The 72,089-nt window shown below is 40.1% G+C and overlaps 1 protein-coding gene and 1 long non-coding RNA gene across 2 annotated transcripts; one reads left to right on the forward strand and one right to left on the reverse strand.

Annotated features, from left to right (window-relative positions):
* Positions 1-1,963: 1,963 nt before the first annotated feature.
* Positions 1,964-15,214, reverse strand: Gabrq (gamma-aminobutyric acid type A receptor subunit theta). The gene is made up of 10 exons (XM_029473534.2): positions 15,135-15,214; positions 14,854-15,035; positions 12,836-12,924; positions 8,787-8,854; positions 6,989-7,209; positions 5,262-5,344; positions 4,657-4,791; positions 4,138-4,290; positions 3,388-3,644; positions 1,964-2,725 (listed from the first exon to the last, which is right to left on the reverse strand). Exons 2-10 carry the CDS (start codon positions 15,000-15,002, stop codon positions 1,964-1,966), a joined length of 1,917 nt encoding a protein of 638 aa, XP_029329394.1. The 5' UTR covers positions 15,003-15,035; positions 15,135-15,214.
* Positions 15,215-19,751: 4,537 nt separating this feature from the next.
* Positions 19,752-35,153, forward strand: LOC115030098 (uncharacterized). Its single transcript, XR_003835726.2, has 4 exons — positions 19,752-19,890; positions 27,207-27,301; positions 28,602-28,785; positions 35,003-35,153. It is a non-coding gene; the product is annotated as an uncharacterized LOC115030098 (long non-coding RNA).
* Positions 35,154-72,089: the final 36,936 nt, after the last annotated feature.

Here is a 72,089-nt window from a genome sequence, read left to right on the forward strand (position 1 = left end):
CAGCCAAGCCTGTCCAAGAATTAGCTACAAATGTACTTTCCCAATAGGTCCACCTGGCTCTCAAGAACTGAAAAGAGGGAGTTAATCAGTCCAGCTAACTAAGACTTTCCCCACTGTGCTAAAACAGGTCACTAGAGTCATGCTGTTTCTACAAGAACCTCCTAAAGGGAATACATGTGGTCTTTTTATGTATATCCTTTTACACCAACTAAGTTTGACAAACACAGGTATATAGACATGCACATTCTATGAATGTATGCAGAATGCATTCAGCTGTGTTACTATAAGTATACAAGTGACACTCTCATAGAGATGCATACATACTATTCATCCACACAGTGCAGATTTGCATTCATATATACTAATGTAGATTGGCACTAGTACAGCTTCTCAGATGGTTGTATGTATAGCACATAGACCTACCTGAATACATACATAGTGATCCTCAGAGATACACAGAAACATATAAACATAGAAGTACAGGAGTATACTTAAGAAAGTGGGTGGGCAGAGGAGTATAGGGCTGAAGGAGAGGCTGCCTATAGAGGAAGGGGGGATATAGGTTGAGTGCTTGGAAAAGCTCCCTCATGACCTCCATCAATAAGCTGGTGCTTCCTGGAAAGTTGGTGTACAGGCTCATCCCACTCTTATCAGGAGCCCTGCTGAGTAGGCTCCATGTTCAGTGGCTGGCCTCTTCATCTAGAGATGCTCCAGGTGCTGTCCAGTGAGCTTGGCAGCTTGAGCACAGGGAAGGGGCAGTTAGTTGAGAGTTAAGCAGATAAGGATAAGAACAAGCATCTTTGAGCATGGCACACAAGCTCCACATTTTCCTTGGAACACTGGGGACAAGGTGCTTTGTCTTCCCTGGCTCACAGGGCTCCTGTGAGGATCCAACGATGTGATGGGTCAGGGAGCTCGTTGACACTTACTATGCACTAGACAAATAGAAAGGATTAGTATATAGATTTACAGTAGTTGTTCATATGCTATTCTAGGCCCATGGTGAAATAGCAAACCTGAAATTTTCTCAACTAGTGCTTACTCACCAAGTGTGTCTACTGTAACTAGTAATCAACCAGGCAATTGATAGAAACCTAACTCATAACTGAACAGAAGTACTCAGTCCCTACTGTCAGGTAATGTGAAGGGCAAATGCTGGCAAAAGAAGGTCTAGTAACTTAAAAGGGAATAGCTGAACATGTACAAAACTTCAACCTGACATCACTCCCCTGTCTCACATACCCTTGATGGAAGCATGTTTTCTCACTTACTCTGCTATATTTCTTTGGCAGTCCCTCCTACCCACCTGCCCTTCCCACTCCTGTATCACAACTCTACACTCAAAGTGCAAGGCACTTTCAAATGATTCCCAATTTTCCTTTGTCAGAATATCTAAGCTATGCCTAGCCCCTCCTCTGCATACCCCAGACCAACTTGGTTTGACTTCTTCTCCCAAAGTAATTTTTAGCAGGCAGACAAGGTGCATGGCACCCAAGAGGAAGGAAAAAAGTGAAGCAAGAGAAATTTCAACACTTTGAGGGGACTAAAACCAAATGTCCCAGGAATGTTTGTCAACCAGATTATCCCCCTTCCTTAGTGTGGCTCTTCTCTGTCTTCTAAATACTTCCAAGGGCATTTCTAGGCTGATGGACAGTTTAAAGTGAAAGGTGAGAATTTTCTAGCAGGAGGAAATCAATGTGCAATTTATCTCCAAGTCCTCCTCACTCTTTCTCCTCTGGCTACATGTTTTCTCTATCTCCTCCCCACCTTATAATAAAGAGAAGTGCCCAATGGATTTGATTGCCTCTTCCAAACAAAACAAAACAACCTCCCAAAACAAATTAACAAACAAACAGACACCCTTTGCAAACTAAAATGAAAAAGGGGAAGAGAAAAAGATAAAACTGAAGAAACCATAAAGGAAACGCATCGTAGTATCTCTGCTGCTGTGGTGTATGAGAAACTAATAGACATGGTATAACCAGTAAACCACATTGAACAGCCCAAAGGAAAGAGGGAAGAGGAAACGGGACCATCTATCAACCTTGGGGACCCGGTTAGGCTTAAAGAGCTGAAAAGAGAACCCTTCCTTGAAGGAGCAGCCAGGGCTTGGGGAGCAATTCTCCTCAGACTCTGAGCTACTGTCCTTCTCTTGGTCACAGGCCATGAGCTCCTCCTCAGTAAGGCTCCAGACACTGTCAGCATCCCCCTTGCATTGTTCATCAAGGCCAAGCCAGCTGCTCGTGATACTGATGTCATCCTGTAAGCTCTCAATTTGATCAAGGTCCCAACTTGCTTCTTGCACACACCTCTGGCTAATCTGGAGCTTGAGCCTTCCAGTGTGGCTGCTTCCATGGCCATGGCTCTCCTCAGAGCCCAGGCTTTCTTCGGAGTCTTCATTATCGCAGGCATCAGATCGGCTGTGGATTTTGATGGGGATAATACTGTCATTAGTAAGAAAGCCATGAAAGTGAATGGTACAATCAGGCAGTGTTTGCTCAGAGGTGGAGGGAAGATCACTCAGGCTTTCTCCAGTGGCCAATTGAGTCTGGCTTGAGGCAGAAGAGAGTGGACTGAGACTTTCCGAGGTAGCCAGCTGGGCCTGCTCTGATGTGAACACCAAGGATCCTAGACTTTCCTGGCTTGCCAGATGAGCCTGCATGGGGCTGTCAGGAAGGGGACCAGCTCTGTCTTCTACTCTGTCTTCAACATTAATCAGGCCATCCTTGAAGGAGATAATGAATAAGCTGATTAGTTTCATATCACCTAGTGGGCATGCATAGGGCAAGAGAAAAAGGAAGGAACTTTCCTGATTAGTGCTTGCAAAGCTACTATTGACATCTTTGATGGACAGAGCCTGTTGGGCTCTCTCAGGTACTTAGAGGGTTTGAGAAACTGAACCAGGAGGTAGCATGCAGAGAATTTCATAGCTGCAGCCAAGTAACTATCTCCCTGTGGAACAGTTGTGACCTCAGTAATACTGTGTGCTATATGTAGGCTTCCCAGGTAGCATGAGGTTGAGCTTTCTTCAAAGAAGTGGTGTTGTTGGGCATTTATATATACCCCAAAGCAAAGGGCTCAGTATGTTTTCAGGTGTCTGAAGTGACAGGGAAGGAAAAGTAGGCCAGTTTCCCTGTACCTCCCTTCCCCTTCTAGTTTCATCACTTATTCTGGAAGCCTGTAAAATGGAGCAAACTTGGATTGAAGATCTAGAGAAATCAAGTTCTGACTTTTCTTGCTTCATGATATCAAATAATTATTATCTATAGATGAGTGTGGGTATGCTTGATGAGGATAAAAGCAACTATGGAATGTGAAAGGGTCAAATGCTAAGCCTAGGCTGAGGAGGTGCTGAGAACAGCTTGACTGTCAGTCAAAATGTCAAACCTGCACATTTGCTACCACCACTTCTTGGTAGCGGTATCGGGCAACAACTCTCCTGGGTTTCCTGCATCTTCTGTGATTACGCCGAGGTACTTGGCTGAAGAAAAGGTAGTTGATGTAGACATACTCCAGCAGTGACAGGAAAACGAAGAATAGGCATACAAGGATGTAGATGTCAATAGCTTTGATACAGGAAATATGGGGGAGTTTATCCCGCATATGTGAGTCGATGGTAGTCAGGACAAGGATCGAAGTTAGTCCTATGAACAACACAGTAGAGGTTTAGTCTCCTTCAATAGCTGCAATTTTAGCAAACCTTTGGGTCTATACCTCAAAGGAGGTGAGCAGAGGCCACCTCTGGGGTGAAGGTTTGCCCATGTCCTCTCCTTGCTCCTGCTCCCTATGCTTTATCAGGTTTATTGCTCTGGATCAAGTTCAAATTTCTAACCATGGTTTAAGTAATTCATATCTCCAGTTCTATAAAGTCTTCTTTTAGTATCTGAAGTTTTCTGAACCCTAAAATATCACACATATATAGCCATAGTTGTGTCCCTAAAGGAAAAGAGACAATTCTGCTCCACAGATGGTAAAAATGGGCCAAGTAGCTCAATATTCTAGACTGTTCCTTGCTCAAAACATTTGATGAGTCCCCTAAACCTAGACCTGAAGTTCAAGGTCTTCTCTGTTCTGTCTTTGTTTCTCTAAGTAAAATGATCCAAGTTTCTTCCTGAGGTGGAGATAGAGAGAACTTACCAATAGTTACCCTGGCTGCAGAGGAATCATAGTTCATCCAAAATGATATCCAGGAGAGAATGGTGGTGAGGACCGTGGGCCAATAGACCTGCACAAGGTAACTGCGGACTTCCCTCTGAACCTGGAACTTCACTATCAGGCGCATGTAGGAGCCTGTAAGAATACACACCAGTATTAGGCCTATGAAAGTCAGCTCTAGCTTGCCTCCTGCTTCACTCATTTCCACATGAGATGTTTTCAGGCTGCAAGCAGATGGAGGGTGAGAGGCCAGCCCTTTGAGGAGCAGGAATCATTTCCAGCTGTAGAGTGTTGTCAGTCTGCCCAAGCCTTCCACACTTATTCTTCATCTGTAGAGGAGATCCTCCATCACTAGGGACTTATCAAGGGGGAAGGGAAGATGAGATGTGTTCAGAACCAAAGAAATGGGAAAGGATGGAGACAACTATAAGGATCAAAGGCAGAGTTTGTACTGGTGTAAAGGGAACAAGAAACAGGAGAGAAAGAGGCTGTCTGGCCAACCTGTGTAGAAGTACACTTCCTTGCTGGTAATTGTTCTCCCCAGGTACGTGTACTGAGGGATATGCAGCCCATCAGTAATGTGGATGGCATTATCATCTTCCCAGGATAACACAATGTCTTCGACAGTGTAGCCATCTGGGAGGTGAAACAAAGAGTTAATCTAGGCAGCTTTCACTCCACAGAAATCTGTGAAAAACAAATCATGGTTGGTGCTTAGAATTTGGGGGCTACTTTGTGGCTTTCTGAGTGTGAGCATGGGGGAGTCTAAATACTTGCAAAGAAAGAGAACTTCCACTTTGGAGTTTTTAGGCAGGAAGGAATGTGTAGCTGAAAGATGCTTGCACTTTTACCTATGAGTATGTATAGTTTCTCAGTTGAATTACCTATACAATAAAGGCCACCTACTGCCAGATATCAGGCATATACAGCTATCTGTCAGCTTATTATGCAGCCACCATCCATCTATCATTTATATACTGCTTGTGAACATATTTGGGGAGAAAGAGGGAAAGGAGCTGTGCTGTTCTTGGTGTCAACTCTACTCCTGCTTCCCTGACTGGTATAGCCCAACTCAGGGATGAAGGATCCACAGGAGAAATACGCACAGCTCTCCACCTCCAGCTTGCAGGATTGTTTGTCCATAGGGAATTTTTGCAGATCCAGGGAACAGGCTGCTGTTGTGGTAAGTCTGCCAAGGAAAACAGAAAAGGAAAGGAAATAATTCAAGCTCACCCCTAAGGATTCCGCAGGGTGGGGAGGCAAAGGTTAGGTGAAGGGTTGACACATGTTTGGCATTGGGGAGAAGCAAAGAAAGACAAAAACTGGAATTTGATAAAGAATCCATAGATTTGGCAGAGCTGAAACAAAGAGCAGATATATGTCATGCCAGAAAAACCACAGAACATCACAAAGGGAAGGGCCCTTGAGGAAACAATACAGAGACAGAAACACCTGTGCTTGTTAAAGTATCAACAAAGCTGTTGAGAGAACACTGTGTGTTATGTGTAATGTGCATTAGACCTGCATAACCATTGGGGAAAGCAGGAATGTGGTGTGCTAGTATAAATGTAGGCAGTGACCCAGGGCGGCCTTAGACCATATCTACATCCATGTTAGTAGTGAGGGGCTACGTGGCACTGAGAGCTACAAAGACATCAGTGGGCACAAAATGCTTATCCATGGATGATCCAGACAGTGCTGACAGTAGATACAGCTAGAAGGAGTATTGACTGCTATGCTGTTCACCCAGGAGTGGAATCTGAGTAAATGGCCTTGGTGGGGCTAGGGAGGTGACTTGTGCTTGAAAACAGCATAAAACCTCTCTATTGCCTCATTTCTGTCCTATGCCATTTTCTTTCCTTCTCATCTGCTAAGCTAGTCTAAGCACCGTCAATCCTTGGAGGAATTTCATTTTGGGGACTGAGTAGTATGTACTTTCCTCCTTAAAAATGAATTTCCCAAGTATTATTCATTAGCCAATGGCTCCTTTACTTTAAACAAGAGTTATTATTGATCAATTTCATGTAAGCATTGATATTCCATGATTCCATGTGGATGGAAGAAGAAGAAAGGAAGAAATGGAGAAAGAGTACACCAGAGTAAGGGAAACCCAATGATTAGACCTATCAAACAAACCATGGTAGCTACCACCAGGAAACATTTTCTGGGCTAAGATGACCTATCAGCTTGCATTACTGACAATCTGAGCTGAAAGTGTGAAGACAGCTTTGGTGATGGCTCTATTGTAAATGGATCAGTCGAAGATGATCAGTGTGCACGTGTTCTCTGTATAGAGAGCAGATGCTGAGAAGCCATACCATAACCCTCTTACAGAATTAGCTCCCTCTTCTCCTGATACCCTGCATAGTGCAAAGGAGGGAAAGAGGTGGAGCCCAGGTTTCAGCATTCTTCAGTCTCCCTCATTGTTGCATGGAGATAAAGAATTCAACACACATAAGCAGAATGGAGGAAGAGATCATTTGGTCCAGGGAATCAGTTTTTTTTTTAATTATAAAATTACATACAAAATGAACAAAAACAGTATTTCCTCTTACAAATGGTAGGCAACATTGTCAATTTCTTCCTTCATTTTCCACAAAATAAAGTAACACTGCTCCCAGTGAGCTTAATAAACCCTCCCACCATAGGACTCATTTGAAAGGGTAGAAGTCAGTTATAGTATCTAAACTGGGACCTCATTTTTTTTTTAAATTGAGTATTCAGCCATGGGAATTTTGAGGATTTCCTGAAGAGGGGAACATCTGCATGAGGGATTGGAAAGTATGTAAAAGCGTGTGGGATACAGAACAGCCCAAGACTTATAGGGACTCACCGGATGCCATATCGCACTGTCCCATCTGGGTGAAGTTGAAATACACGATTCTCCACAGTTACATCATGCACAAAGGCATCTTTGCTATTCACAAAGTAGCAGTCAGGAACCCAGAGCTTTTCATGCATCCGATAATCCAGGGTCAGGTTCAGGTTGGTTTCATAGTAAGCTAAGCGTGTGTCCTTCCAGGTCTGATGCAAAAACATTGTGATTGTGTAGTCCTTGGGGCAGACAGGCACATGATAGTTGTTAGATTGTCCGGCTCTCGGTCTTTTGTATACATATATTATATGTGCACACATACATATATGCTACTATATGAAACATATCATGCAGATGGGTGCATAAACATGCTTAAGAAGAAACAACAAAAATTAAGCTTCTATATTAATATCCAGGTTAAGAAAGCTCCAATGTGCTAAGACAAAAGGATGGACCATCCAGAGACTGCCCCACTCAGGAGTCCATCCCATAATCAGCCACCAAACACAGACACTATTGCATATGCCAGCAAGATTTTGCTGAAAGGAACCTGATATAGCTGTCTCTTGTGAGACTATGCCGGGGCCTAGCAAATACAGAAGTGGATGCTCACAGTCATCTATAAAATGGGACACAGGCCCCCAATGGAGGACCTAGAGAAAGCACCCAAGGAGCTGAAGGGGTCTGCAACCCTATAGGTGGAACAATATGAACTAACCAGTACCCCCCGGAGCTCGTATCTCTAGCTGCATATGTATCAGAAGATGGCCTAGTCAGCCATCACTGGAAAGAGAGGCCCATTGGACACGCAAACTTTATATGCCCCAGTACAGGGGAACACCAGGGCCAAGAAGTGGGAGTAGGTGGGTAGGGGAGCAGGGTGGGGGGAGGGTATAGGGGACTTTTGGGATAGCATTTGAAATGTAAATGAAGAAAATATTTAATAAAAAATAATAAAAAAGAAAGCTCCAAATTGAGGAAAATATGTAATAAAAAAAAAACAAAAAAAAACCAAAAAAAAAAACAAAAAAAAAACAAAAAAAAAACAAAAAAAGAAAGCTCCAATGTGTGATTTTCAGAGCACATTTTCCACAACCAGCAGGAAACATTATTCAAGCTGTTATGGTACCATTTCCCATGCTTCAGGATAGAGTTTCATTGTTTCCATGTGTAGTTTTAGAAAACACAATGCTTAGTTGGACTTCTTTTTGTAATGTTTTTCAATTAGAACCAAACTATATATCTGTAACCCCCTTTTACCTACACAGTATTGTACTTGTGAGGCTCACCCAAAGTTGCTGTGTGTAACTATAATTTGCTCTCCTCTTTTCCTGGAGACTATTTCCATATATGAACATATAATATATAGAACTATGTAAAAAATACCATACATGCCCCAAACAGGAAGAAATTACAATGGTAAAGTGAAAGTGGCCATTTGTCTTCCTGAAAAAGCTGAGAATAGGTGACAGCAGTGTTTTCAACCCATCAACCTCAGCAAAACTTCCGGTTTGGGCAATGTGTATCTCAGACGAAATCTCAACTATCCTGGACTACAAACATAGGATGCTATTAAATCTTTTTAAAGCTTCATAGAGTTTTTTTGAGTTGATAATCTACATGTAACTGAACTTTTGGATATGCTGTGATGTGAGCCTTCAATTGACTTTTTTGCTATTCCGGAGGGCTGTCACTTTTAAACCTACCCTTACTCCCTTTCATGTGACTTCTGTCACTGGTCAGACAATTAGAGTTGCCTATGACTATGCTTCTTGTCCCGTATCTCCAGCACCATGACTAGAACCTATAGACTTACCATATTTATTTCTGAGATCTGTTCAATACTGGACACATAGATAGATACTGACACAGGCACAGGAGCTCCTACAATACAGGAAGATACAATCACAGGAATATTTGGATAAAGGTTAAGAATATGTACTCAAGACTCAGTTGTCTAGGCTAAAACTAGTTTGGAGGTTTGCTGGTTGTATGATCTTAAGTCACCTAACCTCTCTGAGTCTGAGCTTCCTTGTGTGTTAAATGGGGGTAATGGTATCATAGTTAAATGAAGGTCAAGTGCTTAGAGCAAGGTCTTGCTTATGCTGTGCTGAAAGGAAGGTATAAGAGCAACACAAAAGGAAAATATGAAATGAAGCACTCTGTGGTAAATGCTTTCTGATAAAAAATTGAAACTCTACAAGCCCATGAAAAAGAACTAAGATTCCTGGCTCTGTGTGAGTGAATGACTTTGGGAATGTGTTTATATTCCAATGAATGTGTCCACATGCGTGTGCTCATGTCTGTGTATGAGTCAGTGTGCATGCATGCTTGTGTGATCCAGTGTGTCGTACGAGCATTTTTGTGTGATCTACTATGTTCTGCAGGCATGTTTGTCTGGTACAGTGAGTTGTGTGAGAGACAACATATGAGAGAGTTCAAATGAAACATGAGGATATTGATCATGAGGCAATAACATGTGTGACTATGGGAGTTTGTGAAGGCATGTACTTACATGTTCATTTCAGTACCGCTTTGTGGAATCAGGATACACAGGCATGTAGATGTGGTGTATGGAAGTGAATGTGTGGTATGAGTACAGTAGTATATAAATGAATATATGATTCTGCATGCTCATATATGGGTGTCTGTGAGCTTGCCTATGTGTATGAATGAGTTTGTATGCATCTTGAATATTTTTATATGGCAGTGAGTGTATGTGAGCATATTTGTGTGAATGAATATGAGTTTTGTGTGACCTTGGTCATGTGTGGTACTGTAAGCATATGTACATAAGGATGGTAATGTGTAAATTTGCCTGTGTGTTTATGTCTGCAGGCATATTTGAGTGCATCAATAGGTACTATGTTCATCTGTGTATGAATGTCACTGTTTGCCCATATGTGGGAGTGAATCAGTGTGTTTGTGTAAGCAAACATAACTGTGTGTGAATGTGTGTGGATGTATGAGTTTGATAATGTATAACATGACAGAATTTATAGGTATATTTGAGTACATGAGGCATGTTTGTGTATTAATGTATTACTGTGTATTAAAGTGTGAGTGGATTTTTAAGTATACATATGTGAACATTCATGTTTATATATACATATGAACACATATTTGAGTGCAGATGGTTTGTCAATGTGTCAGAATATTTATGTGTATATGTGTGAGTATGTAGATGTATTTGCTCTTATGTAGGAATAGAGTTATGTGATTATATGTGGGTATAAATGAGTATATGTAAGCATATTTGTGTTTAGTGAATGTGCGACCAAGTGTGTTCATATTTAGGTGTGTTTTTTAACTTGTCTGTGTGCATGAATGTATCTGTCTGCATGTGTGAATGTATTTTCATGGCAATGAACATATGAATATGTTCATAAGTATGAGTGTGTTAATGTAAACGTCTGATTGTGTGAGCAAATTGTGTATTTATCTATAGAAATGAATTTTGTGATTATTTCTGTATGTTTGTACATGAGCAAGTATTTTTCACACATATATATTTGGCCATTTTATATGAGTGTTAATGTATGAGTTTGGGTCATGTTTGTGTGCATTAATATGCAAATTTAAGTGGATGTATGGTCATGCTTATATGTGTCTATGTGAGTAAATTCATGAGTGTGCTCATGTGAGTTAATACTGTTTAATGATGGTGTGTTTAATGTGAAAGTGTTCTACCTCCTGTGTTTTTCGCTTTGCCTGAGCATTTTCAGTGTCCATTGGCAAGCCTCAAATATGATCATGGTTATGAAAATAGTAAACTGTAAGATACTATGGAGAAATCTATCTTATTATTCTCCCACCAGTTTACAGCAAAGCATATTACACCACGCTGCTGCTAGGGAAATATGTGTACATGTGATGCTTGCAATTCAACCTGCTGGTTTCACTGCAGGCTGATTGCATAGAAGCTGAGCTAAAGGAAGATGTATTATTTCAAACCCAGCACCTCAAAGAGCAAAGTGCTTTGGGGAATAAGTGTATGAATGGCAACTGAGAAGCAAATGAAGTTGTGTTAGGGTGTAGCCCAGACTCCAACACTAGTTTGAAAAGCTCCAGGAAAATTCTATGTAGTGACAGAGCTTCCTAGAAACACTGGGTTTGATTGCTGCCTTTCAGGCTGCCATCCCTACATTTTTAGCAGATGGTATCTGTGTTATTAGGCAACAAGCCCCAGAGAGGCCTACATGCCAGCTCATTTCTTCAAAGCCTGATTGCCAGCCCCTTCCTCCAAGGTAAGTCTTCTCTAGACCATCCTAATGATGCCTTTACTCATGTGGAATGTTGTGGAGTGAAAAGGCCAGGGCTCTTAGCTGAAGAGGTAATAGGTACTAAAATGCAGAGCATATTTGCCTTGCCAAGCCATGATATGGCACAGGGACACAACCAGAGGAAGGGGACAGTACTCTTATTTCTCTAGCTAAGGTGAAAACACTCCATGTCTTTCTTTATGATGTTTGGTATCTGTCTCATGTTCCTGTGTGTGTGAGGGAGGGAGTCAGAAATTCTTATGTGTGAAGATTAAGCCCTAAAACCGTATTCCATATTAAATACAGAGGGTACTCTGTTTATTAGAGGCTATACAGAGAGTCCTAGGCTCCCTAAACCCTGAATGCTCTAGCCTGGCTGTCTGATCAATGGGTCTTCTACCATATTTCTCCCATGCAACAGCCCCAGCCTTACAGCCTGCAGTGTTCCTTTCCATCTAAATGGCAGGTGGTCCTAAGTTCTCCTTGTCCCCTCCTCCTACTGCCCCATCTGTTTGGCAGAGTAATTGTAAGGGCCCATATTTTATCATATGCTCCAGCCTGGCGTGGTCATAACACTCGTTGGAACATGAAAGTTGACAGCAAGAGGCTTCAGGCCTCCTGTGGCCCTATAGTGCTGGACCGTACCCAGACATGCACTCTTGCCTCTCTTCCCTTCTTTTAGTCTTGAATGGTGCAGGGAGGGCAGCCTGATCCTGAAACAGTGGTGAACATGCACTCATTGAGTGGAGATGGCTACTATTTGGTCTTTTGTGGACAAATGTTAAAGTGAGAAAGAGTCATCCTTTCGGGCTTGGCACAATGATTCAGAGGCTAGTACCATGTAAGGGGTATTGGCTGTGCTTTATCCCCTGAATTTCTATATGCCACATGGAAAAGCTGCTGCCACTGGCAGAAGACATTATATGCCTTCTGCCTTTTTTCAACCCTGTTTCCCATGCAGACTCACCTTGGAGTCCTTGGCTTGAGCCTTCTGCCCTCATGTATTGCAGGGAAGTACCAGCTAATAGTCTCACCTCTTCAATTTAGGGCCAAGAGAAACTTCCTTGCTTTCCAAGGTGGTATAGTATTTTCAGAAGACAGTTACAGATGAGCACAAATTTGAATCATTAGCAGTGACTACTGAGTAGATTGTATCCCATCCTACACGAATCTGTCCTGTTTTCTTGTCACTTCTTATCTCTGTTAGTGGCCATCAGACTGAATTTTATGAAGAGCACATATAATATGGCATGCTAGATGAACTGAATTTGGTGAAAGCTGAAGGCTTGGAAAAACAGGGCATTCTAGCAGGGTCCCAGGCCTAGGTGGGTTAGGTGACAGAGGCCTCAATTCTCAACTTGTAGAATTGCTTAAGGGTAGCAACACCTTTAGAAGGGAGTAAGGAGTAAAAAGTTTCTGGCATAGAAAGTCACATATTTAATGAAAGAGAGCAGAAGGCCCAAACCTGAAGGAGCTCCCATGCAGGTTCAAGAAACTAGGTTCTGGGGGTCGGGACAGAGGTGTAGAGCCTGGTTAGCTTCCAGGGTGATACTGGCTCTATTCCATCTAACATAAAAGCCTCTGGTGTCTCAATATGGCTTACCTCCAAAATTTGGTCTAAGTCGGACATCATATGTTGACAGCACCCTGTCCAAAATCTTTTGAACCACAGCTTCATTTGCACAGTTTTTGCTGAAACAGAGAAGCCATGAGTAAATGCTGGCTGACTAGTGGCCTACTTACCAGTGGCTGGTTTGCCAGGGCCATCACTGCTCCTGTACATACGCAAACATGTGCAGTCATATGTGTTTGCTTTCACCCTCCCTTCCTCCCTTCTCAGCCCACAGTGAGTCAGCCAGAAGCACAGCAGTGACGCAGACTCTTTTTCCCCCTCCCCCTTCACAGCTTTCATCCAGAGGGTGGGGCCCAAGGACTGTATCCCTGTTACCAGGCAGAAATAGTGGTCAGGGGAAGAAAGCCCATCATAGGAGAGGAGGAAAGGTGGGCAGATGATACTCTCAGAAAACTGTATTGTTTTAGTTCTTTGAGACACTGCACCTTGAGGTACTCCTAGAAGCAGATTGCTGGCAGTCTTGCCAGTGGTAGCTCATTGCCCCTGGAGGTCAGCTCCCACTGGCTAGTGTGCCCCTGAGCTGAGCTCATGTTTTCCAGCTCAAAGACACATCTCCTCTACCTAGTCCAGGCATTTCCCCCTTACATTTATGTCAACCTTGTGTATGAGAGAGTTGGTATATGACACATGACGCAGAAAGAGAGGGGGGGGGAGAGGAAGAGTGTGTGTCTTGCTCATGTAGGATAGATTTATGACTCTCATTGAAATAAACCATTTCTGATTTCAGGGGTTTAGAGCTGTCTTCGAAATATCCATTCTGGGAATAGGCATCTTAGTCACTACACATGTGCTTTCAGCCTGGAGGTGTCTTAGGTGAGCATCTGTAAGTGAAGACAGCTCAACTGCAGATAGTAGGCCTTTCCATAGGTCTCTATGATGCTCATTGAATCAATCTAGACTTTCATTCCCCAAAGGGCTTTTAAATGACAACAGGCCCCAGGCATCACTATCACTGTGGCTCCTCGGAACTTTGACGCATCACCCCTGAAATCTCCATCTCTCTGTTTCTCTGGGTGTCTCTTTCTCGCTCTTTCCATCTCTCCCTGATTCCCCCTACCCCCTGTGTGTTCACTGACGCAGTCAGAATGTTGGGTTGAGAGCACTGCAGGGCTGCCTGCTGGAACCTTGCCCAGCCTAGCCCCTCCCCCTTTCTGAATACATGTTTATTTCTAGTTTGCCACTTAAGATTATTACTCATTTCCCTCAATCATAAAATTTAATTTTGTAACATTTAAAAGTATGTGCATGAATTATTCTTAAACTAAAGAAATACATTCCCCCCTGTTTCTGTCCACAAATTTCCCATGTGCCAGCATTTAAGATCGGTAGCCACTTGAAAATACACATTTTTTTTATGTGTGATTTACAGTTCAAGGATGACGGTTTATCCCCTCTTCAGATACTTGCAGACCTAAAGAAACTTTAAATCAAACAGGAACACTGAAATCTTCAAATGTTTTCACAGAATAAGCACAAAAGCTTACCCCACTTAAGCCAGAGGTTATATGCCATTTACAGCTGCTGATTACACAGTTCATCATTTCAACCTGCTGTATTTGAAAGAGCCCCTCACAGCCCCTCCCCCAGAGAGAGAGACAGAGGCACAGAGAGATACTGTTTCAGCAAATGGACTAGAAATCTTTACTCAAACAGGTGTCTTTCCAGTCTGTTTTGTGAATTGCCCATGTACCACGGGCATCAGAAAACATGACTGGGAAAAAGCTGCCTGGGACCTCAGTCCCCGATGATCAGGTAGACTCTGGGGTGAGGGTGCTCTGGCTTCAAAAATTGGGCTGACAGTAGGCACAGTAAGGCACAGCAGTAACAGGTGGCTTGAAGCTAGGAGTATCATTTCACGGCTGTCCCCATGCTTCATCCCCTAGGCAAACCCGGGTCCGAATCCCTCGTGCCCGGCCCGCTCTGTCCCAGAGGCCAAGACCTTCTTTTGCCCCTGTCCCTTCCATGCTCAGCTAGTCAGGGCTGCTTACCAGTTGAAGAGATCCAGAATGACTTCAGGCGTGCTGGAGGAGAGCTCGAAGTGGAATTTTGGGGTGGGACTGGGGCCGTTACTCTCTGCCAGCCAAGTCCTAATGAGCAGCAGGAGCGCAGCAGCTCGCAGCATACCTCGGATGCCCATGGCTGCAGTGCTCTTGGGGACCGCAGCGGACAGCTGGAAAAGGGGACAGGGTTGGGGTGGGAGCGAGTCAGTACGGGGCAAAAGGGGCGGAATCGCTAATCCTTCCGCAGAATCGGGACCCTAAGGAGAGACCTGAAGGAAGTAGGGAGTATGGGGTCGCTCCAGAGTCCAGGGCCTGAAAGAACAGTGGCTCCGCAGCAGCTCTGCCCCCCCGCAGCGGTCCACAGGGTGTGCCACTGCAAGGTGCGCTTCGTCTGGCACCGCTCAGGGCTGAGACTGGGTGTCAAGTAGGGCGGGGCGCGCGGCTGGCTCCGCCTACTCCGACGGCAGCACCTGCTGAGCCAATCCCGCAGGCGCAAGGAGCGGGTAAAAAAGGCGCGCGCTTCCCCCCCCCCCCCCCGCCCCTCAGGCTGCGCGCAGTCAGGCCGCAGGCCCTTCAGGTCTCTGCAGCTTTACCCTGACCAGCACTAGTCACCTGGGTTGGGTCCAGCCATGGGAAAGGAAGGGGCTTACTGCTGAGACTAGACCACAGGGAAGCCAGGGACTTCTGGCTCCTGGCCTCTTCCTTGAAAAGGGAAAGTGATGTGTTTCTTTTAGAAGACTTTGTGTCCAAGAGTTTGCATTTTGAAAGAAGTGTGACCATATGACACTCATGGCTGGATGTGAGCTCTGAAACACTTGCACATCTTAGAAGAATCAGGAGGTTGTTCTCAGACCACCACGACACTCCAGTAACTCAATGTGTTTAACCAAATGCACTTCATCTTTGAGTGGGCTGATGGAATCTCTTACCAAAGGGTCTCAATGCGGGAAATTGACCACAGAGGATGGTAACTGTCTTCTTGGAGCCAAATTTCCCAGAGTTTTCTTTTCCTTAAATTTAGAGTCTCAAGAAAAACAAATTCAGGGAGCGGAAAGTATTCACCAGCTGAATGAAGTGTTCCTAAGGTATGATTCATTGCTGTAGACAGGATTGCAGAGTGGAAGTGAGGATCCAGGCTGAAGGGGGAAGGAAGGCAAAAGTCAGTGCTTCACATGTCACTAGACGATGCTGATGCACCTGAGTTCAAGTGCTATCCCATGGAAAAGGTTGGGATTTTTGTTAGGAGGCGTTTATCATTTCCCCTACCTGGAAACTGCTTCTGTTATGGAAGAGAAGAGTATGGAATGGTTTCATACCATCCCCTGACCCAGCCTGGGTCCATGCCTGAGCTGGTGCCAAACGAGGCATCACAAGAGCTCATTTACCCAGTAAGAAGAAAAAGGGCTTAACCACGTCCACTATCATTACAGCTCCCACTAACACCACAGAGAAGGACCGAAGTAAAGATGGATCTCAAGGTCAACCTTCCTGTCCTAGGCTCACACACACAGAAACACGCCCTTTCTGCTTTCCTTCAGTACTTGCTAACACAACTTTAGTTGGGTGAACCCAGTGAAACCTTCACTCTCCTGGTTTTCTCAATGTCTTACACAGTTGCTAACTTAAACTTTTTCCTCTTCTTTGAAAACACACTTTAGAAACCAACTATTCCATGTTCCATAGTCTCACGGCTTCTCCTAAAGTGCAGAGGAGTACGGTTACATCTTCCTTAAAAAAAGAAAAAAAAAATCTTCCTTCTTCCCCAACTGTTGCAGAGAATGGACATGGAAGAGAAAAAGGAATGAAAGAGTTACACGTTATTGCTAATCACATATAAGAACTGAGAGACAAGACTGCTCTCGTATTGTGAGTCTTGCCACGTCACACCTGATCATCCAGACATTACAGAGATTCTTTGTTTCTCACCAAAAGGAATCTGTATCGTTTTGCCTAAACAACTGGATATGGGTAAACTGAGGTTTAGAGAGAGAACAGACATTGACCCAATGCTGCATAGTAGTAGAGAGTCAAGCTGGAAAATCTACTTGCAGGTTTGCCTGCTTCCTCTGATTGAAAATTTAGACAACTACCAGCAGATGGGAGTAGATTTAGGAAGAGTTTTAGAATTGAAATTCTGTTCTTATGTGTCTCTGTGACTATGAATATTTCCAAAAATTGATGTCAATTATTTAATTCTGGGCCTTAAAACCCAAAGGATCCACTTCTGGTTTCCTTGGAGGTAATACTTTGAAATTTATGAGTCATAGGACCAAATAATGCCTTAAATGTAGCTAGATTTATACACATATTGCTGCAGTGTGTACTGAATGAGTTTTTGTCTCAATGTATTTGTATACCCACAAACTTTTGGGCTGAACCCGGTAAGATGGCACAGTTAGTAAGGGACGTGACTTCAAACTTGACCTAAATTTGATCCCTGGAATTCACATGGAAGAATAAAAGAACTGACTCTGATAAATAATCTTCTGGCCTTCATAGATAAACATAGTATGTCTCCACCATACACATATGCTAAAATAAAGTTAATGTATAAAATAGTTTAAAAATCCAGGCTAGATGTGGGATTATGGCCCAGGGAGGCCAGTGCAGCCCTGGAAAGTTCTTCTAGATTCATTCTCACACTGTACTTCCACACCACAATGAAGGATACAGGTTTTTTTTTTTTTAGTAAGACAAAAAATGATGAAGTAGGGCTGGAGAGATGGATCAGTGGTTAGAGCACTTACTGCTCTTACAGAGGACTCAAGTTTAGTTCCTAGCACCCATGCCAGGAGGCTTATAACTGTCTGTAACTCCACATCTATAGAGTGAAATAACTGTGATTTACTATATTCTAAAAGAATCTTGACAATATCTGCAGGGAACATGCAATCACCAAAAGTGTTATAGAAATACTGAAAAAAAAAAAAGAATTGAAGAGAAGGCTTATAACTCAAGCCACTAACAATGAAATTTGATAATTGAATGGCTGGGCTAAACAGAATGCCAAACACAACTGAAAAATATAATTAAATTGGAAGATATGTTACAAGTAATAATACAAAATTCAGCTTGGAGAAACAAATTACATGGAAACTTTAAAAAAGAACATGAGATCCAGTGGGTAGACTGAGAAGAGTCACCATAATATAGATTTGATCACTGGGTATATATACACATATGAGAGAAAGACAGAGAAGATCCAAATTCACACTTTCAAATAACTCAAGTAATTCCAGGCATCAGGGACAGATGAAATTAAATCTACTTATAGATGCATCACTGTAGTGAGAATTTTGGTTTCTTAAAAAACCCAGTTATGTTATGGGAATATGTTTTTGTTTTAATTACAGGTGTGGGATATGGGGCTGCTTAAGATTGTCCACAGCTACTAACTATGATTTGTGTTGTGTTCTTGCAGGGCAGTGATTCTGCCAGCTGAACATAGCTTATGTTTGAAGTTCTGGGGATTCTTGAAAGGGTATAAAAATGCCAGAGCCCCGAGAAGCTGCCGTGGCTGCTGTTACCCTGTTGTTGCCGTCACCTCTGCTGCTGTCACTGTTGCTATTTTTTTTTCTGTTTGTTAAATTTCTGTTTGCTGTCCAGGCCTTTACAGCCATGAAGAAATGTGTTATACACACCCTTAATCTCAGTATTTGGGGAAATTAACCAGGTCTATCTGTAGAAGTTTCATACCACTGTGGCTTAGATAGTGGGATTTTTTTCAAAGTCAGTTTAGGTATTCATTATTTATTGTTAGATTATATGCTCATTAAATAAAAGGAGAAAATAGTTACTGTAAAAAAAATTCTGTTTGCTGATTGCTCTTTGCTGTTTGCTGGATTGCTGGATTGCTGGTTGCTGGATTGCTGGATTGCTGGATTGCTGGATTGCTGGATTGCTGGATTGCTGGTTGCTGGTTGCTGGTTGCTGGTTGCTGGTTGGAGATATTCTGATGACAAAGATGGGACTTTCCCACAAGGAACTCAATGCCTGTAATCAGCAGGAATTAGTCTAAAGAAGTCTACATCTCCTTTCCCCTCTAACTATCTTGCTTGCCTATCTAGTGTTGGGGCAGAAGTATGGAAGGAATTGGGGTGGAAAAGGGTGGTATATATAAGAACCAGCTAAAGTAGCCAAAAATTATGGTTACACATTATAGTATAAATGCTAAAAACTAGAGGCAAGGAAATCCAATTAGAATTGTCTACTGAGCAATAGAAGGCTATTGTTTTATAGATATGTGCTTCTCTTTCCATTGGCCACAAAAGAGGAGACTATTATCTGTGTGTGTGAGATATTACTTGTAGTTCAGCTCTAAGGCTGGAAAAAGTACTTCATTTGAGCAAAAGAATGACCAAATGAGTTGTTTTAAAAGTCAAAATTAAAATGAAATTTCCTTTTCTTTTTCTTTGTGTATGTTAGCTGTACATAGTACTGGATGCCATGAAAGCACATTCATACAAGTATATAATACGTTTTTATTAAGTGCTGCACCATACCCTTTTTCTCTTTCTGTTTTCCACTCCCTTTGGTTCCCTTTAGGTCTTTGCAGAAAAATTATCCTTCTGCTTCCCACTCCCTCAACATTTGCTCTGTTTCTATTAAATGAGCAGCTCTATAGGTGGGGTGTCCTCTTCCCTCCATCACTCACTGGGCTATCTAACTTCTCTGTGCTGGAATGAAGTTCCTGTACACATACAGCTAAACAGGCTAGATTTGGGGAGAGTGAGCCCTCTTCTCATCACTAGAGACTGACTGAAAAAAAAAATACCCTCCAATCAGCCATGGATGGAAGGTAAAATTCTCTTTCATATGGGAAGTCACTCTGAATTTCTTTCTTTCTTTCTTTCTTTCTTTCTTTCTTTCTTTCTTTTTAGCTCAAAATACCTCATGTATTGCTTTGATTTGAGCAATGCTCTCATATGCCTCCACAGAAAATCCTTTCTGCAAGAGTGGATAACGGAATAGTAGGTGATCAGAATGCTGTCTGAAGATGTAAACTAGCCTTCATTGTAGCAAGTGGTAAGTAGTCAACAATTTCACCAAGTGTTACAAAGGAAGAGGGTTCTGAATTTCTGATTTCGAGTGTCCACATTTTCTCTTCATTTTGCTGGGCCTTGATTGTTTATGTCCTCCTTTAGCATGTTCTAATTGCATCTCCTTTTCTTACAGTGAAGTGTAAGAGTATAGAGGATGTTCTGAGTATGGGCCGTGACACCCCCTTCCTCTCTGGGGTCCCATATCAGATATTTACATTACAATTTATAACAGTAGCAAAATTACAGTTATGAATTAGCAACGAAATAAATTTATAGTTGCAACTCATTACATGAGGAACTGTATTAAAGGGTCACAGCATTAGGATGGTGGAGAACTACTGCATTAGGGGACAGAATATATATATATATATATAATATATATATATATATATATATATATATATATATATTGCACTAAAAGTGCATTTGACCACAAACCTGAAGGTATAGATTAAAGCTCAAGAGCTAATCCAGAGAAGTGTGTTTTAGCCTTTCATCTGAAATATGAGGATGGTAACCATACCTACTCATCTATGCCTGTAACAACCAGACAGAAGGAAGCCTTGTTCAAACTTTAGCTCTGGAGCGCCATCTCTTTTTATGGTTTCATCTGGAAGGGCTACGGCTAGTACCGCAATTAGCCACGAGGGGGCACCAACGCTCTTGGTCTGGTGGCAGAATGAGCCTTTCTGTTTATCTAATTGTTTTCTGAATCCAAAGCCAGGCTGATATTTAGGAAAAGAACACCCTCAAAATCTCAGTGAAACTGATGGAGATAAACATCTTTTTTAGGGAGTGAACGTTAACCAGCACATGGACAGACTTCTATTTCTTTCTTTTGTGTTTATGTACTGTTAAGGTTGAGTCGATTTTATTTTCAATTTTGTCTTTATTGAAATTAGTTTTCTTCCCCGTACACTACATCCTGATCATGGGTTTCCTCCCTTAACTCCACCCAGGTCTTCCCCACCGCCCACCCACACAAATCCATACCCTCCTTTTTTTTTTCATTAGAAAACAAACAGGCGACCAAAACAGCATAGGACAAAAACAAACAACAGAAAACAAGCCAAAGGAAAAGCATAAGAGACACATACAGATGCAGACACACACACTTGCACACATAGAAATCTCATAAATATACAAGATATAAAACTATAATATATAAGCAAAATACCTGTAGATTAAAAAAAAAAACAAAACACCCCCCCAAAAAAAAAACAGACAAAGCATTATGAAACAACAACAGCAAAACTCTCTAAAACAACCACTGAGTTAATTTCATACTGTTGGATATGAGGCCTGCTCTTTTTCTTTCTTCTTTTTTTTTTTTGTTTTTGTTTTTTGTTTTTTGTTTTTCAAGGAGTCCTGCTCTTAAGTGTGGTTTGTATACCCAGTGAGACTCTGTTGGTGAAAACAAACTTTCCCTTTTTGAGCTGTTATCAAGTGGAGATAGCTTCTGGGTTAGGGCTGGGGAATGCACCCACCTCCTCTCGCAGCACTGGGACCCCATATGGCATAGACTTGTCAGAAGGCCCTTGCATGCTGTCACTGTCCCTGTGAATGGATTTTAATTGAAAAGCAATAATTATATGCTCACATCAGAGAAATTAATTTATTGATCACTTCAAACTGTTTTTCCTGTGTCACATATCCTTAAAATACCCTCTTCTAGCTGCTTTTAAATATGCAGTCAGTTAATAGTCATGCTATTGTGATATAGAGACTAGAACTCATTCCTCCTATCTAATATATGAGAAGTAGACCCTGACCTAGTGGAGAGTGAAGAGATGGAGATTCGGGCAGGGAGGGAGAGCCACACTTTTGAATGAGTTTACTTGATTAGTCGGTCCATGGATGGTTATTTTTAAACGTGTCAGTTTCAGCACTAGTTAATTCAATGTTTGCATTAAGGAACATGCTTTCTAAAGCAATTCAATAACCTGGGAGCCATTTCCAATTGTCATTTAGAAGGCTATTGTATTATAGATGTTCACCTCTCCTTCTATTGCCCATGGGTGTGAAATATTGCTTGAAGTACTAGCTCTAAGGCTGATAAAATGTGGTGACAACTAGTAAAGCTGAGGAGGTCATCTTAGCCAAATGGGTGCTGGGAATCAAACCCAGGTCCTCTTGAAGTTCTCTTAATCATTGAGAATCATTGAGCCATCTCTCTGCCCCCCTTTTAGCCATACTGAGTTACATTCTCACATTGTGTAAGCGTTTCTGTTTCTCTATTTGTTATCCCTCTGGCCAGAGCTGGAACCAGCTAAATACTGAACTGATATGTATATATATATATATATATATATATATATATATATATATATATACACACACACACACTCACACACATATGCATGCATGCTCAGGCAGGCTCTGATTGGCTTGGTGTGTCTATGTAAATGAGATGAAGAAAAAAATACCAATCAGGAGAGAGTCTATTATTTGAAGAAGGTAAGAGTCACAGAAACCCCTACTCCAACTGTTAGGTGCCCCACAAAAACATCCAACTAATCAGGCAGTGGGAGGAATGGGAAAGGTAGGGGTGGGCTAGAGCCCAGTCCAAAGTTTGGGTTATAATGGGTGCTCTGGATAACTGTTAGAGCTAACCTAGAAATGATGAGAAGAACAATTTCAAAAAGTAGTTAAATACCCACAAAAGTTACTGACAAGTAATTTTCAAAGAGTAGATAAAAGAGAAACAATACTCCAAAAGCCGAATGAACGTCCTATCATGGGAGACTCCAAGGTATGACCACTCTCAGGAACTGTTACAGAGAATTCTACAGAGTCTGTGCTGAAAATTTAGGTTGTTTTTTCTCTTTCAAACATTAAGTAACCAGGACTTTAATCCTTTTTTATTAATCATTTTATTTGTATACATTTCAAATGATATCCTCTTCCCAGTTACCCGTCTACAACCCCCCATCCCATCTCCCCTCCCCCTGCCCCCTGCCTTTGCTTCTATGAGGGTGCTTCCTCTCCCACGCACCACTCCCACCTCCCTGCCCTGGTATTCCCTTACACTGGGACATCAAATCTTCATAGGACCAAGGGCCTCCCCTCCCATTAATGTCAGATAAGGCCATCCTCTGCTAAATATGTATCTGGAGCCATGGGTCCTTCCACGTGACCTCTTTGGTTGGTGGTTTAGTTTCTGGGAGCTCTGGGTGGTCCGGTTAGTTGATATTGTTCTTCCTATAGGGTTGCAATCCCCTTCAGCTCCTTCAGTTCTTCCTCTTGCTCTTCCATTGGGTTCCCTGGGCTCAATTTGATGGTTGGCTGTGAGTACCTGCATCTGTATTAGTCAGGTGCTGATAGAACCTCTCAGGGAACAGCCACACCAGGTTCCTGTCAGTTCCTTCTTGGCATCAGCAATAGTGTCTGGGTTTGCTGCTCGCAGATGGGATGGATCCCTAGGTGGGGCAGTCTCTGGATGGCCTTTCCTTCAGTCTCTGATACATTTTTTGCCCCTGCCTTTTCTTTGGATAGGAACATTTCTGGGTTAAAATTTTTGAGATGGGTGAGTGGCCCCATCTCTTAACTGGGGGCCATGCCTATCTACTGGAGGTGGTCTCTATAGATTCTATCTCTCCTTTGTTGGGTATTTCAGCTAAAGTCATCCTAGTTGGGTCCTGGGAGCCTCTCACTTCCCTGGCATGTAGGACTTTCTAGTGGCCACCCCTAGTTCCCCATCCCCCACTGCTACATATTTCTATTCAATTTCCTGATTCTCTGTACTTCTCTCCTGTCCCTTCCAATGCCTGTGCAGTCCTGAACCTAATGGTTCTAAGAATCCCAAGCAATATAAATGTAGACACACAAAGGTTGTTACTGAAGCCATTTTGCTGAAAGTGGAGTATTAACACTCAGAGGGGTCATTTCAGAATAATACCTAAGGGTAAGAAGATATGTAATTTGAGGGTTTGCATATGTACAATGCTGTTATTGTGTCAGCAGATGTGTGAGTGCATCACTACCTGTGGTACATGCTACAACCACATCTGGAAGGCACCACACCTTAGCTACTTTGCCTTCCAGCAACTAGATAAACTCCTGATGTGACTGCATGTTGCTTCTCACACTGCTGCTGTCATGCCAACTCAGGCTTTTGTCTCCATATTTGACTCCTGTAATACCCTTGTAATTAGTTTTCATTTCGGATGATCTCTTCCTCTTAAATCCCTTCTTTACTGAGGCCATTTCCTGATTATAGCTTTTCCTTCCATGTCACTCTTTTCACTCCTCTCATGTTTACCTCACCTCAAATCCAGAGAGGGTCTACTGGCCTTTCCTTGAGTCAAGTCCCCTGGACAGATGGCTTGCCACCTTCACCTGCCTGAATCAAATCTATCTTAGACTAGATCAGACAAGATGCATGTTTTTTCAAAGCCAGCTACAAGGACTTTGGCTATAAGATTCTGTGCTCTGCTCATTGATGGTTTTTGTTTTGTTTTTTTCAGTGTTCACTGTGTGCTTGTTTCATTTCCTTTAAATCTATCATGTGTCTCTCACCGGTGGCTACACTGTCTTCTCGATTTAAAAACAAACTCTTTGTCCACCATAATTATTTTTCAGAATCCTTAATTCACTTACTAAATAAACAAACCCAATCAGGGCTTGTGTAGGTTGTAGTGAAAAGTATTTTTAACACCTGACATCTTTAAATGCAAATTAGCTAAGTCATTTCAGGCACTAACTGACAATGTAGAAATCTGAGTGGAAAACAATTCAGGTTACAAATGATTGATTCTTTTGAACACTGCCCCAGTGTTCTTTATTAATCAATGAGGAACCCCACTTGCTCCCCAAGCTTCCCCTTCTGTCCTTTAGAAATGCCAAGCCCAAGGGAAAGGTTACTTAAAGTATTTATTCAATTCATTTCTTAGCTTCTGAGTTTGACTAGCTTAAGCCTTTGCTTTGTTCTTGAGGATTATGGGATTTTAAAGAATTGAGCCATTCTCTAGTTCATCCCTTAGAATGTGGGCATGTTGCATACATTTAATCCCTTTAATTTACAGAGTGGGCTAGCATGGAAGCCCAAGTGAACAAGGTATTTACACCTTACATTTCCAGAAAATGAAATAACAGGAGCCCACCTCAGTTCTTCTGGGAGTTTCCATCTCCCTGAGGTTGTTTTTAGGAAAAATGCTCAATACAGTAATATTGGCCTTATGTCTAAAATGATATAACAGACTTTCATCATAAAGTGAATATATATGTATGTGTGTGTGTGTGTGATATTTGTGATATATATATATAATATATATATATATATGTTATATACTTAGGAATATATATATATTCCTAAGAAATTAATGAATACATAGCCAGTGTTCAAATGGTGAAAAATAGTTTATTTTTTAAATTTCTAATGGAGTTAAGTAGTCAATTTCCTGTGAGAATGAAAGGAAGGAAAATATGGCCTACTGGAATAGACCAGTCTCATCTATAGTCCCAGGATGATCTATTTGTTTCTGTTTGGTGGTAGAAATAGAATAACATATAAGAAGACTGCAGAAGATGCAGAGAACCACAGGTGAGCAATCAGTTAGAACTTGGGGAACTATGCAAAAGAAGTGGAGGAAGGATTATAGGAACCAGAGAGGTCAAGGACACCAGGAGAACACGGCCTGCAGAATCATAGGGGCTCACAGAGACTGAGTGACAATCAGTAACCTAGACCCTCTGCATGTACATTATGATTGTTTAGTTGGATGTTCTTGTGGACTTCTAACAGTGGGAGTAGGGGTGTCTATGCCTCTTTTGCTTGTTTGTGAGACCATTTTCCTTCTTGATTTGGCAGCTTGTGCCTAGTCTTATTGCAGATTGTTTTGCTATGTTCAGTTGTTATCTCTGGGAGGCCTGCTCTTTTCTGAGGGAAAACAGAGGAGGAGTGGATCTCAGGGAAATGGGAAGTAGAGGGATGGACTGAGAGGTGTGGAAGGAGGGGAAAGTGCAGATAGGATGTAATATATGGAAGAAGAATTAAAAATAAAAAGATTATCGAATGCAGGCCTGGAGGAGCTAGTGCATGACGGTGTGCCCTAATTGTGTTAACCCCAGCCATAATCTCTTAAAACCCAGTAGATGTGAAAAGATCTTAAAAACAAACAAACAAACAAACAAACAAACAAACAAATAAAAAAGGACAAAACCAAAAATCCAAACCTAGACAGGCTAGAGTCCAGAAAGAGTTGATGATCTCCTGTAACACAAAGTAAAAGCCCAATTAATCATACTTTAGTTTTCAATTACTAACTTCTTAATTTAGTTATGGCAATTTAGAAAACAGCTGTGCAGTCCTTACAGGTTTCCATTGACATATGAAGCTATTATATATATGTGTATAATGTATTTTAAACATATTCCTCATCCATTACCCTCTTTTGTTCCCCTCCCACTCCCATTAATATCTTTCCAGAGAACCCTGACTCCACGTTTGCATTTTACTGTTCTGTGACCTAATGAGTTTCATTTTGGTTATTTGCATGAATGGGGATTTGTTTATAGGAGAATGGGTACCTTACTAGTGGCTACATGAGTGATGAAAATGTGTCTTCTTCCCCAACCAACCATTAACTAGGTATAAATCCTGAGTCAGGGAACTATGAGCCCATCCTCTTTTCATGACAGTGTGCTGACAAGCTCAATCTTGTGATGATCTTCTGCACATAATCACAGCTGCTCCGGGTTCAAGAATACACTAGCCATGTGTATTAGTCAGGGTTCAGAAATCAGCTTTTCATCTCTTTCACCCATCCCCCTTTGGTCCTTATATTCTCTCTGTCCCCCTTTCCACTATGCTCCTTGAGCCTTGGAGGAGTTATATAGATTATGCCATTTATGACTAGCCAGCCAACAGTCAATTATTCTTAGTACTTTTACCAGTTTTGAGCCATTGCTGTTACCATTCACCACTGAACAAAGGAGCTTTTCTGACCAAAGCTGACAGCAGCAGTAATCTATGGGCACAAGCATAGTTATTTAGAAGGTGCTTTGACAGGCACATAATACCTAATTAGAAAAATAACAGCAGTAACTTTTCCACCAGCGCCTCATTCTCCTAAACACAGGCTTTTGATAAAGTTTAACAATATCAGACATAAATTTACTCCCGTGAAGCAGGCATCAGATTTAACCAGAAAGCGGTTAGTTACCCCTACAATGGACTTGCCACTTTCATACCACTAGGTTCATCTTGTCAGACCAGTTGGTGTTGTTGCACACATTGGTGTTGTTGCATACAAGGTCCAAGGCTGAATAAGACTACTGTTGACAATTCTCTCTCAACAGCCTGCAGAGCGCCTTCTTGCACTATTAGGGCTAACCAGCAGGGAGAAGGCGTCTAGCCCAGCTCCAGTTTGATGTCGCTGTGTCTTGCAGCCAAGGTACTTGTTTGGTTTCTTTTTCTTTATCACTGAACATTATAAATGCTTCAGAATCATATTCAGAGCTCCCAATCCATGTTGAATTAATTGAATCTCTGTTTTCTTTCTAGCTATAATCTCAGGGCAGTTTCTATAGCAGCAGCTTTCTACCCTGCTGCTGTAGCTGTTTCAGATGTTGATGTAGACTTGATGCTGATTCCCACAGGGAGTACAGGGAAAAAATACAGGATTAAAAAAAAACATTTTTATTTTGGTATAATGAGATATAGTGGGGTTTTTTTTGAAGACCACCCCCTCCTGAGTACAAAGGAGAAATTCAGTTCAATATGGTGTTCCTTGGCTTAAGTAAGGTTAAGACAAATCCACCACTTGGTGTTACATTACTGACTGTGATTATCTGAAGAGCTTCACAATACTTTTTGATAGATGCACCTGGCATTTTAGGAACAAATCCTATCTCAGTCTTCAGTGCAGTCACTCTGCACATCACTGACATCAGGAGCTAAGCCAAACTGTAAGAAACCCAGCCCAACTCAATACCACAAATACTGTGAGATCATTTTTCCAATGACACCCAAGTAGGGTGGCATGCTGGATGGTGTTAGGCACCTACAACTCCCTGATGAGAACATGTCTAGAACCCTTGCTCCTTAGGAGAGTCACATGTGCAACCACTCTGCAACTTGTACCCCATGTACACCTCTGGCCAGGAAGGGACATGGGGAGAACAAGGTGTAGGTGACTTCTGGGATAGTGTTTTTTTTTTCAAGAATTCTCTTTCTGTTGAACACTATAGGATAACACACTTGTTTTTTAGCACTTTAACTAGTTTTGAGTCTCTGCTGTTATGTTCTTTCTGTCCCCCTTTTTATGTGTGGGTGCATAAACTACAATCTCTCTCTCTCTCTCTCTCTCTCTCTCTCTCACACACACACACACACTCAAACACACTTTATACATGTAAATAAATAAAAGTTAAACAGAACAACTAAATTAACATATAATTTGTTTGCCACACAAATCACTAAGTGTATAAGCTAATGCATTTTAGTATATGTGGAGCTATATAACCACCACCTCTACCTAGGTTCAAAAACATTTTCATTACATGAGAAAACATATACATTAAACAACCATTCTTCATGAATTTCCATGGATTCATTTTTCACAACCAATCACAGGTGGCAAAGTATCCAAGCACTCAAATGATGAATGGACAAATAAGATGCCATACATAGTACAATAATATAGTATTCCTTATTTTACACACACAAAACATCTATTTTTAATTTTCTGGCAGTGAAGCTGGAAACAACCCAGGTGTACTACAATGGAAGAATGGATACAGAAAATGTGGTTCATTTACACAATGGCATACTACTCAGCTATTAAAAATGAGGACATCCTGAGTCTTGCAGGCAAATGGATGGAACTAGAAAATATCATCCTGAGTGAGATAACTGAGACCCAAAAGGACATGGATGGTAAGTACTCACTAATAAGTGGATATTAGCCAAAACAAAATAGAAACCAGTAAAACAACCCACAGAATACATGAGATATAGTCCACAGAACTCAAATTAGTCAACAAGCTGAAATGCCCAAGTGAGCAGGCCTCAGTTTAACTTGGGAGAGATAAGAAAGCAATCACAAGTGGGGAGGGAGGGAAGGAGGGACCTGGGAGGGAAAGTAAACAGAGGGGGTAGTGGTGGGGAGAGGGAACTTGATCAGGTATTGGGTGAAGGGAAAGAACTGAAGCCCTGAGGGCCAGCAGAAAGAATGTAAACAGGCAACTTCAGGAATTAGGAGGTTGGGGGGACCTCTGCCTCCAGAATGCACCAGAGACCTGGGAGGTGAGAGACTCCCAGAACTCACAGGGAGGGATCTTAGATGAAATGCCTGACAGTAGGTACAGGGAAATTATAGAGCCCACCTCCAGCAGGAAGACAGGACATCAAATGAGGGATGGGGTTGACATCCCACAGTCACATCTCTGACCCATAAATGTTCCTGACTGAAAGAATTACAGGGATGGAAATGGAGAGGAGCCTGAAGAAAAGAAGGTCCAGCAACAGGCCCAAAGTGGGATCCAGCTCAAGGGGAGGTACCAAGGCCTGACACTATTACTGAGGCTATGGAGCACTCACAAAAAGGGATCTATCATGACTGCCCTTCAAAAGACCCAACAAGCAGCTGAAAGAGTCAGATGCAGATATTTGCACCCAGCCAATGGACAGAAGCAGCTGATCCCTGTTGTTGAATTAGGGAAAAGCTGAAAGAAGCTGAGGAGAAGGGTAACCCTGTAGGAGGACCAGCAGTCTCAATTAACCTGGACCCCTGAGATCTCTCAAACACTGGGCCACTAAACAGACTGCATACACCAGCTGATATGAGTCCCCCAACACACATACAGCAGAGGACTTCCAGGTCTGTGTTCATTCAGAGATGAAGCACCTAACCCTCAAGAGACTGGAGGCCCCAGGGAGTGTAGAGGTCAGGTGGGGTGGGGTGGAGACATCCATGTGGAGATGGGGTCGGTGGAGAGGAGGTGTGGGATGTGGAGCAGACAGAGGGCAGATGGGGGGGGGTGGGGAATGGAATATGAACTGTAAAAAATAAATTAAATATAAAATTAAATTTAAAAATTCTCTTGCTGTATAATTCTGGGTTACATCGGACTTTCACATTCAACAGCACCAAACTACTTTCCATAGAGAATGCACAACTTTAAATTCAGACTCGTAATAAATTATAATACACATATATGTATATATTTTCAGGTCAACTTTCCTACAGCTTCATTGATACTTGTCATTTCAAATTTTAAGAATTATAGCCATTGGGTTGGATAATCTGGATTGTCAGTTTTTCTGGTGTTTAAATAACAAAGGAGATTATAAACCTGTGCTTCTGGTTGGGAGTCGGAGGACATTTCCAGAAAGGATTAGCAAAGGAGGGAAGGCTCATCCTGGATGTGGGTATTTGATAAGATGGGAACCTAGATGGAATAAAAGGAGAGAAAAGCATACACCAGCTATTTCAGGCATCCATTTTCTCTGCTATGTAATGAAAGACCCACAATGTGAGTACTCCCCCACGTGCTGACTCAGGAGAGGCGATACCCCAAATCACTCAAGAGAAACGGTCTTGATGCAAACTGCAAGAGGTTTATTCGGGAAAGACCAGTGTACTGGGGATGACTAGTATCCCATGCAGCGGTAGAGGAGTCGACCACGAGCTCAAGGGGTAAGGGATTTATATATACACACAAACCACAAACACCATTGGGCTATATAAAGGCAAAAAATGAAAACACCTGGCAAAAACCTCAAACACCTGACATCCTGGAACAATGGGGCTATTTTGGACACAGGTCTTGGGGCTTAAATAATTTTTTACTGTCAGGATCTTTTAGTAACTGCTATGAGGTGTCTTGATTTCTTCCACCATGCCTTAACACAGTCCTGGAAGCAATGATGAAAGCCAGCCATGGACCAAACATTCTGAACTGTGAGCCAAAATAAGTATTTTCTCTTTTAAGCTTGCTTTCAGGTATTTGTCAGCTTCACTGAGGAATAATCAATATATAACACAACCCATATTCGATGTATTAGTTGATGATTTCAAAATAAATATAAGCCATCACTACAATCAATGCATTTAACACAACAAACTTTATATTAAATTTATACAAAAGAAAAACATTTACAGTAACAACAAAAGAATAAAATACTTAGAAGTGAATTGAACTATGCAGTACACAGCTAATCACTTATCCTACTTTTAAAGAAATGAAAGTCTCATTCATATATATATATATATATATATATATGAATGACAAATATTTTTCTAAAATTCAGGATGATGATATTATGGAAATAGGAGGGAATCCTAAACCAGGCATGCGCATTCAGGAGGAAATTTGGGAGGTTTGGAAGGGATAGTAGTTAGTTTTAGTTTTCATATTTTTACTATCTTTTATCAATGAACCTTGCTCCAGTATGTAAATAAATACTATCTTAAATCCCACTACTTTCAGCCTTTTTCATTTTCAGTCGTAATTATTGAAGGTGAATGGACCATTTATAATAGCCTCCAGTTGTCTTCCCTCTTTCTAGTCTTGTCTTCTGTGGCAAATACCATAGATTAGCTTCTTTGAATCTATTTCAACCTCAATATTATATGTCTTGATAAATGATAAAAGTTAGGAATGTAAATAAAAACTACGTTTTTCCAAACTCTCTCACATTCTGGATCTCATGTTTCGCTGAGTGTAGTTTGGAAGGGAAAGGAATTGGTGCCAGATGGTGGCCACTTCTGCTGCTTCTCTTATTCATCTTCTTCCTCTTCCTTTGTGTGTGTGTGTGTGTGTGTGTGTGTGTGTGTGTAGGGTTATTGAGTATGGCATTCGAAGCTTCTGTTCTTTTGAATTAACAATAACAGACATCCTAATCTGCAGTTCCTAGTTTAATGGACATTAAAAGATAACTCATGAGATGCCTACATTTTTATGTAGATGGAGAAAGAGGTAGTACAGCTTTAGGGGCAGTATTTTGGATAATCTTAGCAGATGTTGAGGCTTTGCCTTCCTGAATATACTAACAGTGCCAATAATGTAATGTTATTTTGAGAAACAGCTTTGGAAATTTAACCTAGAGTCTGTTCTGATCCAATAAATTTAAGCATAGAATTTGTTCTTTCATCTGAAATCTGGTAGAAATCTAGATCTGTTTCTCTCCTGTGAAATAAGTTCCAGGAGGATAGACACCTTGTTTGACCTTTTCAGTGGATCCTAGGAAAAGATGTGATCGACACACATAGAGAAATTAGACAGAAATTCAAGATAAATAAGAAATAGGAAAGATTGTGTGTTTTTTGAGTAATGCTGGAATATTTAGGAAGTGTAAGGAGGCAAAAAGCCAAAGACTGAAAACTCAAGTCACCTGAGAAAGGTGCCATTTCTGAAGAATATTCTTGCAATTGTGAAATAGAAATTACATATGCAAGCAGTGTGAAAACCAGCCAGACTTGTGTTTGCTAGGAGTGCCATTACATCATCATTATCCAATTAGAAGGCTCATTCATGACCTGTTGTGCAGCTCAGTTGGGATTTTTGCCTATAATGCCAGTGCTTACTTCAGTCTATTCATCTAGAGAGTAGTAAAATAGTGTGCTGGGGTTCATGTAACTGCAAATAATCACTACGGAGGATCCTGATACATATTCAGCCCATCACCAGAAATTCTGCAGTAGATATAAAAAGGGAAAAGACACAATCTACCGGGACAGTAGAGTAGATAAGTTGCTATTCAATGAGAGTCAGAGGGATGACTGGGCATAGGCCTGTAGGAACCAGGTAAGTGCTCTGCACAGTTAATGAAGCAGAGGGAGAGAGAATCAGAAATCAAGACACTAAGGAAATGGGGGACTTGTAATATGTATATAGGTATGTCTGTGGGGTATGCATGTGGATGTAGTACCTGTGGATGCCAGACAAGGGTTTTGAATCCCCTGCAGCTGTAGGTACAGGTAGTTGTGAGGAGCATGACATAGGTGCTGGAAACTGAATTTGTGTCGTCTGCAAGAGCAGTACTCTTAGACACTGAGCTCTCTCTCTAACTCCCATGTTTTCTTACCTTAAACATCTCTCAACAATGTATTACCTTACTATACTTCTTCAAAAAGAAAACAAAGGCCTCCAACTTCCAACTAGAAATGCACTCAATCTTGCCACGAAACTTCAACTGCTTGCCCTTCAGAAGTAATTTACGCAGGGAACGCACTGCTGGAGTGGGAGTTGGGTGCCACTGATTATCTGTGGCTCATTCTTTTCACTACATAATAACCTATTACCTTGGCACTTTTATACACAAAGTCAGAACTAGTCTGTCTTAGTCGCTCAGACTCTTCTATCCATGCAGTCAGAAAGGAAAGAAATGACAGGTGACACAGCTTCATTTCCCAACATTTCTGGATTAGTATCTCCAGGTAAACTTATTCAAAAAGAAGCTTTCCTCAGCTGTCTCTCCTATACTACATTTTTTTTATTACATCTTTTCCTCAATTACATTTCCAATGCTATCCCAAAAGTCCCCCATACACTGCCCCCCCCACTCCCCTACCCACCCACTCCCCCTTTTTGGCCCTGGCATTCCCCTGTACTGAGGCATATAAAGTTTGCATGTCCAAGGGGCCTCTCTTTCCAGTGATGGCCGACTAGGCCATCTTCTGATACATATGCAGCTAGAGTCAAGAGCCCAAAACTTAGGATACCCAAGATATAAGATACAGAGTGCTAAACACATGAAACTCAAGAAGAATGAAGACTGAAGTGTGGACACTATGCCCCTCCTTAGAATTGGGAACAGAACACCTATACTACATTTTAAATGTATAATTCTATTTTTAAAGTAGAGTATGAGCCATCCATTGGAGTATGATTGACCTATCAGAGGCCTTGCTGTTAAAACAACACCCACAACTACCACCACCACCACCACCACCACAACTATCACCACCCTCCTATCATATCCAGAGGACAGTTTTTCTAAAGTCCTCCTCAATATTGACTGTAACCATCCTTCTATCCCCTCTTCTTTGATGGTCCCTGAGCCTTGAGTGAAGGGAGTATGATTGTGATGTCCCATCTGAGGATAGGCATCAACTTTGACAATAAGTTTCTTCAACTAAAAAAAAAAATGCTGGGATGGATTTTTATCATAAATAAAGATGAGTTGTCTACATTATAATTGTGGGCTTTTTTTTTAAAAGTTAAGGCATAAAGCAAACTAGGAGAATCCTCTTAGATCATCTTTTCATCAAAAATTGAAATTTAAAAATTTAAAGGCTCTGTTCATCACCAAAACAAACATATATATCCAGAGTCTACTTGAATACTGTTCTGATGGAGGGACAAATTAATCTCCAACACTAACACTATAAAGGGTTTTAACTGTGAGTATATCATGGTATCACATATTATTCTAGCCACACTTGTGCAATACAACATATCTATAAAAGTTCATAACTATAACTAAGGTTAACATTTATGTAATCACTTCTCAGGTGAAAAAAAATATAGCCACTCTCCCAGAAAGTCCTCCCTCTTCCTTTTTATTTTATTTTACTAGATCCTTTGATTACTTTGTATATATTTTTGAGACAGAATCTCACTATGGAATTTCACTGGCCTCTTAAACTCAGGCATACACTATTATGTGTAGCTCTCTATATGGGTATTTTTAGGTTTTGGCTCTGAAGATGGAGCCAGGAGCTTTGAGCATGTTAAACTAGCAACTAGACCACTGTGCTACATCCCTATTGCTTTGTGTATTGCTTTTGAGTGCATGTTGTGGCCTCATTCAGTGTATATAGCTGTGTGTCTGAATTATTAATTCAATATTATTTTGTAAATTCTATCTATCTATCTATCTATCTATCTATCTATCTATCTATCTATCTATCTATCTATCTATCATACACATCCAACTAATATTAAATGTGGAACTCTTACAAGCAAGGCAACTTTGAATATTTTAATGTGTCTATTATAGCATTTTTTTATACATGAACTTCTCTAAACTAAGTACTTAGCTGTGTTATTACTGCTCAGAGTAAACAATTTTAAATGTTATGAATTAATAACATAGGATTTTTGTGTCTTTTTTGTCAATTTGATACAATCTTGATTCATTTTGGAAGAGAGTGAATTGCCTGCTTTCTAATGAAGGAAAACAGAGGAGGAATGGATTTGGAAGAGAGTGGAGGTACGCGGGGAGAGACTTTGAAGAGAGGAGGGAGAGGATACAGCAGTCTGGATGTAATATATGAGAGAAGAATAAATAAAAGCATCTGTAAGATTGGCCTGTAGGTAAGTCTGTGGGGACATTTTCTTGTTTAATAATTTGAGAAAGTCTAGCACACTGTGGGCAGTGATACTCTTGAACAAGTGGGCCTATTTGCTATAAGAAATCAGGCTGAGCAAGCCATGGGGAGCAGGCCAGTAAGCAACACCCTCCACACTCTCTCCACCAGCTCCTTCCTCCAGGTTCTTACCTTGACAGCCTGACCTCTCCAGATGATGGACTATTAACTATAAGAAGAAATAGGCCCTTTCCTTCCCAAGTTGTTTTGTGCTACAATGCTTGATCTCAGGCAATAGAAATCTGAACTAAGTATACATTTCTAAATATTATTCATTTTCATCAGTCTAATGGAGAAATGGTAATATTCTCTCTATATATAATATTTTGTTTCTGGATAATTTGGTTTTCTAGTTCTGTCTTTATGCTGTTAAATTCTGTATAACCATAAGGTCAAGGAACCTAGATTTAATGATATTCATTCTTGGGAGTTTAAATGGGCAGTATGAATTTCCTAAAGATTCTGTATTTTGTTTCTGTTGAATATATACTCTCATATTATCTACTAGCTCAAATTTATTATTGTCTTTGATACCACTGAAAATTTTTGTTTACTTGAATTTTCAGTTTCTAAGAGTGGTAGGTTAAAATTACTAGCTCTGATTAATTTCTTCTGACAGTCTTCAAATTTCTTATCTAATGAGTCTGAAAGAAGAGAAAAATTGTCATAATTATAAGGAAAAATAAGCCATAATAGCCCAAATAGATATTTTAAACACACCTTTCTTAGTAACTAAAGAGCAAAAAACAATGATCAATTAAGTATTCAGAAACTATAAAAATGATTACCAAATTTGATGGGAATATACATAGTAGGTAACTATCTCTAACTCTATCTCATACTGGACTGAATTGGAAAAAAATCTACTTAGTTATCATCAAAATCTCAGATTATATCTGTATATTCATCCATCCATCCATCCATCCATCCATCCATCCATCCATCCATCCATCCAATTGATCTGTCCTAGTTAGGGATATTTGCTGTGATAAAACACTATGACAAAGCCTGGCAGTGGTGGCACATGCCTTTAATCCCAGCATTTGGGAGGCAGAGGCAGGTGGATTCCTCAGTTAGAGGCCAGCCTGATCTACAGAGTGAGTTCCAGGACAGCCAGGGCTATACAGAGAAACTCTGTCTCAATAAACAAAACAAAACAAAACAAAACAAAAAAAAAAAAACCCACTATGACCAAAAGCAACCTAGGAAGCAAAATTTTTCTTTAATTGAAATTTTTATTAGATATTTTCTTTATTTACATTTCAAATGTTATCCCATTTCCTAGTTTCCCCTCCGAAAAATGCCCTATCCCTTCCCCCTTCCCCCTACTCCCCAACCCACCCACTCCTGCTTCCTGGCCCTGGCATTCCCCTGTACAGGGGCATATAATCTTCGCAAGACCAAGGACCTCTCTTCCCATTGGTGGCCAACTAGGCCATCCTCTGTTACATATGCAACTAGAGACACAAGCTCTTGGGGCGGGGTACTGGTTAGTTCATATTGTTGTTCCTTCTATAGGGTTGCAGACCCCTTTAGCTCATTGGATACTTTCTCTAGCTCCTTCATTGGGGGCCCTGTGTTCCATCCAATAGATGACTGTGGGCATCCACTTCTGTATTTGCCAGGCACTGGCATAGCCTCACAAAAGACAGCTATATCAGGGTCCTGTCAGCAAAATCTTGCTGGCATATGCAATAGTGTCTGCGTTTGGTGATTGTTTATGGGATAGATCCCCAGGTGGGGCAGTCTCTAGATGGTCCTTCCTTCTCAGCTCCAAACTTTGTCTCTGCAACCCCTTCCATGGGTATTTTGTTCCCCATACTAAGAAGGAGGGAAGTATTCACACACTTTGGTCTTCCATCTTCTTGAGTTTCATGTGTTTTGCAAATTGTATCTTGGGTATTCTAAGTTTCTGGGCTAATATCCACTGATATTATCAGTGAGTGTAAATCATATGTGTTCTTTTGTGATTGGGTTACCTCACTCAGGATGATATCCTCCAGATCCATCCATTTGCCTAAGAATTTCATAAATTCATTTTTAATAGCTGAGTAGTACTCCATTGTGTAAATGTACCACATTTTTTATGTATCCATTCTTCTGTTGAGGGGCATCTGGGTTCTTTCCAGCTTCTGGCTATTATAAATAAGGCTGCTATGAACATAGTGGAGCATGTGTCCTTCTTACCGGTTGGAACATCTTCTGGATATATGCCCAGGAGAGGTATTGCTGGATCCTCTGGTAGTACTATGTCCAATTTTCTGAGGAACCGCCAGACTGATTTCCAGAGTGGTTGTACCAGCTTGCAATCCCACCAGCAATGGAGGAGTGTTCCTCTTTCTCCACATCCTCACCAGCATCTGCTGTCACCTGAATTTTTGATCTTAGCCATTCTGACTGGTGTGAGGTGGAATCTCAGGGTTGTTTTGATTTGCATTTCCCTGATGATTAAGGATGCTGAACATTTTTCAGATGCTTCTCAGCCCTTCGGTATTCCTCAGGTGAGAATTCTTTGTTCAGTTCTGAGCCCCATTTTTTTAACGGGGTTATTTGCTTTTCAGGTATGTTGAGGTATTCAGGACACGTTGTGGTGGGAATACTGGGTTCTGATGATGATGAGTGGTCTTGGTCTCTGTTAGTAAGATTCTTATGTTCGCCTTTTGCCATCTGGTAATCTTTGGTGTTAGATGTTCTAGCTATCTCTGGCTGGAGCTTGTTCCTCCTGTGATTCTGTTAGCCTCTGTCAGCACTCCTGGGAGTCCAACTCTCTCCTGAGTCCCAGGGTTCAGAGTACTCTCTGTAGGCAAGCTCTCCTCTTGCAGTGAAGGTGCACAGAGGTCTGAGGATCAGCTCTGCCTCCTGGCTGAGGATGAAGGCCCAAAGGGACCCTGTCCAAGAACCTCTGTTGCTTCTGTGGCCTGCGTGTTCTCCTGAGCAGACTGGTCTGTGAGAGCCCAGGGAAAGTAGATGGTGATCTTGCCTGAGTCCCAGGGTCAGAGCCCTCCCTGGAGGCCAACTCTCCTCTGGTGGAGAAGGTATACAGAGGTCTGGGGCTCAGCTCTGCTTCCTTGCTGAGGATAAAGGCCCAAAGCAAACATGTCCAAGAAGCTCTGTTGCTTCTGCAGCCCACATGCTCTCCTGCACGGACAGGTCTCTGAGAGACCCAGGATACAAGATTGAAAAGCCTTTTTAACATGACCTTATGAGACAAGGAACCTGCAAAGATGACTTTGAGTTAGTTTTCTGTTTGCCATCTACATGGAATCTACCCTTAAGAGTAGTTATCCCAGTGAGTTTTCCTTGGAGGAAAATAAATTTTAATTTGCAAATGATTATCAGTTGGTGATAGTATGTGAGTTAGGGATAGAGGCATGTTTCTACTTCTTTCAGTACTAGGGCCTCATCTGATACAGACCTCTGCAGGCCCAGTCTCTGAGTTCATATATGCATTGGTCCTGCTGTAGTTAGAGGACTTTTTTTGTGTCCTCTTTTCACTCTGGCTCCTGCAGTCTTTCTGCCTGAACTTTTTAAGGTTCCCTGAGAAGAGGGATTTGATGGAGATATCCCTTTTAGGGCAGCTCTTACTCTCTGCATATTGTCTGAATGTGGGTCTCTGCATTTGTCCCCATCTGCTGCAGGAGGAAACTTCTTTGATGATAGCTGAGCAAGACACTGATCTATGAGTAAAGCAGAATGTCATTAGGAGTCATTGCTATTTTATTTTATTTTTAGAACATTAGTATTTGTTTTATTCTGAACTGTCTAGTCTGAAGTTCTTGATCATCCAAGCTGTGCTAGGTATTGGTTCCATCTCATGGAGCATGCTTTAAGTCAATTTAGATATTGGTTGTTTACTCCCACAAGCTTTGTACCACTATTGAACTAGTATATCTTGTAGGTGAGACACCATTGTTGAACAAAGGGTTTGTCAGCCAGCTTTCTTATAGAACCCAGGACCACCAGCCCAAGGATGGCCCCCACACAATGGACTCCCCTATCAATCACTAATTAAGTAAATGCCCCACAGGCTTACCTACAGCCTGATCTTATGGAGGCATTTTTCTCAATTGAGGTTCCCTTCTTTCCAATGACTCTAGCTTGTGTCAAGTTGACATTATTTATCCATCCATCTATCTGTCATTTATAGTTGATGTGAACCTTAAAGTAAAATAGCATTAACCACAAAATTGACACGTAGGTCTAGAAAGCAAGTCTCAACAAATTGTGAGTAGTTGAATACATACAGAACATGTTCTTTGACTGCAGTGGAATTTAGCTAGGAATAGTAACAAACTACTAACTAGAAAAATTCTTACAGGTTTGAAAAGAAAGTTCATTTAAAATAACACAGATAAGGGGGCATTGTGGCTCATGGTTGTAATCCCAGACTGCAGGAGGTTGAGGCAGGTGGACTGCTGAGAGTTGAAAATCATCCAAGGTTACTAAGTAACACTGTGTCTCTTTTTTAAAGCCCACACAGTTAAAAGAGTTTAAAAATATTTAAACTAGAGAACTTGTAGAGTCTACCTCCAGTAGAAAGACAGGGTATGAAGTGGAGGGATGGGGCTGCCATCCCACAGTCAAAAACTCTGACCCAGAATTGTTCCTGTCTGAAAGAACTGCAGGGACAAAGACTGGCGAAGACATTGCACCAGTCCAAATGAACTATGTTCATTCCTCTGCTAGCTCAGAGATTTGAGACACTAGACTCTTTGTGGACACTTGAGTGACTTTTAGGTTAGGGACTATGCCTTGATTTTTGGAACCTCTAGGTAAGTTACATAGAAGGTGCTTCATTGTTTAAAAATAAGTTATTTATTGGTTGGGTGAATGATTATGACTCTTTTTTTTTTACTTCAGTATGGTCCTCATAATGGCCATTATAAGCAATAAAACAAATCCTCTGTATGTATGAGGGAGAGGAGGTCCAGCGACAGGCTCAAATCAGGATCCAGCTCAAGGGGAGGTCCCAAGGCCTGACACTATTACTGAGGCTATGGAGAGCTCACAAAAGGGGATCTATCATGACTGCCCTCTGAGAGGCCCAACAAGCAGCTGAAAGAGTCAGATGCAGATACTTACACCCAACCAATGGACAGAAGCTGCTGACCCCTGTGATTGAATTAGGGAAAAGCTGGAAGAAGCTGAGGAGGAGGTTGAGATCAGGAGTCTCAACCTACCTGGGCCCCCTAGATATCTCAGACAATGAGCCACTAACCAGACAGTATAACCAGCTGATATGAGGACCACAATGCATATACAGCAGAGGACTGCCTGGTCCAGCTTCAGTGTGAGAAGAAGCACCTAACCCTAGAGAGACTTGAGGCCCCAGAGTGTGGGGAGGTCTGGTGGGATAGAGATAGGGTGGGGACATCCTCTTGGAGATGGGGTAGGAGAAATAGGATGAGGAACTGTCAGAGGGTGGACCGTGAGAGAAATAACAACTGGATGGTAAAAAAAAAAAGATTAAAGATAATTTAAAAAATTAGAACATCAAGTTGCAAAATTTATAGAGTGCAATTAAAATAACGATTTAGTTTCCTATGATCTAATTCCGGGTCTTCCTTTCTATTGTATCCTACTATTAGCAAGTACATTAGCCATTCTATAATTTGTTCCTATTTCTAATGAACTTCTTTACCCTATATAAGCCATGCTCTCCCACAGACATTTTATAGATTTGAAATCTACTCTACCTCTGGCTGTCAATAAAACTTAACTAGTTTTGGATCATAACCTCTTAGCCATTTCTCATTCTCCTCATTCTTTCTCTCTCTGTTCCCTCTCCGTCATCATCTATCATTGAGTTGAGCTAGTAAAATTCTTTTTTTCCCTGTTTCCAGGCAGATTTAACAAATTGTTAGTACATTCAAAACCACTATTCTCTTTTATTTTCAGCATCTCCTGTATTTTCACACTGGTCATGACCCACATCCAATTAACTGTTGATTATCAATTCTATAAACTTTGCAACATGCTTTCTCCTGTGACTTTAGGACAGCCCTTAGCAGCTCTTCACATAATTCAATGCAATTATTTGCACTATAGGGCCCCTCTTTATTTTCTGCTGTACATTGATTCCAGTGATGTTTTAAAGACAAATCATTTCTTTTCTTCACTAACGACCATTGATGATTTCCTTTTATCTTAAGGATAACTCCAAACTACTTCAGTCCTTGTTAGCCTCCTTTGAGCAGCATGTTCCCTTGCTTGGAGGGTCTTTCTTCTCTGACAGAGGAGCAGTTTCTCTGTCGGTAACTTCATCTGAGAAAAGGGGGCTTACTGGACAGTAGTGTGTATTTGCTCTGCGCAGAGTTGCACCAGTCCAAATGAACTATGTTCATTCCTCTGCTAGCTCAGAGATTTGAGACACTAGACTCTTTGTGGACACTTGAGTGACTTTTAGGTTAGGGACTATGCCTTGATTTTTGGAACCTCTAGGTAAGTTACATAGAAGGTGCTTCATTGTTTAAAAATAAGTTATTTATTGGTTGGGTGAATGATTATGACTCTTTTTTTTTTACTTCAGTATGGTCCTCATAATGGCCATTATAAGCAATAAAACAAATCCTCAGGATTTAAGGCTTTGTTTTTTCAGAACCAGGGAGAGCTAAATGGAAAGCTCCTAGGAATGAAACTTCTTATTTTGTTTCTCTAATTAGCTGTAATCCAACTAGATTGTTGTAAAGGCTATCCAGAGACCCTATGTGTATATATTGCTTGGTAGGCAATATCCCCTAAAGGAATTCTTGAGTTTATCAATGAATCTTAAGAGAACAAGAAAGTGATCTAAATTTAATATGTAGATGGCTTTTGGAAGTCTGAGTAATTAGAATGCACGAAGCGGACTGATTTCAAGGAAACCGTTCAGAGTTATGAAATAAGCAGGCGAACTCTCCCATGATTTAAGGTCCAATAAATAATGCATAGTTACAGTAGCATCAATGTCATTTACTTTACTCAGCTACACACTGGGCTCTAAAGCCTAGCCTCACTGAAAGATAGTTATGTGCACTGCAGCAGTTGGAAAGTTTGCAAGACAGTCTCTACAACTAAGCAGGGAGGACAGAGTTTAAGACATGCAGTCTCTGTTAGGTATTAGGATAAGAATGCTTCATGCCTAGTGATACTTGCAGCTTCTTGGTTGCATCTGAGAACTCAAGCCTTGGGTGACAAGGAGCCAAGAATGAAGCACAATTCCCACAGTTGAGTGGAACCTCCACAAAAGTCCCCAGGTTTAAACAATTCAAACAATAGGCTATATTTGATGGCCTGAAGCAGGAACAGTTTTATAATCACATGGTCCCAAAGTGAAGATAATGGTAATTATGAATAGACAGAAGATTGCTGGCAGCTAGAAACAGTCTCAAACTCCAAGGCTCAAGCTGGCTTGCTTCCCTTTTATGACAGTATTCTCTTTCGTACAACCACTATGACATGGAGGGATACAGAGCCCCTGTCTTGATTGAGAACTCTTTGGTGGGTTTGGCTCTTCCTCTTTCCTCCAGGTTTCATAGATCTTTCCTGTTTGGTTCTCAGTCTATCTCCACTCGTACTTTGGTTTGTTGTGTTATCTCAAATTGGGATGAGTAGATGTGTGTGTTGCATCTCCCTAGGAAAAATCTTGTTATACAGAAGCATTAAATCCATTTAAAATTATATATATATGTGTGTGTGTGTGTGTGTGTGTAGTATGTATGTATGTATGTATGTATGTATGTATGTATGTATGTGTTTCCATCTTCTGATATCTTTTTCAATTTCTTTCTTGAGAGACTTGAAATTATAGTCATACAGATCTTTCACTGGCTTGGTTAGAATTACCCCAAGGTATTTTATATTATTTGTGGCGATTGTGAAGAGTTGTTTCCTTAATTTATTTCTTAGCCAATCTATCATTTGTATATAGTAAGGCTACTGATTTTTCTTTGAGTTGATTTTGTATCCACCCACATTGCTGAAGGTGTTTATCAGCTGTAGGAGTTCTCTGGTAGAATTTTTTGGGTCACTATCATATCATCTGAAAATAGTGATACCTTGCCTCCTTCCTTTCCAATTTCTATCCCCTTAATCTCTTTTTGTTGTCTTATTGCTCTAGCTAGAAATTCACATGCTATATTAAAAAGATAGGGAGAGAATGGGCAGCCTTATCTTGTCCCTGATTTTAGTGGAATTGCTTTCAGGTTCTCTCCATTTAATTTAATGTTGGCTATAGTTTGCTAAAATTGTCCTTTTAAAAATTTATTTATTTATTTTGTCTATATGAGCACAGTGTAGCTGTGTTCAAACACACCAGAAGATGGCATTGGATACCATTACAGATGATTGTGAGCCACCATGTGGTTTATGGGAATTGAACTCAGGACCCCTGGAAGAGCAGTCAGTACTCTTAACCCCTGAGCCATCTCTCCAGCCTGTAAATTGCTTTTATTGTGTTTAAGTATGCCCCTTGTATCCCTAATCTCTCCAAGACTTTTATCATAGATGTGTGTTGGATTTTGTCAAAGGCCTTTTCTTCACCTCATAAAATGATCATGTGTTTTTTCTTCCAGTTTATTTGTATGGTGGAATATACTGATAGATTTTCATATGTTGGACTATCCCTGAATCTTTAGGATGAAGCCTACCTGATCATGGTGGATGGTGCTTTTGATCTGTTCTTGGATTCAGTTTGCAAGTATTTTACTGAGTATTTTTGCATCAGTGTTCATAAGGGCAATCCATTTGAAATTCTCTTTCTTTGTTGAGTCTTAGTGTTGTTTAGGTATAAGGGTGACTGTGGCTTCATGAAATGAGCTTGGCAATGTTCCTTCTGTTTCTATTTTGTGGAATAGTTTGAGGAGTACTGGTATTAACTCTTCTTTGAAAGTCTAGTAGAATTCTGCATTAAAACAATCTGTTGCTATAATATAATAGAATAAAACTTAAATTGTTAAATATTCATTTGAATGTGTACGTTAGTAGGAATAACATGTTTAAGACGAGGTTTCTCTTTGTGTAGCCTTGGCTGTTCTAGAACTCTTCCTGTAGGAGCAGGCTGGCCTGGAATTCACAGAGATCTGCCTGCTGGAATTAAAGTTGTTTGCCACCATGGCCTGGTGGGGGTGATAGATTTTTAAAAAAGGAGTTTCCTATCTATATTCTAAATGTATATAAATGCATGGTAAACCACTCCTCCTTAAGCTTATAGTTTTTGTCCTGAAATCACAGAATTGTCTTGCCCCTTTGTTGATGTCTTTGGTTCCTTATATTTTTGTTTTAAAAGTATTTAATAATTGATTCTGTGATGGATTTCGATGAAAAGTTTGTCATGCTAGAAGAATTTTTTTCTTTTACTCGATGCCATTAACAAGCTGGGTGCTTTTGGATTGTCTCAGGTCTCATGTTTTCTAAGTGTTGAAATGAGAAGACTGTCCTGAGTGTCTTACCTGCTTTGGGTTTACATTTTTTAATGTGTTAATTCTGCTGATTATGAAGAGTTAAAACTAGGCATAATGGACCACACCTGTAATCTTAACACTTGGGAGGCTGAGTTCAAGGCTACCTGAGGCTTGACACAATAAAGTAGAAAATACATAACCATAATCTCCCCACCACAAAGAATCAGTAAATACTTGGTCTTATCACATATCTTATCTTAATAATCTAATAAAATTTTGTATTCATTTTGAAAAAAAAAACCAATCTGTCCCTGTGCCCTTTTGGGGGGAGACTTTTAATGACTGCTTCTATTTCATTAGGGTTTATAGGTATATTTAAATTATTTATCTGATCTTGATTTAAAGTGCTACCTATTGAGAAAATTATTCATTTATTTTAGATTTTCCAATTTGGAGGAAAATTGGATTTCCTCTGTGTCTGTTGTTATATTCCCCTCTTCATTTCTGATTTTGTTAATCTGTATATTCTCTCTGTGTCTTTAATTAGTTTGGATAAGGATTTGACAATCTTATTGATTTTCTCAAAGAACAAACTGTTTCATTGATTATTTGTATTGTTTGTGTTGTTTTGTTTCTAATTTACTGATTTCAGCCCTGAGTTTGATTATTTCTTGCTATCATTTTGGGTGTGATTTTTTTCTTTTTGATCCAGAGATTTCAGGTATGCTGTTAAGTTGCTAATATGAGATTTCTTCTCCACATTTTAAAATTTTTATTTTATTTTTCATTAATTTTTTACACTGGATATTACATTCCCCACTCCCATCCCACAGTCACAACTCTGACCCATAATTGTTCTTGTCTGAAAGAATTACAGAGATGGAAATGGAGAGGAACCTGAGGAAAAGAAGGTCCAGTGACAGACCCAAGGTAGGATCCAGCTCAAGGGGAGGTCCCAAGGCCTGACACTATTATTGATGTTATGGGGCGCTCACAATAGGGGACCTATCATGACTGCCCGCTGAAAGACCCAACAAGCAGCTGAAAGAGTCAGATGCAGATATTTACACCCAACCAATGGACAGAAGCAGCTGATCCCTGTTGTTGAATTAGGGAAAAGCTGAAAGAAGCTGAGGAGAAGGGTGACCCTGTAGGAGGACCAGCAGTCTCAATTAACCTGGACCCCTGAGATTTCTCAAACACTGGACCACCAAACAGGCAGCATACACCAGCTGATATGAGGCCCCAACACACATACAGTAGAGGACTTCCAGGTCTGTTCATTCAGAGATGATGCACCTAACCCTCAAGAGACTGGAGGCCCCAAGGGGTTTAGAGGTCAGATGGAGATGGGGATGGGCACATCCACGAGGAGACAGGGTTGGGTGGGGAGGGGGTGTGGGATGTGGAGCAGTCTCCTCTGCTTTCTATGTAGGCACTTAGTGTTTTGAACTTTCCTCATCATTGTTTTCGTTGTGTCCCATAAGTTTACTTATGTCGTGCATTCATTTTAATTGAATTCTAGAAAGTTTTTGATTTCTGTTTTACTTCTTCTTTGACCCATTATACATTGAGTGGAGAGATCTTCAGTTTCTATGAATTTGTAGGCTTTCTTGTTTCTGTTGTTGAAATCTAGCTTTAGTTCATGGTTGTCTGATAAGATGCAAGGAAATATTTCAATTTTCTTGTATCTGTTGAGACTTGCTTATGATCTGAGTATATAGTCAGTTTTGGAGAAGGATCTATGAGGTGTGTTTGGGTGAAATGTTCTGTAAATAGGTCTATTTGGTGGTAGACATAATTGCCTATTTTTGTTTGTTTTTATCTGAATGTAGCAGCCCCTCAACTTTGCCCTAAAGCCATAATATCATTTCTTCTGCTTCATTTAATTTTCTGGTGATTATCACTTAACTTTTAAATTTGATTTATTGCCGCAGACTATCCCCTTTTTTGGGTCTTCTATCTGCGTGGAACAGGTCTCTGGTGGCAAGTGGGCGAAGGAGTCATTGAATGACAGAGACAAGAGAGAGCTATTGTCACAAAGTGCACACCATTCTTATATATATAATACAGAAAATAAAGGGGTAGGATGTCACAGTAGGCAAAGTACATTGAAGTATCTGACACAAAATAAAGGAATGACTTCAAAGGACTTACAGGAACCAGGTAATATTTACAGTAAAGATAAAACATCTCTGCCTAGGGTCAGCTAATGTCAGGTAAGGATTTCACACCCTAGTCACATTTTGTGCTACTCCTTTGAGCCTTGTGAAAGCTAACACCAGGGGGTTCTGCTCTAGCAGACCTTCTCATGAATAATGCAATACCACACCCCCCCCTATTTCCTAGGCCTTGGTAAATTCTTGCATATGAGTGTAACTTGGCTGTTCTTTTAAGTATCTGTAGGGAATCTCCATTTGTCTGAAGAATTCACCAACTTGCTTCTAATATGCAATGTAGTTTGCAGTACCTGACTGTAATGAAGATTCTAGGTATACTTTGCTAAGCTTGCCCTGAGATTTCTAACTCTTATCCTGTAAAATACTGTAAGAAAGCATGCAAGACCCTCCACAATATTGCGGGGACAAATCTGGGGACATTCTAGCTATGGGAATGCCAAGGTTCTAGGAGACTGAGTTTCCTTGAAACTCTTTGCCTCAGGACTGCTTCCAGGTTTCCAAACCTGTAATGCGAGTCACTACTGGAGTGGATGTAGCAATTTATTGAGTCTTTAATTTCCAAGATTTCAAATTTTCACAGTTTCTAGCTTGTTGATGAATTTTTTATTGAAGTCTTATTTTGACTTCAATTTATTCATCTGTTTATCTACTTTAATATGAGTTTTTAAATTTTTGCCTTTTGAATTTTTTGTTTGGCATTTCAATTTTAATCTTCTTTAAAAATTGTGTGTGTGTGTATTGTATGTATGTGTGTACACACAGTGTACATGTGTGTACAGATACACTTGCTTGTATGAGTGTGTATGGAGACCAGATGATGTTAATTATGCCTGTCTTCAATCACTTCTCTATCTTCTCTGTTTAGAGTCTGTCAGTAAACTGAAGTTCTTGTTAGGTTAGATTTTGTGCCTTGCAAATCACCAGGATCCTCTAATCTCTGCCTCCCAGTGCTGGAGTTACAAGTCACCCAGGTCCATGCTCAGATTTTATTTAGTTTCTGGAGATCTAAACTCAGGTCCCCACACTTGCGCAATAAGCATTTTATCCACAGTGCCATCTCCCCAGCTCCTATTTTCATATCATTTAGTTTTGCTATTGAAGTGTTTTTGAGGAATCATATTGCCTTAATTTGTCACGTTTTTGTATTTCTCCACTCTTTTTTGTATATCTGTTGGGATAGTTATCTCTTTGACCATATGAGAAGAAAAGGATATAGGATGAAGGCATGAAGGACAATGGTATAGTAATTAAGAGGAAAATATAATACAAAGAAGACCAGTCAATGTTTTGTCCTTGCTGAGGCAATGGAGGATGAAATACTTCCCCTTTCCCCAGGCATCGCATTTTACAGTTCACTTGGAAGTTCTGGCAGCACACCTCTCACCTTAAACTGGATCTAGATCCTTAAAGTTCACAAAAGTTCCTTTCTACCTTTACTTCCAGTTCCACTGAGGGGAATTTCCCCCTTTCTCTAGTGTATTGAGTAGTACCCAATGTTTGGCTCATTTATTTCTTTAAGAATTCTAAACTTTTTTTAAAATTTTTTTTTTAAAGATTTATTTATTTATTTTTATGTAAGTACACTGTAGCTGTCTTCAGATACACCAGAAGAGGGCATCAGATCTCATTATGGGTGGTTGTGAGCCACCACGTGGTTGCTGGGATTTGAACTTTGGACCTTCGGAAGAGCAGTCGGGTGCTCTTACCCACTGAGCCATCTCACCAGCCCAATTCTAAACTTCAATAACTGTTTCACCTGTTCACAGTTTTATGTTTAAATGCTATGTACCTGTGACTTTCTTGCCATCTCATTTTCTCTGTAGCCATGTATCAGATTCAAGAAGATTAAGGAATGTTCCTGTGTCTCTAATCCTCTACAAGCTTTCTCTTTATTTTATAATTTGTAAGACAAGGATGGCATCTAAGATTAGGTCATAGGACTGATAGGTACCAAAATCAATAAATTAAGGATGTTGTATGGGAACAAGAGAAGAACCAAATTTTAGGTGCCTCTTTCGTGGATGAGATAATGGTTTGAATCTTGTTTTATGCATATATTCATGTGTTTATTAGCGTTTGGTTGCTGTGGTGTACTACCAAAGAAAGAATATGAAGGGAAGGAGGATTTACTCTGGTTTAGTACATGGTTCATTGACTCTATTGCTTTGGCTAAGATTGAAATTCAGTGGTAGGAGCATGTGTATGAGGAGGCTACTCACCTTATCCTGCACAGGGAGCAGAGATAAGGCCAGAAAGGTCCAAGAACAGGATAACCCTGTTTGAAAGCATACTTCCAGTGACATCAAATATGAATCAGGATCTACCTCCTAACATTTGTATCACATAATAATACAATCATATTATGAATTCATGAGTGAGTGAATTCACTGATGAAGTCTGATGATTCAATCTCTTTCCAAAAGGTAGCTCAGCTAGCTATCAAACTTCCAGCATATGAACCTTCAGCGGGAAATTTCAGTTTAAAATAAGAACAACTTTGGAAATGACTTTAGTGTCTCCCTATTGTCAAATAAATGAACATGATCTGTTTCTTAGATTTAAAAAGTTAATTTCACATGTCAAAATCAAAGTCACTAGAAGATGTGTGAAACATAGTGTTTGACTATAACTTCTGTACAAGAATTGTATGCATGCCTAAGGAAACTCCATTGTCTGAGAATTCTGACCCCTTAGATTTCTAAAATATGTGTTTATTTTTATTCTTTGACGTTGTAAACATCTGAAAGTAGGTAGTTTAGAATAAAAGTGATTTTTAAGGTCTAACCTTAGTGTTGACTCCTATGGAAATCTGTTTTTGACTATGGCACTACCTTGTTTCCTTCTGTTCTAGTGCTTACCCTAAGAGCAGAGGAAAGAAAGGCAAATTTTCAGTCAAGTACCTTGAAAAGATCGAGTCGTGATCCTAGAGAACATCAGAGAATCCTAAACATTCCTAACTGTGTAGGGAAACCAACATTTCCCTAGAAGATGCATGAGCAAGTGTTGAAAGTCTCACCTAGAACATGACTAAGTGTGAAGATAGGAAAGAGTAGTTGGGGAAGAGACATGAAGAGACAAAATAAAATGGAGTTCAGTCCCCTAATGAAACCCATTCATTTATATAGTAAATTCTAAAACAAAACAAAGCCAACCCAAAACAGAAGGGGAAGCTGTTTTTCTTCATCCGTTTTCCCCAACTACCCATCTCCACATGTATATTCCCTATTCTGCTTTCACATTATATATATTTCTTCCCTGTCTCCCATTTCACTAGAAATATCTTCCTTCTCTCTGAAGGTGTCAGAAAGAGGATGTTTCTTCATCCAATTCTTCCAGTTCCCCAGCCATAGAGTTACAGTTAGAGTCCCACACAAAATTATTAATCTTGTATGTTGTATGTTAGAGTCAGACATAATCTTAGGGCCTGGGGAATCTGGAAAATGTTCTTTTTGCCTTATGTGATGCACTTTATAAAGTGACAAATGTATATGCTTTGAAAAAAATCAAAGAATTAGAGAAATGACATTAGAAGCACACATCTTTAGATAGTGGCAAATGTTGAGTTAACAGGATGACCAAATGCTATGTCATGGGTTGGTGAATACCCTTTGATTGGAAATTGTGAGAGATGGTATATCTAGAGCAAAGACACAAATGAGTATGAGGTATGTTTGAGAGTCAGCAAGTAGCCCAGTTTCTTGGATTCTTGGGCTTCGTTTATTATATGTGCAGATATTAAGCTGAAAAGAGAAGTTTAGGCAACATTAGGTGACACTTGGCATGCCATGGTGGTAGATCTAATCTTGTAATGAACAGAGAAATCATTTAGAGTTGCTGATCAGGTGAATTGTATTTTTGGGAGTTTATTCTGTCAGCAAGTATAGAGCGGACCAGATGGGGGACAGTGGTGGGAGGAGGAGACTAGCAGGAGAAAAGATTGGTGCTACATAGAGAACCTGAGCTCATTTCTGCTCCACCTCACCCCTCATACAGTGGAGAAACATCCTTTATCCTGTCAAAGAGTTCTTTCTCAAGCACTAGTGATTGTTCTGAAATAAGAGAGGCAAGGTTTTCCTTAAGATGGGTGCCAGCAATATCTCATGAGGTTTCTAGAAGCTGCACACCCGGGTCAATTAAAGTCTTCTCTGGAAAGCACAGATGCACACATTTGCACAGTATGTGTGTGTGTGTGTGGGGGGGGGCGGATAAGGTGAAAGAAGAAGCCTCCTGCTGGTTTGAGACTTTGTAATAGGTCTTCATCTCTTAACTCAGTAGGTGACTGAGACTAAGTGTCTTGCCTATCTACAGGTATACCACACTTCCTTTGCCACTGGCAAGTCCAGGCACTCCAGCTACAGCCATGCATGCTGTGCCCCAGAGCACCAGGTATATATACTGTACATCACCTCAGCATGCGGACTCTTGTGTAGCCACTCCTGCTCTCAAAACCTTGGTTTCTTCATGTGTGGAATTAAAATCATGGTGATTCCTGCATTGCTTACCTCTCACAAAGCTGCAGTAAGGGTCCCATGAGATGTCAGCTATAAAGAGCTGTGCTCCAGGGCTGAGTCATCACTGTAGTTATTATACAAGAGGATTTTTTCCTGGGCGAGGCAGTGCTGTGAACTCAGTATTGCTCAATAAAGAATTCCTGGTGGTACTGCTCCCAATGATGATTTGACTTATGAGACATAATGACAGTTATGAGAGGAAATCAGGCAACTTTGTTTGTGAAGCAGCCATCATTGAGGGGGTCATGGAGGAGGGGCCACTCCTGCTATTATCTCCCTCTTCTGGATGGCTCTCTGTTCAGACTTTGTTTCTCTTCATTTTCCCTTTGACTGAGCTCATCTCACTGCCCAGCCTCTGATCTTTTCCACATTTCTCCTAAATTTGTTTCCATTCCCCCTTACTTCATTTCTTGCTTATAATCCCCCTTTTTTTGTCTTTGTCTGACTCCACATTTCACTCTTTCTCTCCTTTTCTCCTCCCCTTCATGTCTTTCTGCTGCTCTGTTGAGAGGCCCTAGAAGGAAAGCCTCCCAGCTAACGTTGCTAGGCAACCTGCTATCACATGGCCAGCCTTAAATTTCATGCTTGCTTTTCCTTAACAGCTCTGTTACTCAAACTCTGTACTGTAGCTCAGAATGAGCAGAGCTGAGTAAAGAACAGGACCAATTGGTTCACTTCTAGCTGAGCAAAATAATCAGTATTGCTCTGGGATCTCTAAGCTTCTGGAAATGTGATAGGAAAACAGCCAAGGAACTAGGAATCATAAAAAGATGACATATATTCTTATAAACAGCTCACTAGAGCTGGGGGTTTAAGTTTAGATCTATGTAACTTCCAAATACAGTATAAAGTACTCACCAGAGTTGTGGAATTCTTTGAAATGTGCAAAATCAAATTATACTTACTAGTAATTTCTTTTTTATTAAAATTTATAGATATATAATAAAATTATTTTATTTATTTTTATTTTTAATTTTTGAAATTAAATATAATTACATTTGCTTCTTCCTCTCAATTTTATTTCCTCTTTTGTTGTTTTACATACACACAAACACATAACACAAACACACGCACATGCATATACATGCGTGAGTACTATCCTAAATATATAAATACAACATGCCTAGTCCATATAATATTAGTTGGATGTATATGAGTTCAGGACTGGCCACTTAGTATTGGATAGCCAATTTCAGGACTCTTCAGGGTGCAAGACTTTCTAGAGAGTCTCAGGAAGTATTTACACCTTATATCAAGTTTTCTCTACTCAGTGCTTTCCATTGGCTTTTCAGGTCTTCTACCTCAGATCTCCCACCTTCTCTAATCTGCAGAGGTTGCTTCACTTGGTCCATTTGGTTTCTTTCTTGTAGTTATATTCACCCAAACCTTCTCTGAATAGGGAAGCAAAGTGGGCAGGGTTTATAGGCAAGTTAAGACAAAATCCAGATTCCTCTGGCTTGGCCAGTGTTAGCTCACCCTAGATCTATTGTGTCCCATAACACAGACACTGTTTGATTACTCCTCTCTCTATCATCTTCTGTATTCTGGTGACTGCTATTTTTTCTTGACCATTCAGACATGAGGATAGTAAGTTACTATCTCCAAAGAGGCTTACTGGTTTTCTTAAATCCTGACCATATCTCAGTAAATTGTTTTCGAACTAAATTCTCTTTAAATTATATAGTTTGAGAAAGGGACATGTTTTCTGTTGAAGCTATGACTAATATGAGTCCATAGCAAATTTAAAAGTGGATACAAGAGATGTTGACTTGAACTTTACCTGAAAATAGCAAGTATCAAGTATTTGAATAGATGTGGTCAATTTCAAAACTAAGTATTAATGGACAAAGCCTGTAACAAATGATCAATCTGTTGTTCAATCAAGGATTCACTGCTGGGAATGAAAGACATGACATAACGACTCCAATAGACTGAGATTGGAGTAGTTACCTCCACAACAATGGCCACTAGAGATAAACAGTGAATTTGTACCAATATATATTTCATAATTATTGATTGGTGGAGTTCTTAAGGCATTTCTTTCTCATTTCACTATGTTCAGGTGTCAGAAGTTTAAGATAAACTGTAGTGACAATTTTGGAATTTTGGTTTCTTGAAAAAAAAACAGAAATATTATAAGAATATATTTTTGTTTCTATCCCAGACGTGGGAACATGTGGCTGCTTCAGATTGTCAACAGCAACTGACTATGATTTGCCTCCTGCTCTATCAGAGACATGATTTTGCCAGCTGCAGATAGTTTCTGAGATTATGTGACATACAGAACTCTAGGGGCCTTTTACAGAGTATATAAATGCTAGAGTCCTGAGAGGCAGGGTGAGTTGTTGGTTGTTGTTGCTCATAGTTTGTTAAGTAGTCATGAGCAAAGAAGAAACAACAAGAATAATAAATTAGATATCCTGATGGCAAAGATCAAGCTTTCACCAAGAGACTTGATGTCACTATTCAGCAGGAAGTAGTCTAACAATAACGTCCCATTTTCTAACCCCTAACTTTATTTAGGGACCTCTTTCTTTTCGTCTCTGTCCTTTTTCTCTCTAATCTACTGTTGGGGGCATGAAAGGGTAGAAAAAAAGGGATGGAGAAGGATGGAAGAAAGAAGAATCCACAAAGTAGTAAAAACCTGGCTATAAGGAACCCAGAGTACTGAGTCCTTAAGGCCAGACATTGTTACTGTTGCATGCTTGATCAATTGGCTTCATGGCACATAGCTTTCTGGTGCTGGATACTAGAGGTACTTTAAAAGTTGTTGTTGTTGTTGGTGGTGGTGGTGGTGGTGGTGGTGGTGTATGTGTGTGTGTTTGTGCATGTGTGTGTGCATCTGTGCTGTGTGCTGTGTGTGTGTGTGTGTGTGTGTGTGTGTGTGTGTGCGCGCACGTGCGAAGTTTGTTTGTTTCTCCCTTCCTTCTGGCTTCACTCTTTAATCCACAGTCTTTCTCCATTTTTCTCCTCACTCTGGAATCTGGGACAGGAGAAGAAAACTAGGTTACAAATGCTTCCAAATATTTTCTGTCTTACACCTGAACCCCTGGTTTTTGAAACACTCAGTTGTCAAGATTTTGACACCTTTATTCTCTAGTTATGTTTTGACAACTTCCCCTAAAGCTATGGGTGACTCATGTCTAGCATCTTGGATGAGAGGTAGAAGAGGGTCTTAAATAAACTCCTATGAAATAAAGAATGTGCAGGTTAATGTCTTCAAATTCCTTATTTTGCTAATACTATAATACATTGGCTGTAGATGACTTGAACAATCAGGTTCATTTAGCCCTAGAAATTCCCCTCCTCCTTTAAAATGTATTCTCTCAATGTATTATATCCGATGGCAGTTTTCCCTCCCTCCTCTCCTCCCAGGCCTTCCCATCATCACCTTCAGCTTATGGAGAGATGCATACTGGAGTGTGGAGTGTGGAAAGGGTCACCCACCTAGCCAGCTAGATCAGCCCAATCAACCTTGATTATCAATAAGGTAACAGATATGATAACCAGGTCACTCACACATTCCTGAACTGTAAGTTTCTTTTAGAATAAGTTTGTAAGTGATAAGCCAAATAAACAGGGAGGCTAGAAAAATTGGCTCCATTTATTATTGAAGATATTTTGGATCCAGCACACAAGATGATATCTAGGGATATCACTTTTTAAAGTTAACGGCACATTTTATGTGTTTATTTTACTGTTTTGGTTTCATATAGTCATTCTATAGACATGATAGTCCAGGGTTCACCTACTGATAAGAAAAGTCTCTTAGACTAAGATACTGTTCTAGCACACAATATTGAGCTGTATGCTGCAAGTCCTTTGGAATTTCTGATAGTACAGCACAGTTTTGTATGCAGAGTCCATATCTTAGCCTTACCCTTCTATTTATTGCTCTTTTTAGGCTCCCTGGAGGTTTTACTTTGCTAACCATCTGGTCTATCAACAATACTTAAATGCTGGGATTAAAAATATGTAAAAGACAAATTGGAAGAGTATAATTATTAGTAAATAGATATAATTTTTGAATATTTCATATTTTTTGTACAATTACCTTGGCTGGTAATTGGTTCTTCTAGAGATGGAGGGGTAAGGTCAGAGAAGACATCAGTTTCTTGTGAATTTGCTTACATTGCAAATACATGATTGAATCTTTTGGGGACTCCAGAAATCAGGCACTAGACTATAGAGATACAGTAGTGTAACAAATTTGGTGTGAAGAATAAAAAGGACAGGACTTGTCGGGAAGCATCTCCTACTTAGTTTATATGTGATAAGCTCTTAGACATTCTAAAACTGAGCCATGGAACAATTGTTTCCCACTAGAAGAATCCTGTGTTGTTCAGAAATGTGCACTCTTTGCAAGGCATTACTTTTGGCCTACCTAGGAAGTTCAGTTTCACTTTAAAGTGAAGTGATTCCTGAAAAGTACAATAGCCAGAGGCTTTTGCCTCAGGGTACTCATTTCACTTGAACTACACACTCTTGCTTATGGAGACCATAATTGTAGTGCTTACATGGCTACCATGATGATCTATAGAGTTTGGTAGCAGAGTGCTCTTAGTTCTTGTATTCTGTCTTAGCATTTATTTTACAATGTTTGATCCTATGTCCTGTTGAGCAGCATGAATTCTATGCATGGGAGTCTGTGTACACAAATACTTTTCTTGGAAGCAGGGGTAATGTGTGCTGAATGGGACTCTTCCTAAAAGAATGACTGTGTATATACCTATAATCTTAGTACTTTTTAGGCGCAGATTATGATTCATCTAGGTGATCTTTGGCAACAGAATGAGACCATCTTTCAACTCCTTTCCTCTTCTTCCTTTGTCAAATCATTGAGAAGGATACTCGATCTTGGGAATATGTCAGATACAGAGCTCAGCTATTGCAAATTACTGTGCACCATTATGGAGGCTTGAAGTTGGGGACTATTGTGAGAACTCTGAGAAAGTTGAAGGCTAAGCACTATTTAAATTGAAATAAGCATTTAGACATAGTGGAAAACACCTTCTGTCAAGCTACAGTCTTTCCAAAAATTAAAATGTACCATTAGAAAAACACAAGAATTAGATCAAAGAGTGGGGCTTTGTATTTGGGGAACCAAATGACACCAAACCTGAGATAATGCCAATTTCAGACTCATTGCCTCTTCGTTTTCCTTCTTTTGTCTTTCCCTCTCTTTTTCCTTTCTCCAGCCTCCCCTGTTTCACCTCTTAACTCTTGGACATGAATCTTGTTGTACTTAATAGATTCTATTCCAAATTGCTTTTGGCTTCCTGGTAGTGAGCTCTTTTAGGAGATATTTTTCTTTCCAAATATGTGTAGTCAGGAAATATTTTTAGAAGAGTGGATTAAAGGCTGGAAAAAAATCAGTTCAACAATGTTCTATTCTCCTTTGCTCCATTTAAGAACTATTAGTGCTTCTCTCATTGTATCAAGACACGTTCATGCCAGAGTCACACTGTTCATCTCATTTCTACTGAACTAAAATGCTCCTTGAGGGCAAAGACTATATGTTCTTCACTATTGGCCAGTCTCTCAGGTAGAACCAGGTGATCAACAAAACATTGTTGAACAAATAGTATGACTCCACTACTGGATTTCTGTGTTTGAGTTTTCCAGCTGGTTAACCTTCATCAACTGATAAATAAGTTAAGTATTATGTATGTTTGAGTTCCTGCTGAGTTGGAGACTCTAGTCTTAGAGAGTACATAGAAAAGAACACAAGTAGACAAGGTATTACAGTGAGATCACTGCAAGGAATACTCACAGAATCTAGCTAAGCAAACAGCTTACTGATTATTAGTAAATAGTTCATATTGGTAATGTATGTTAGGAGAGTAGAAGAATGTAAAGAATTTGGTTAACCAGGTCAAATAAGAGGGGGTAAGTGGAAGGATACAGCAAGTGTAAAACTACAAAATCAGGCACAGCTTAAAGGGCTCCAGAAATTGTGTGTCATTCAAAATAACTGCAGAGTAAGGCTTAGAGAAGAGAAACAAGTACTGAGTAGGACATTATGAGTACTGAGTGGGAGCTTGAGGACACCTGCTTTTTATTTATGACACTGGTAGCATTAAGTTGGGTGGAGCATGAGAAGCTGGGATGTCTGCAGAGCAATGTGTAGAAAAGGCTATTACAGCACTTTAGGTGAAAAATGGTGCATGAACAAGGGTAGTGGCAGTGACTAGGGGAATGAAGAAATGGGCTCAAATGATACTTATAAGGCTGAACTAAGAAGAATAATGGATATCTATGGGTAGATAAGATGGTAAAATATTCACAATGAGGCTGTAGAGGAGGCTCATCACTTAAGAGCACTTGGTGCTCCTTCAGAGGACCCAGGTTTAATTCCTAGCACCCACATGGCAGCTCACAACTGTTTGTAACTCCAGTTACAGAGGATCCATCACATCAGGCATTCAGGTGGTGCACATATCTGTGCATGCAGTCAAAATACCCATACACATAAATAAATCTTAAAAATATTCATAATGATTTCAAACATTGGTTCCAATAATATAGAACAAAATAAGAAATATGGGCATATGCAGAGTGAAGAGGAATAAAGTTTGGACAAATATTTCAAAGAGCTCCAGCATATCAATGTCCAGATAGCATAGAAGAAATAATTCAGGCAGAAAAGCCTGGAAAGTATGAATTTACATCCATTAGCATAGAGGTAGTAGAGGTAATACGTGAAATAGTAACCTGAGAGCAATAAAAGCATGTGATAGTATTATAAACTAGGAGAGATTTGATAAACACTAATGTCTAAAGGATAGATTAGGATATGATTTTCTGAAGAAGATTGAGGTGGATCAGTTAGAGAGCATGTTAGCTGTTAAAATGCAAGGCTATATATGGTTTCTAGAATTGTAAATTCACCTCAGAACTCTGCTTTCAGTATTTACATGGCTATTATCATTTTTACTCCTGGGGTAATGTCCTTGAATTTCTTGCGTGGTCAGCTTCACATTTATAAAGAAATTTGCTATAATTTATCCAGCATCTTTGTTTGTGGAGTGAAGAAATTTGCTGTAATTTATCCAGCATCTTTGTTTGTGGAGTGATAATGTATGTCAGAATATCAAATCTGTCACACTGCCAGGAGTATTCCACTGTATTACTTTAAAAATTAAAAAAGAGTTGGCCTCAACTGAACAGATTCCATGAGAAGCTCCCAGCCAATATTGTACTTACAGAAGAAAGACAATGTTGTACTTAAGATCAAGAAGAAACCAAGACCTCTGCCATCACCATTTTTAGTTGGTGTTGTACTGAAAACTAGTTGGTGCAACCAATTACAAACCACCAAGAAATCAAAAGCATTCATAGTAGAAAGAGACAAAATTGTTACTTTTTTAAAAAAATAATTTTTATTACGTATTTTCCTAGTTTACATTTCCAATGCTATCCCAAAAGTCCCCATACCCTCCCCCCCCCACTCCCCTACCCACCCACTCCCACTTTTTGGCCCTGGCGTTCCCCTGTACTGGGGCATATAAAGTTTGCATGTCCAAATGGGCCTCTCTTTCCAGTGATGGCCAACTAGGCCATCTTTTGATACATATGCAACTAGAGTCAAGAGCTCTGGGGTACTGGTTAGTTCATAAAAATTGTTACGTTTTGAAGATAACATTTTAATCTATATAAAAGGTCCTCGAGTGGCACTCTATCTGTGAATCAGTGGCACTAATAAATGAATGTGCCAAAATTATAATATATAAGTATATAGGTATATATAGAATCCACTCAACTTCTCTATGTACTTTCAAAGAAAAATTTGAGATAAAAATTTAGCTATCTAAAGTACTTATGCATAAATTTAACAAAGGATATCAATAATCTATGCAATGAAAATCAATAATATTGTTGAGACAAACTAAGGACAAATAGCTGAGGCTATATGTCATGTTCGGAAATATAGAAATTTAATCTTATTGCTATGTCTGTGTTGATCAATTTTTGTTGCGGTGACAAAGTGCTTGAGTATACAATGGAGCAGACTAGCTTACTTCATGACAGCATGGAGGTAGAGAAGGGGAAGTTGGTCAAAGGGTCTAGAGACAAGATGCACCCTTCAAAGTTATGCCTCCAATGTTTCCTCCAAGCAGGCCTCATATACTAGTATTCCATTCACCTATGACCTCATCAGTAGTTCAATCCAGTGATAATAGAAGCACCTTCATGGTCCAATCCCATTTCAGTAGTGCCACCAGGAAAGGATCCAAATATAACTTGTGAGGCTTTATTGGAGGGCATTGTATATCCAAACCAGAACAATGTCAGTTCCTGCTAGATTTATGTACAGGTTAAATGAAGTCCCAGTTAGAATCCTAGGTGGAATTATTGTAGAAAATTGTAATTTAAAAGTTACAAGTTTACCTGTCATTTTAGCACTTAAGAGGCTCAAGCCAGATGACTGCCACAAGGTTCAGGCCAAGTTGGGCTACAATAGCCAAAAGGATTCCTGTGGAAATATAATGATCAGGAATAGCCAAAAGAATTTTGGAAAATGACATATTTGGAGGACATACTTTGGCTAATTTTAAGAGTTATTCTAAAGCCATCGTACTCAAGACAGCATGATCCCGGGATAAAAGAAATTTATTGGAACAGAACAGAAAAGGGAGTCCAAAATTAAACCCACACATGTGTGGTCAATATTCTCTTTTTATTAATCATTTATTTGTTTACATTTCAAGTGATATTCCCCTTCCTGGTTACACCTCCACAACCACCCTCATCCCATATCCCCTCTCCCTGCTTTCCTTTGCCTCTATGAGGGTGCTCCTTCACCCACTCACCCATTCCCACCTCATCTCTCTAGCATCCCCCTACACTGGGGCATCAAACCTCCATAGGACAAAGGACTTCCCTTCCCACTGATATCAGATAAGGCCATCCTCTGCTACATATGTATCTGGAGCCATGGATTCTTCCAAGTGACCTCTTTGGTTGGTGGTTTAGTTTCTTGGAGCTCCGGGTGGTCCGGTTAGTTGATATTATTCTTCCTATGGGGTTGCAATACCCTTCAACTCCTTCAGTCCTTCCTCTTGCTCTTCCATTGGGGTTCCTAGGCTCAGTCTGATAGTTGACTGTGAGTATCTGAATCTGTATTGGTCAGGTGCTGGTAGAACCTCTCAGGGAACAGCCATACCAAGTTCCTGTCAGCAAGTGCTTCTTGGCTTCAGCAATAGTGTCCAGGTTTGCTGCCCACAGATGGGATGAATCCCTAGGTGGGGCAGTCTCTGAATGGCCCTTCCTTCAGTCTCTGCTCCAGTCTTTATCTCTACACTTCCTTTAGATAGGAGCAATTCTGAGTTAATATTTTTGAGATGGGTGGGCAGCCCCATTCCTCAACTGAAATCTGGCAAAACCACTCTGGAAATCAGTCTGGTGATTCCTCAGAAAATTGGAAGTAGTTCTACCTGAAGACCCATCAAAACCACTACTGGGCATATACCCAAAAAATACTCCAACATATAACAAGGGCACATGCTCCACTATGTTCATAGCAGCCTTATTTATAATAGCCAGAAGCTGGAAAGAACCCAGATGTCCCTCAACAGAGGAATGGATACAGAAAATGTGGTACATTTATACAATGGAGTACTACTCAGCTATAAAAACAACAAATTCATGAAATTCGCAGGCAAATGGATGAAAGTAGAAAAAAACATCCTGAGTGAGGTAACTCAGACACAAAAGAACACACATGGTATGTACTCACTGATAAGTGGATATTAGTGCAAAAACTCACAATGCCCATGATTCAACCCACAGACCATACAGAGCTTAAGAAAAAGGAAGACCAAAGTGTGGATGCTTCAATCCTATATAGAATGGGGAACAAAATGATCATAGGAGGTAGAGGGAGGGTGGTGCCTGGAGGGGAGAAAGGAGGGAGAAGGAAAAACGGGGGGCAGGATCAGGTATTGGAAGGGACAGGAGAGAAGTACAGAAGGTCAGGAAATCAAATAGAAATATGTAGTAATCAGGAATAGGGAACTGGGGATAGCCACTAGAAAGTCCCAGACAACAGGGAAGCAAGAGGCTCCCAGGACCCAGCAGGAATGACTTTAGTCGAAATATGCAACATAGACCACCTCCAGTAGATAGGCATGGCCCCCAGAGGTCATTCTTAAAGTTGGAGCTGTAACAGAAATATTTGATAAGTTGGAAATTTTTATTTTATTTTTTTTGGAAAATTTTAATACTTTAAAATTTATCTGTGTTTCATAAGTAATCTCCCACCTGTTTTCTAACTAAATTCAGTGTGTCCCCCAAGCAAAAATACATTAAAGTAAGAGGAGGCTTGTTAAGAAGGGTTTACATGGGAGAATGGGAGAAGAGGGGGTTAGAAAAGGTAATGGGAGTGAAGTTCCTAAAATTCATTATATACATATATGAAACTGTCAAAGAATGAAAAAAATAACCTAGTTGAAAATGCAATCAATAATCTTGGAAAAAATCACAAATGATATCTGTGTTAATGAGCTTATATTCAGAATATATAAAATAAATATAATTTAATAGTGAGGAAATGATAAACGAGCAATGTCTAATATGGAAAACAAATTTGAAAAGACACTCTGCCAAAGGAGCTTTACTGTTGGCGGACAAACATGTGAAAAGATGCCCAGTGTAATTAGCCTTTACTAAAATTAAAGTTAAAACCTCAATGAGATGTAACTACCTACTCATTAGAATTGCTAGAATTCAAAGCACAGCCTACAACAACTGTTGGCTGGGATGCAGAGCAAGTAGATCATGTGCATGCTACTGTTGGGAATATGAAGAGTTAGTTTTAGGGAAAATACTTTGTCAATGTAATTAAAAGTGAAATGTACGTCTTTATATGAATTAGCACTACTATTTCCAAATTTTTATGTGAATAGTGAAAGCATAGTCCATTTACAGATTTATAACAAATGTTGACAATAACTGTATTTTTAATACTCCCAAACTGGAAATGAATCAAATATCAATCAACATATAATTGAATCAATGATTGTGTTATATACTACTAAAAATAAAAACAAAAATAAAATATTGATACGTGTTACAACATGGATAACTCTCATAATAACTATGCTGAGTGACAGAAGGTAGGCAAAAAGTGTGATGTTATTTATATGAAAGTTTATAGAATGCAAACTATTAAAGGTTTGGATCTGAAGTGTCCCACAGGAGCTCATGTGTTCCAGGCTTAGTCTCTATTGCAGCAATGTATAGAGGTGAGGATTTTAAAAGGATATTAATGTCATATGGGCTCTGACTTCATCAATGAGTTCACTGAAGAAGCTTGAACTTCAAGAGGTGGTGCTTAGTTGGAGAAATTAATTTACTGGGGAAGTACCTTTAAAAGCTCTATTTGTTCCCAGCTCCTTTCCACTTTCACTTGATTCATTGCCAGCACGAGTAAAGTATCTCTGCTCTACCATGCCCTCTCTGTCTTCATCAGAACCAGAAACATCAGAGCCAAGTGGCCATACACTGAGACCTCTGAAACCAGTAGCCAGAAGAACTCATTACCCACTTAATTTAATTTTTTTTTTCAGTAAAGTTATCACAGTAGTGGAATCTAACACAATATTTTACTGTAACTAAAGGGAATATCACTGTTAGGGATCTAGGTGTGCATAGGATTGGAAAAATATTTACAGGAGAATGGTAATTTTCTTGTAAATACTTCAGTGGATGCTTGTCATCTTCATGTTGATAGTTCCCCTTGTTAGGGACTGAATCTAAAGTCTTGGTCAAGTTAGGCAAGTACTTTAGCCTCATCCCTTTGTTTTGCATAACGGGATCTTTCTATGTAGCTAAGTCTGACTTTGAACTCTCAATCCTCCTGGCTCAGCCTTCTGAGCACTGGAATTATAGGCATGTGCCACCATATTTGACTTGTATTAGTTTTGCAGATACATATATAACTCAAAGTCCATACTTTATCCATGTGCATTTGACTATATGTTGATTATACTTCAGTATCTGAAAATTGTTTACATAAAAAAAAGGTTTAACAGCCTTGTTACTTGGAACTCAGTCTTATAATTTTGTACCATTCTTCACATTATCTTTAGCTTTTATACTTCTATGATTCCAATACTCAGCCTTGCTGATGGATGCCTACCCCAATATTCTGTCATGCACTCTTTCTTTTCCTCCTTCCTTCCCTCCCTCCCCCATCTCTCTTTCTCTGTAAACCTAGGCCCATGTAAGAAGGTTTTGGGAATAATTTTTAGTTTTTCTGTAGAACAACCTGCAAAAAGTCAAGTAGATTCCTATACAGGATGGATGTTGCCATAAGCTGTAATGTCTTTCATTTTTCAATGATAATACTGGAGCTGTAAGTGAAAACTGTTAGAGATAAAGTGGCCAGAAATGCATAAATTGGATGGCTCCTTTTATGAACACAATTTTAAGAAGTGACCCATTTTTACTTTTAGAAAATAACTCTCATTTGGTCTATTTTAATCCTCCCAATTTATTTTAAAGCTGACATCATATCTGCTCTGCTCTAAGTATTATAATGGCCTTTGGCCAAACCAATGCAACCCTGCTGTGATCAGAATACCAGAGAAATGTTCTAATGAAGAAAACAGTCCAACAGCAGCTATGTATAAGAGTGCTTTCAAAGTTAGATTATTTTCTGCCTTGAGTCTTGAGGAGTCTATGACATCTTGTACTATATGGGTTCTTAACCTAATATAATCATGCTGTGAGAATGTATGAAAAGGTAGATTCTTGGGGGGGGATGTCTAAGTTTTCATGATTTTCTTGTCTTCCTTTTAAAGTTATGCCTAGGTCATATCATCTTCTAATTTTAAATCATTCATGGACTTCCCTTTGTGAATGCAAGGGGAGGTATGAGCTTCCCATTTGTGGACAGACCTGTAATAATGACCTAAAAACCAGCAGCTGTATTCCAGTCTTACCCCCTCTCTGCCTTATTCTTTGCTCTGTTTGGATCACTTACCCAGTCAAGTCAAGTTGACCTCCTTGCTATTCCTCAAACATTCTAGGCATGCTCCTGCCCTGGGGCTTTGTCACTGGCTGTTAGTCCCTTTGCACAGACTGTTCTGCTGTCAGATAGCCTCAATGTAGTCCCTCAAACCTTTTAGTTTCTGTTCCAGTATCAACTTTGTAATGCAGCTTACCCATTCCTTCTGGCTCAGAGCTTACTTTTCCTTTTTGTCATTTTGTACCTTTAACTCTACTAAATACTTGAATTATATTTGTTACTCATTGGCTGCCCACCCCTGCAGGGAGGGAAACTCTATAAGAGAAGCAGGTTTGTTTTGTTTTCTCTAGGATCCCAAGCTTCTATCAGTTTCCAGTACAAAGCAGGGGCTCCATGACTATATGCTGAAATTTAAGTGTGGCCTAAAGATTTTCAAGGAACTTTGACTACATTTGATTTTCAATCTTTGCACAGCCTCATTTTCTCCCTTCAGGGCCCAAGACACACAAAATTAAATTGATCATGCTGTCACGTTCAAGCCACATTAATGTTACGGAATGTTATAAGGTTCCCTTTGCCTTACAGATGGACCATGACTTGTGATGATTTAACATGTGTGTGTTTCAACTCTACAATATTGAGGAAGTGATAGGCATTCAGTAGAGATCACATAGAGTCTTGAATTTTGATCTTTTCCAGGCTAGTAATTATCTCTTCTGACACTGGACAGTGATATGGAGCCTTAGCTTCCAGGCAGCCATAGGTTCAATAGGGCACCAACCATAATCTGTAATAGATCATGAGTACCTGTGCCTAAATGCACTACTTTCTATAAGTAAGATTTCGTAACACATATTTGTTCCTCATAGCTTTGGGTTTTGCCTAAAGAAGGTACTTTCCATATATTTTTAGAAACATTGTAAAAGATTGTGGCAAATATATATTTTCCTAATGTGTTTTCTAGGTATCTACTGTTATACAAAGTCATTTGAGAACAGTTTGTTCTTAAACTTCAGTGGATTAAATGTGGCAGCAAAGGGATGCAATTGGCTTTCAAAATAAATTACCTCTGAGTTTTCATTAGCAGCTTTCACTGTTGCCCACTATTTCTGGCATTGCCCCTTTACAGTGATCATAGTAAACTCCAACTTCAAGGCATGCCATTTTGGTTTGTTTTTCATCAGATTGCAACAACTAAAGTACTTTGTAGATAACAAAGGATTGTCAAGATGTTTTGCTATGTTGATATTGGTACCTCCAAATCCTTTGACAATCCTGTAGACAAATTTCATGTTTCTGCTAAAGACCTGGAGCACTAATGTATCACTCAAGAGATTCTTAATTCCATATGTGAGTACTGTATTTATGTCATTTCTTTCTCGTTTTTCTCCCTCTAACTCCCCCTGTGACCTCTGCTCCCACCAACTCCCTCTTGTTTTACACATACACACACACACACACACACACACACACACACGCACGCACACACGCACGCACACGCACACGCACACGCAAATGCACATGACACATGCACACATCTGCACTGCATGGACCTAACCCAGTGAGTCCCTTTAGGGTACTCATTTCTATACCTGCTTAGATCTGCCCACTTAGTATTAGATAACCAACTCCTTTGGGCCTCATCCCTTAGTAGCGTTAATTCTTTGTAGCTCTTCATGCATGTGTAGGGGCTTGTGAAATATCCTCCACCCACACTGGCATGTCAGCTGGTATTGTCATTGTTCTGGTCTTGTTTAGGCAACCAGATTGTTGAGATTTTATGGCTGCAGCTTCCCCATCATACATGGAGGACACTGTCTAACAGCAAGTCCACTTTCTCTTAAAATCTTAACCATCATGTTAGAATGCTAGTGGTTTTCTATCATAAAGATACTGTAATTTAGTAATCTTGGGGATTTTCTCTTTAAACCTATTTAGACTAATGGGCCTTTCGAGGAAAAGTGATATTTGAGAATTGTTCTCGGGCTGGAGAGATGGCTCAGCCGTTAAAGGCTAGGCTCACAACCAAAAATATAAGAGAATTGTTCTCATTTTATTAGAAAAGGCTGTAAATTTAATGAAAAGCATATAGTCAATTTAAATAATGGTGTACCTCAAATTACATAAGATGATAATTATACCAAAATCTCTATTATTATTTCTTGTATGATTGTGTATAGTATCTGAGTAACTTGGGAGCTAAAACTTGGAATAAGCAAAGGAATTCACTTGTTCAAAAGATTTGCAGTGCAGTTAAGTTCTGAAGAAGACTGGCAGGTGTTTAAAATGGGCAAAGAGCAAAACACCCAAGTATTCCATTAACAAACGAGGTAATTGACTTTCTCCTTAGTTATGATTGAAAACTATAATTTTTATGTATTTATTTATTTATGAATGATCCCACATATATATTTATTTATTCATTTATGAATGCCCCAATACACACACACACACACACACACACACACACACACACACACATATATATATATATATATATATATATATATATATACATACACACTAACACACACACTGTCTATACACATACACACTATATATCTATATCTATATATCTATATCTATCTATCTATCTCTCTATATATCTATTTCCAGCTTCTTCCTCCCTCTCTAACCAGGCCTCCCAAACACATGCCCCTTTCATCTTCATTATTCTTCCTCCTTTTCTGCCTCCTCCTTTTCTTCTTCATCCTCCTTCTTTATAACACACTGAATGCAATTACTGCTGCTTGCATGAGTATGGGGAGCCTATCAAAGAAAAGTGACTGTCCCTCTTCCTGCAGCCATCAATTGCAAATACCTCCTCATCTAGGACCAGCCCCTCCTGGCTCCCTCCCTGCTTCCATGCTGAAATTATTAACTGACTTGATCTCATGCAGGTCTTATTTAGGTGATCATAGCTGCTCTCAGGGTTTCGTTTCCTTAGCACTGAATTTAGGATAAAACATAAATCTCTTGGGAGTAAGAAATATCTATATTATTTTTTACTGGAGGGAGAAAGTGTTTACTTTGCCTTAAGACCATCATGGCATCATGGTAGTAAGGGACTGGTAGCAGTAGCATGCGACAACTGGTCATATTACAGCCACAGAAAGCAAAGAACTTTGAATGTCAGTGCCCAGCTTGCTTCCTCCTTTTCATACAGCCTAGGTCACCCAGCCCATGAAATGGGACCACCCACATTCATGGTGAGTCTTCACCTTCAATTATGCTGATCTAGATGATCCCTCACAGACATACCCAGGAGTTTGAGAAAACTACAATTTTAACAAATGGTTATTATTTCAAGAATTATACCACACTTTGAGATTGATAATATAACATGAAGAAAAAAAGTTATTTTGATTAAGGAGGTAGTAACTGACAGGTCTAATGTAATTTGTTTTGGAGGACTAGAACTAGAGAGGGTGACCCTAGTTTATGTTAGTTTATTTTATGCTATAAGGAAGGTTTTTTTTTCCTTAACTGAACTGTAACATATACACTTACTATTAGTAACTTAAGAGCCAAGTATAACATTTCTGCACGCATATGACTAATCAGAAGTCCAGGAAGGAAGAAAAGATACAAACCATGCACTGGGATTAGTAAGATAAGGTAAATTCTCTAACAGGAATTTACAAACATTATTTTTGAAAGAGTCTAACAGGCACCTAGAAAAACAAATGACAAAATTAAAAAACACATCAAATTATTATTAAAATGGAATTCCGAAATACTAGTGACGAGTAGATTCTAAATGTATCTTGAGGAAGTTACACAATTGCGTGAAAGCTGTAACAGTAATCATTAGGGGATGCAAATTCAAAGCACAGTGAAACACCGTGCTTTACTCACCCTTTCCAGGCTTAGGAAGCAGATCCATGGCTAAATGGTCAAGTGTCACAGATTCTGCTAACCAAAGGTCAAAGTCTAAACCAAGGTCAATGCTGTAGCTCTATTTCAGCACTAGGCTTCAGTTCCTCCAGCCTAGGTTCCCCACAGGTTTTCAGGTCCCTATGAAGGTCCCATAGTACAGGCCTCTATCAGCTAAGGTGAAGACAGATGGACTGCTGTGACACCCCTACACCATATTGTTTTTTAACCTTTATAACCATGACAAAGCACTTATAGAATAGAACATGACTGCTATTCACCTTGACAACAGCAATATAAGTGCAGAAGCAACATTGGGTAGGTGGGAGATATTTGTAAGGTTTTTGTTTTTCCTGGTGCAAGGGCATCTTGGCAGACAGAAGCCAAGGAATACCACAAAATCACAACATTCAACAAACCTCGAACAAGAACAAGAGATTTGTTGGGGAGAAGAACAGAAAGGCAGCTTCCTTTGACTGGGAACAGAGACATCACAGGGATGGATGGAGGAGGAGGGTTTTATAGGTTTTATTTTTTGTTTTTTGTTTTCTTTTTTTTGTTGTTTTCGTTTTTTGTTTTTTGTTTTTGAGCATGTGCAGTGAGCTAGTAGGAAAGTACAGCACTGCAGGAACTACAGTTTTTCTCCTGTTCAGGGACGGAGATTTCCAAGTCTCCAGGGCTCCAGGTCAAACCAGGGGGAGAGTATAGTTCCGTTGGCCCTGATCGTTGGCTGGGGGTTAAGTCAGGGGGAGAGTGTTGTTTCCTTGGTCCCCTTTCCCTACGTTAACCCTCTGCTACATAAGTGAACTCTTCATAAACAACAGGTTACATATACCAAGGTTGTTCAGCAAGGTTCTACTAGAGATGAACGATTTCTGTTATCTTGAGAAATTTAGCCACCATCATCTTGCACAAGCATAACTTTAATTTCCTGGCTTAACCAAACCTGTACCTGCATCATCCAGGAGAATCATGTGTGCTATTTAGCACTTGGTAATGTCTATAGGTACAGCATTGACTTCTATCTTTGCCACCTTTGTCTTTGTTTTAGAATATACTCTGCCCTACTTATTAAAAAAGTTGAAGTCTTCTACCAAAATCAGTTGATGCAGCTTCAAGTATTTCATGTTGGCTTTTGTTCCTAAGAAGCCATGTTTATTGTGTATTTTCATGTAAATAAAGTCTTTGATGCTCACAGTTATAAAACTGCCTAATGAATCATATCTTGGCCAAGGGCCCTTGCTGTTAAGTGAAAAATGGAAGTGCTAAAAGGAAACCTGGGGTTTGGGATCCTAACTAGACAGAGTGTTGGGATTATCACTGGCAACAGTTATAGCTCACTGGAGGAGAAAATGTCTGCAAAGGGATGAGAAATAAGAATAAGAATAAGACGGTTGTAGAGCGGTGGTGGCGGGTGATTATCAAGGAATTTTATCCATTACTTAAGAAACAAGAAGTGAGGGATAAATATCATATTTCCTCATTACATGAACTGAAAATATTTCATAAACTTGTTGCAAATATTTGGATAGCAGTAGAAAATTTTCAGTTTTAAGTGGAACTGAAAACTTTAGCATTTTCAGTCCATTAAAAATCCCAATTCATTTCCCTAAACATTACTAAAACACCTTGAAACATTTATGTAACAACTCACCAAAGACTTCTGCTTAATATAAAGCACTTTAACTGACAATTAGGTAAGCATTGAACAGTCGGGGAACTCATTACTAGTCATGTTTGTGAGCATAAAGTTAGAACAGTCCTGGGAACACAGCATATATATACACTGAATTTCCCTGTGCCCTTTAGTAACACATAATGTGTGCAAATAATCAGTATAATGGCACATTATAGATAACATTTCAAACATACCTGGGGTTTTGAGATGATCTAGGAACTCTGCAGAAGCAGGCACAGGGACCCATTTAGAGGTAATCCTCATGGTAATGACAGCAAGGATGACAGCAGCAAGGCCTAGTAGATGTAAACACGTCTCTAAACTCACATAGGGACATTTTCCAATCTCAGTATTTTGGTGCATTGTGTGAAGATCCACTCAAGTGAACAAGTTCTCATTCCACAGAACTTGTTCTCTGCATTTAGGACATACAGTCTTACAAGGGCTTACAGGCAAGTACTCTACAATGAGGGTAAAGTGGTCCTTACACTGACCTGTAAGGAAAGCACATATGGCCTGCAGCTCTATGGGAAAGAAGGGGAGTGTGGGATGATGTCATTAGCGCAAAGCTCTGTTTTCTTGAGAAGTTAATAAATATGGCCCCAAATGATAAAGTACTTACAGCAAGCTGTAGATGAGTTGTGCTGTGAGCCACATAAAATTCAGAATCGTCTGAGATTCAAAAGGGGTAGGGTCCAGGGACTTGGCTCAATGTGTAAGAGTGCTTTCTGTGCAGGCATGAGGATATGAGTTCAAAAGACTAGCGTCTGGGTTAAAAGCTTAGACTAGCTTTAGATTCCCTGTAATCCCAGCATCGAGGGCTGAATCCTGGAGCTCAGTGGTTACCTAGCCTAACTAAAACAACTAGTTTAGCAAGAGACCATGTATCAAGGCAATGCAGCAGAGTGATAGGGAGAGCCATATCCTGTTGTGTCTTTTCCATGTAGCTGCATAGGTGCACACACACACACACACACACACACACACACACAGAGAGAGAGAGAGAGAGAGAGAGAGAGAGAGAGAAAGAGAGTTCAAATTGATCCTGTTTGAATTAGGACTGATGTTTATAGGAAACTAGTCATTATATTGTTTCTGAGAATTCCAGTGCATATGTATTTACTACAAAATAATTTTTAAAGGAGAAATTGTGGATAAGCCATGCTATGATTAAAGCATCTTTTAAGGGTGCCCCAAGTCTGCCCTACTGTTATAAAGACTTAACTTGCAATGCTGTTTCTGGGTTCTCTGCAGTCTCAATGTCTATCTTTGCCTTCATCTATACATGCTCAAAAACTTCCCTAATGGGCCATGCTCACCTGTGCTGTCACACACTTTGTTACTTTCTTTTCCTTTTTAAAAAATTAATTTTATATTTAGTTTGTTTTTTACAGTTCATATTCCATTCCCTGCCCCCCCATCCACCCTGTCTGCTCCACATCCCGTACCTCCTCCCCACCCACCCTGTCTCCACGTGGATGTCTCCACCCACCCCCCACCTGACCTCTAAACTCCCTGGGGCCTCCAGTCTCTTGAGGGTTAGGTGCATCATCTCCGAGTGAACACAGACCCAGCAGGGGCCTCATATCAGCTGGTGTATTCGGTCTGTTTAGTGGTCCAATGTTTGAGAGATCTCAGGGTTCCAGGTTAATTGAGACTGCTGGTCTTCCTACAGGATCGCCCTTCTCAGTTTCTTTCAGCCTTCCCTAATTCATCAACAGGGGTCAGCTGCTTCTGTCCATTGGTTGGGTGCAAATATCTGCATCTGACTCTTTGAGCTGCTTGGTGGGTCTTTCAGAGGGCAATCATGATAGATCCATTTTTGTGAGTGCTCCATAGCCTCAGTAATAGTGTCAGCTCTTGGGACCTCCCCTTGAGCTGGATCCCACTTTGGACCTGTTGCTGGGCCTTCTTTTCCTCAGGCTCCTCTCCATTTCCATCCCTGTAGTTCTTTCAGACAGGAATGATTATGAGTCAGAGATGTGACTGTGGGATGGCAACCCCATCTCTCACTTGATGTCCTGTCTTCCTGCTGGAGGTGGGCTCTATAAGTTCCCTCTCCTTACTGTCTGGTGGTTCATCTAAGGTCCCTCTCTTTAAGTCCTGGGAGTCTCTCACCTCCAAGATCTCTGGTGCATTCTGGAGGGGGGGTCCCCCATAACTTCTTATTCCCTGAGGTTTACATTCTTTTTTACATTCTTTTCTGCTGTTTACATTCTTTCTGCTGGTCCTCAGGTCTTCAGTGGGTAGAAGTGGCAGGAGAAGGC

This window comes from Mus caroli, unplaced genomic scaffold, assembly GCF_978045245.1.
Source record: "Mus caroli unplaced genomic scaffold, Mus_caroli_1 scaffold_5, whole genome shotgun sequence".
NCBI classification, from domain to species: Eukaryota; Metazoa; Chordata; class Mammalia; order Rodentia; family Muridae; genus Mus; species Mus caroli.

Coding starts and splice junctions, on each gene's coding strand:
- Gabrq (XM_029473534.2), bottom strand. CDS start 15,002: ATGGGCATCCGAGGTATGCTGCGAGCTGCTGCGCTCCTGCTGCTCATT. Junction 12,925..14,853: donor ATTCTGGATCTCTTCAACTG/GTAAGCAGCCCT, acceptor TCTCTGTTTCAG/CAAAAACTGTGCAAATGAAG. Junction 4,792..5,261: donor CAAGCTGGAGGTGGAGAGCT/GTGCGTATTTCT, acceptor TTCACCTCCCAG/ATGGCTACACTGTCGAAGAC.